The following is a 72089-nucleotide window of genomic DNA, read 5'->3' as shown; positions in this document are numbered from 1 at the left end:
TGACATTCTTCTTTAGAATTAACTAAAGACATTCTTTCTTTAGTTTCCAAGTCTCCCCCACCTTTATTTCTATATTGTGTAGGTGGTTTCAATGGGAATTGGGAACGATGGAAATGATCACTTGTGAACACATTGCCATCTGACCCAGAGGTCCTCATCAGTTGTCAACTGCCCGTTAATGGTAATTGGCCAACCACTTCTGGTACAAAAACCAGGCTTCCTGATATACAATACGGAAACAAGTGAAAGAGGAATTCAGCTTCCTCTGTCATCTGTTAGCCTTTCACCAAGTAATGGGTATCAATTTTTTTTTGAATATCAGTTAATTTGCTCTGCTTCCATTCTTGATACATAGTCTTCGTATCGTGGCTGAAAGACTAAGAGTTCCAACCACTGGCTGGGTATCCTTTGGCAAGTATTTTCTGAACCTTGACTTCTTCAAGTAAAGCAGAGACAAATTGGCACTTACCTTGAAGTACTGCATGACTTGATACCTGTATAAGTGTTTTGCACACTCGAGAGCAGCTCTGCCCAGTAGGCATATAATGTGAGACATGAATGGTAGCCATGAGAATAATTTTAAATGTTCTAACAGTTACTGTTTTAAAAATTGAAAAGAATCAGGTGAGATTCATTTTAATAATGTTTTCATATATTTAAGTTTATCCAATATATTATCATTTCAGCATGTAATCAATATGAAAGTTTTTCAAAGTGATATTTTATCTTCTTGCTGTTGTCCTAAACCTTTAAACTCCTTCAGCACATCTCAATTCGGATCAGCCATTTTTCAAATGCCCCATAGCCACATGTGGCTAATGGCTACCGTATCAGGAAATAGTTCCAGTGCATTAAACAGAGGATAAATTTTTTTTTTTTCGCTCATATACTAATTCTTCCTCAAACTCCTTAATTAGTGCTTTGAGATAGGCGCTGGGAGTCTAATTCCTCAGGTCATGTCTCTTTCCTATTCTTTCGAATCAGACACCGTCTCTGACCCAGAGCTGGGACAGCCGTGCCCGGGGTCACCTCAGGATTATCCTGGGGACTGACTTCCTGCCACCTGCCAAAACTGGCTGCCTGCTGTCTGACCCAGTCAGCTGGAGGATCTGAGCAACGCTGAAACCTTCTGCACTCCCTGCTCACAATTACCTGTCTGCAAACATTTGCCAACTGGCTGAACTTGCCCTCAGGTAACCTCCTCCATCGAGGATGGCTGGGGCCCACCAGCATCACGGAGCAGGTGCTCGCCCACACAGACTGTGACGAAGTTCCTGCAAAGTCCCAAATTGGAACTCCCGGTGTGCATCAGTCCATCAGTCTCCGCCCAAACCCCCGTGAAAAACATTTCTGATGAAATGTATCCAGAATTTGAGCACTTCCCAGCAGTTCACTGCTAACAGCTTGATTCACACCACCACCACCTCTTAGCTGGGCTCTCGCAGTCGTTTCTTCACTGCTCTTCCTTGCTCCACGCTTTCCCTCTTCAGTAAACTCTCCACGCAGCAGTCAGCATGATCCAGTGACGATGCAAGGCAACCCACACCACTCCTCTGCCCACTCCCTCCGGTGGCTTCCCGTCTCACAGTAAAAAGCCAAGGTCCTCAGATCGGCCTAGAAGACCCTTCGCGATCTGGCCTGTCAGAGCTTTTTCTCAGGACCCACCTCCTCACTTTCTCACTCTGAGCTAGACTTTTCTTGTTCTTCCTCACCCTACCAGACAGGCTACCAACTCAGAGCCTTGGCCTTGTGCTTCCCCTTCCTGAACATGCATCCCTAAGGTTGCCGCACAGCTGGCTCTCTTATCTCCTCCAGGTTTTTTGTCAGATGTTGCCTTATCAGTAACGGTGCTCTTCATAGTCCTATTAAAACTTGCAACCCGCTACCCACACTCTCTATCTCCCTTTTCTGATTTATTTCTTTTCATAGAACTTATCACCATCCAACACTTTCTACATTTTACTTTTATATTTATATATATTTTTCCTGTCTGTCGGGCTTTGTCCTATATTCCCAGTGACCTTGTATTCTGGTCTACTCCTGAGTTCCCAGAAGCTTCATAGTGCTTGACACATAGTAGGTGCTAGATAAAAATATTTGTTGAATCCATGAATGAATGAATGAGTCAAAATGGTGACTGAAACCTTGCCCTACATTTCCCTCCCAGGTCCCAGAGAAAATAAAAATGCCCTGAGGGACACAGAAAGCCCAGTGTTCTGTGTGTCAGGCATGCTGGTTCTACTTTCTTGTGAACTCTGAAATGCATTTACTGTGAACACTCCACACGTCACCGCCTGTTCCTTTTTAACAAGGGGTTAGTGGTCACAAATGGAAACAGACAGAAGGAAGAGCTGGCAGAATGAAAAAGCAAAGTTGTTTGTACCCCCTTGGCTCGCCCCCTTGAGAATTCCAAGCACTTCAAACTGTGGCCATGGTTCTTCCTCCAGCCTGACCCATACTTTGCTCCTTTCACAGAATTTCACGGGAAAAAATTACAATAATTTTTATGTATAATACCATGGCCACCTTGAGCCGACACTAGGGCTGTATGTACACATACAAAATGAAGTAAAGGATTAAGGCCATTTTTCAGATAACAGAAAACTGGAATCCATCAACTAGATGGTTTGTTCAACCTGAAAAATTTCTAAAATTTCCTCACTTGTCCACTTCACTTTGAAACTACACCTTTAACCGCCAGTTCACATGTTTTCTCAAAAACACAGAAATCTTTCCCACCTCTGTTAGGTAAGGTAATTTCCATCTAAATTTCCCTATACAAATGTCAAAGTGCTCGTGTTATTAGTTTCCTACAGAGTTGAAATACAGATGACTTGGGCTACAAAATATAGTCATGTAGATATCAGAGTCAGAAAAACTAGAGGGGCTAATCTTTTCATCCAGTAAGAGTCAAATCCGAACCCTTGTGGGGTAGCAATTCTTGAATACCTGGGGCATTTGAATCGGACTTCACACTCGAGAAGTACCTAAGGATCTGACTTCTCATGGGTCCATGGGAAATGGCAGCATGCTTGCTGGGGCAGCCTGCCAACATTGGCCCACTGAGTCAGATCCCAAAGCCACCCTTCTCTCCTCCCTGCCTGCTGACCTGGTCTGTCTGTTCCCCCCCGGCCACATGGCACAGAAGTCCTGCAGACTAAGGACATTCCTTATTGGATGCAGCTCAATGTTCTTGGATTTTATGGGATCTCCAGTGATACAACATTCCTTTGAATGGTGTTCTTCTTGAGACATCACTGCAGCATTCCAAAGGGAAGGTTTTCATTCAGCTGGCTGACCAGGGCCACGTCAACTCTCAGTCCTCTCGTAGATTAATTTTTCTTCCCTCTATGGTAAAGAACGACTTTCAGCCATTTATGAAATTAGAATTAAACTTTCATTTGCATAATTAAGTTCAAGAGTATGTTATTTTCACTTCCTTGACGATTAATTGGTTATGCTCTCTGCCTAAAGATGGTAGATGACATATTCCACTTGCATTATTTTGATGGACTTCTACTCTATTTTTAAACCTCCACTGCATTACAGATAGAGCATCTTGGAAATTATTTGAAAGCAGTACTTAAACAAATCTGAGTCTCTACCCACTTTAATTGACTTAAGTTTTTGGCCAGATTTGGTGTCCCCAGAAGTTCATGATATTAACCACAGCACAAAGTATTTAATCCACTGACTTCTGGAGCATTTATATTGACTGAAGCTTTTGATATACAATACTTATGCTGAGAAATCTTTATCCATTCCCTCTGTCAATCCATGAACATTCTACTACTACTTTCTTCAAATCTAGGCTTCTTCTAAGAAGCAATTTAATAATAATTATAATTCTATTATAATTATTATTTTATAATAAAAATTATAGTTATAATAATGCTAATAATACAATAATTATAATACTATTAATGATTATTATAATAATAAGTTATATTAATCATATAAATTTTATAGTAATAATAACAGTATAGGAATAGCTGTCATGTAACTTATTTAATTTTCACAAATGACCATGATGTTGGTTTTTTTATTATCCCCGTTTTATTGATGAGAAATCTGAGGCATGGAGAAATGAAATTATGTGCCTTAAGTCAAACAACTGGTATATCAAGGCACTGGGACCCCTTCTCTTTCTCACTCTTGCTCTGATGATTCAAATATCCTCACTTCCAGAATGTGCTTGATCACTTTCTACACTAATTGTTCATCACATCCTTCTGGAAATGATGAACCTACGTATATGTTCTTTCTACTTATTCATCCCACAGATTCACTCTTCAAGACCCAACTCGAGTGCCCCTCCTGCATGAGGGCTTCCACAGTGCTCACACGCAGAATCAGCCACCCCCTCCTCAGTGTTCCTAATTATGTCTGAAACGGGCTTCTATTATTGCACTTATCACATTGTCCCAGAAATGTGCCTCGTCCCTTGAACTCAGCTTTCCAGCTTTACTTACTCACATCTCTGTCTCCAGTGCATGGTACAGTGACCAGTGCATCAGAGGTGCTACACAAAGGATGGTTTTATAAATGAAATATGTGTTTCCCAGAAACATAGGAAATGACTCTTCTGTGTCTTTTGTCCCTGCCTGCCCTCCCTCTCCTCAGACCTCTAGAGCTGTTGGGTGTCCCCAGTTGATAATTGAGTGAGGTGGCCAATGGCTAATTTCCCCAGAAGCAGAAATAACCCAAGGTTGTACCACCACACCAAGGGTCTTTAGCTAACAGCAAGGTCAAAGGGCAAGTTGGGATTGAGCTGGCAAAATCTATTGCCTCCCTCTTCCTATCACGAAGGGTAGTGCTTGGCTTGGGGGTGAAAGGTCAGAAATGGTGATTCCATGTATGTGCATCCACACACGCATGTATGGGGTCATTCCCTTCAGCTCAATTTATTTATCTTTTCAGCTAATATTTGGTAAATGTCTTCTGTATTCCATGTGTTGGGCTGGGTGCTGGGAATACAATTTGTCCAAATAGTAGAGAGGTCAGATAATGGTCCCTGCCCTCATGGAGCATATAGCTGACCGGGGAGACATGAACATTGATTGCATTCTCTGAAGAGTAATTCGGATCTGTCGGATCATGATTCCTCATCACTTACTGACCAGTTACCTCCACACTTCTCTCTGCCACCGCAGTGTCTGTCCTAGGCTCTTGCCCCAGGCTCAGGGCCATAGATGAACAACCACATTTAGTGCCTCGGCTGCACCTCAGTGGCACAAAAGATGGGAAAGGAAACTACGTTCATAGCTGATAACCAATATTTACTGAGTAGTTATCACACACCAGACCTTATGCTTCATGTATTATTTAATGATCACAGTGACCACTGAGGTAGATGCTGTTATTAAGCCTGTTTTAATAACAGTAATTGCTAATGACATTTAGAGAGGTTAAGGAACCTGCCCAAGATTAAACAGCTAGTAAATTAACTCTCCAGAGTTATGAAAACACTAGCGCTTTACTGTCATAAATTTATGCCCCCAAATTAAACATTTTAGGATACCAAAGTACTTAATTCTTCACTTTCCTTTCTGATTTATAACATATAAAGCATTTATAAATAAATTATGTCTTTTAATCTTTACGGTAATAATAGAAAGAAGGTGTTTGAGCTTCAGCTGATAGATAAGGAACCTGAACCTTAAGTTTTCCAAGACTATGGGGCCAATAAGCTGAGGAGTCAGGGTTTTCATCTATCAAGCCGAGCTATACCCAGGTTGCCTTCATAGAACACCCCAGAAGGAAACAAACAACATCCCAGAATCGTTCTATAATTAGACTTCCAGAGAATTAAATTAGACCTTCTGCACTATTACAACTTCTCTTCTATCCATTTGGGGATGATTCTTAAAATATTAAAACAGTCATTATCAACCACAGACGTACAAACCCATCTTAAAGACCAGATGACCTTTAGGTCAACATAAATGGGCTACTCTCAGTATTAACCAGAAATAGCCATTTTTTAAAGGAGAGAAATGGCTGCAGTGACAGAGGATATCAGAGGTCTGGTATTCATGCAGCTGGCATAGCCACGCACTTGCATCACTCTCGTGGGGGCCATGTGCCACTGCTCCCACAACCACTCAGGGTCGAAGGCGAGTCCTGTGCACAAATTTAGAAAGCTAGGTTGGAAGGCCCGCTTTTCCGCTTACTTAACTCTGAGGTCTTGGTTTCCTCCCCTGCACATGGGGATGATAACAGGGAAGAACACTTGCCTCCTTGGATCGTCGTGAGGGTTGAACAAGAAAACGTAAACAAAATACATACCTCATGACTCAGTTTTCCCATCTTTAAAATGGGAATTAATAATAATACCAACCTCAAAGGACTGTTGTGAGGATTAAATGAGTCAATTTGTGTAACGTACTGGACAAGTGCACAACATACGGTGCACGCAATACAAATGTTAGTTTAAAAAATATAGTTTATCTCATTTTATGTTGTCATTTATAGATTTCTATTTCTTACATTTTATAACAATTTGGAAATAAATATAATGCATAGGGGGTAAAAAAAGAAAATGTAAGCAAAGAATCAACATACTAAGGAATAAGTAACCTGTATGTGGATGGCAACGATTGTTTAAACCCTGAGACATGGTCTAAGCAAAATTAAGTGCAAAGAGTTATTCTGGATCTGTAACCGCTCCACTGAAATAGTATTTAGAGTTTATAGTTCTCCTGACAATAAGGGCTAAACACTAAAATAGTTGGAGATTATATGGCATTTTGAAAATAAGATGGGGTTAAGAGTTAGGCAAATCTGGATTTGACTCCAGTCTCTGAGTTACTTGAACTCTCTGAACCTCATTATTCTAATCTGTGAAATGAGGATAAAAGTATCTTTCCTGTAGTGAAGACTATAGTAAGTACAGAAAGAACCTAATGGGGAGCTCAGCGATGGAGGGGACTGGTTTGTCGTGTGTGCTGTTGAATCTGCAGGGTGTTACCCAGTGGCTCCACGCAGCAAACACTTGCTTGTTGAGCTAATGAGAGAACTTTGCTGGCACAGGGTGCATGCTCAATGTCTCATCATTATTTTTATTAATAATGCTTGCCGGTAGTAGGGGTTGGGGCTGAGGCTGTGGAGGGCAGGTCACCGTGCCCACAATGTAATGGCACAGCTGGTCTTGCTGGAGGGTCACTATGACATATTGACTACAGCAGGCACCTTATCACCCCAAATTTAAATGTCATCGGGAGGTGAAGGACACCTTTATCAGCACCCCATTTTGGCAGTAAAAATCTGCTCTGTTTAACTCTCCTTATCAGCAGGGGCAATGATATGTTCACATATTGATCCATTGCTTCACAAATGTTCTTTTAGAACCCAAACTCCAAGTCCAGAGCACCCCATGACTGAAATCCTATTCGTGTTGCTACCTACGTAGATAGCTAGACCAAAAAGCAATAGTTTTTGTAAAACTTGTCCCTGTATTCATGATTTCCATGAGTGAATTCAGTCATGTTTATCAAGAAAACTCAAATGCTGAGGGTAGAATTGGGAGGGGCCCTTATACATTCTCAAAAGCAAGCCTGGGTCTTTGAACTAACTTTTGGAGACAAATGTATGTTCTTAGCACTAAACTGTGTGCATTAAATTTTTACGTTACCGAAACATCTTACTTTCTCATTAAATTATCCAAACAATTCTCGAAGGTAACATAATTCTGCCTTTACAGATGGGTACCAAGACCAGAATCAGCTGTGAATAAATGACTAACTTCTTGACATGCTCTAAATTAAAATAACATCTACACTGATTTTCCTTTGGTGCCCATACAATTTTCTAAGATGCTCTTTTGACTTTATGAGATAAAGGAAATAAAATAGCTTCGATCTCTTAACTTCCAGTAAATAGAGGCTTTGCTAAGCTGTACTTGGGATGGGGGAGGGGCAGATACTCATAATATCACGTTGGAACCTCGATTAGCGTACTGAAAGATCTCCAGATTATTTTATAGTCATAATCAAAAAGTAATCCAATGGCTATTGAGGAATCTGGAAGAGAGTCCACAACTTGTGTTATTCTGAGATTATTTGGCGCTATGGCATCTTTATAATGAAAAAGGAAATGAGAGTGTGAGAGATTAATTTAGATATTAATGTAAAGATTTCATTCCTTTTTTGTGAGGTGATACATGACCACCCAGAACCAAATACCATTTCCACAGTGTGTTTTTAGTTCTTAGATGTTATCGGTGAGACTGAATTTCAGTGTACAATTTGTTAGCAACAAGGACCAAGTACATTGGGATACAATTATGCCAGGATGCACTCGTTAAATGTTTTGGGGTTCCTTTTCTGCATGGCTTACCCTGTACTTATAGAAAAATAAGTATAACTTACCCTGTAAGTTTTCTTGCTTACCCTGGTAAACATAGGGTCATTTCTGCAAACCTCTATCTGATTGATAAATGGCCTGAGCGACTTGTCCCAGGGGTGGACATCTCTGCTTTGGGGATAATGGACAAAAAAAGCCAAGGACACGTTTGTAAATGAGGTCCAGACCTTCTGTCCTCAACAGCATTGATTCTGATTTGTCCCAGATTCGTAATATTAACATCATGCTTTGCAGTTGATAAAAAGCCTTCGTATCCAAGTCTCCTTTTGTTTTCATCCAGGGAGGCAAATACACAAAGAAACTGAGGGTCTGAGAAAGTAACTGACTTGCCCAAGAGATACCAGTAGGAAGTGCAAGAGTTCAGATCCGTGTTTCTCACACCTGAGTGTGCATTAGCGCTACGTGGAGAGGTTGTTTGCTGGGCCCCAACTCCACAATGTGTGAATCCGCAGATCTGGGTGAGGCCCTAGAACTTGCATGTCTCACAAATTCCCAGGTGTTGCTGATGCTGTTACCGCTCCAATGACCCCACTTTGAGAAGCACCAGATTAAAAGACAAGCCTTCTGATTCCTAAGCCTGGTCTCTTCTCTCTAAGCCACACTTCCCTACAAATGGCAGCAGCTCCAACTGGCTTTCTCCTCCAGCTGTTTAAAATTCATCTTTCTTTAAAATGTAAAATGCAAAGTTTTATTTGAACATTTCAAACCTTTACCATTGAATATCTTCCACCTTATTAGAATATTTGAACAAAAATGGAAAACACCTTTTTTTTTTCTACTGCTAGAACAATGACTAATCATGGTTTTAAAGACTATTTAAAGAAAAACTATGGTTTGACAAGAAAATGTGAACTGTTGAATGTATTGTGGCATTCATATAAATGGCCTCATTTGCTGAAAGGAGACATTTAATAAATAAAGGTGTAGTCTGGTTGGAATTGGTATTTTCATGCCCCAAACTCTATTACTGTTCCCAAAATGAGACATATTTGAAGGATTCTATAGCATCTAGTTAAACCCAATTAGTTTCATTTGAAAAGCAATAGCTTATTCCACATCTTCAGTATGAAACTTCGACTCACTTTCAACCAAGGTCTCAGCCTCGACACTATTGGCACTTGGGCCAGATGTTTCTTTGTTGGCGTGGGGGAGGGAGAGAGGCTGGTCTGTGCATTGTTGGATGTTTAGCAACATCACTGACCTCTACCCACTAGCTTCCCGGAGCACCTCCTTACATTGTGACAACCGAAAATGTCTCCAGATATGACCAAATGTTCTGAACCAAGACTTTAAGGGGAAGGAATATAAACTAAGTTCCTACTCCATGCTCGAGGCTGGGCAAAGTATTTGCATTTGAGATAATTGGGTTGTTTAAATTAGTGTGGTTAGAGAGTTGCTGGAGAGACATCAACCCCAAAACATCTTCTTTTCTTGGGTGCTGTTCCTGAAATCCCACTAAATGTATTTTTTTGTGTGTGGGAGTTGCTAAACACTGCCTGTTCGTTTCTATGAAATTCTTCAAAGGTGCAGGGGCTTCGGAAGTAGTAACTCACTATCACTCATGCTTCAGTGTGACTTCAGTTTAGGGACACTGGATAACCACAGAGAGGCTAGGACAGGAGGGTCCAAACCTTTTTTAGTTTTGATCATGTTGATACTTGTAAATTGTTTACATTTGTTTCTCTGCTGTATAGTATTTCATGGTGGTATCTTCATGTATCCTCTATTCGTGTATATTCATGTATCCTTTATTAATGGACATGTGTGTTATTACTCTCCAAAGAAGTTGTAGCAGACTGGGAGATCCCGATTCTAGCATCAAAACCCTATACTGGACACTATCAAATATCTGACATCATTAGACTTTTTATTTTTACAAACTGGAAGTGTTTATACTCTCTCACTGTTGCTTTATTGAATTTTTCTGATTACTATCGGTGATATTATTGGGGTTTTTACTTCCTCTCCGTGAATTACTTATTCATAACCTCTTCTCATTGCAGGGAGCTGGAGATTTGGGACGGATTTTTTTGCCATTTATTTAATAATTAATTGAAATTGTTTATATATTTTAAAATTGTCTTTAGCCCTTTAATTTGCATTTTTAAAAATCTGTGGCTTATCTTTTTATTTGTTCATAGTGCCTATTTTTATATAGATATTTAAATTTTAATGTAGTGTCATTTATAATCAGACTTTTCATTTACTGCTTATGCTTTTTGTGTCTTATTTCTGATATCATTGTTTATCCAAATATTTTAAAGAATTTTTTTTGTTTTTTTCTTCTAAACCTTGAAGTCTTGCATTTCACATCAAGAACTTTAACCTATCTAGAATTGCTTTTTTGTGAAAGGTGTAAGGTGGAGATTTAATTTGGTCTTTTTTCTATAATACAAGTGTCCTGGAACCAGATAGTAAATGGTTCTTATTCCCCACACCAATGTGTAATGGCACCTCTCTCATATACTAGACGTATAACACACACACACACACACACACACACACACACACACACACACAAAGTCAGTTTGTTTCTGAGTTGTCTATTCTGTTTTATTAGTCTGTTTCTCTACACCTACTACAATATCACCCTGCCTTTATTAATCTGGCTCTATAATAACTCAGTATCTAACCAGGCAAATTTCCCTTCCTAATTCTTCTTCAAAATTGTCTTGATTATTCTTGACCCTTTATTTATCTATATATATTTTAAGATTAGCTTTATGTCAAGCCCATGAAAAACTGTCAGGGTTGTGACTAGTTGCATTGAATTTATAGATTTATTAGATGAAAATTGGCATTTCTATGATATTAAGTATTCCCCTGACAACATATATCTCTCTCCAAAGATTATGTTCCCTTATGTACTTCAACACATTTTTATAATTTTCTCCATAAGGTCTTTCACAAACTAGATAACTTATAGTTACTTAAATAGTTACTTAGATTCGTAGATTATTTATATTTACTAATATATTTTGGAAAAAGTTCCTTTTATATTCTGGATATAAGTCTTTTATCAAATATATGCCTTGCAAATATTTTATCTAAGTCTATAGCTAATCCACATTTTTTGGATTGGAATTGCTTATGATCTATACAACGCTAAATGGAAGTCAATAAATGGTATCCTTGATTTATTTCTGATTTTGAAGAGAATGCTCCTATCAGTAATTATGTTTGCTTTCAATTTGAGGCAGATTATCTTAATCAGATTAAGAAAGATTCTTTCAATTCCTATTTGAAATTTAAAATGATGATTGCATTGTATTTTGTAAATTTTTTCAAATGACCATGTGGTTTTTTTTCTCCTTTAATCTGCTCATGTGATAAACTACGTTAACAAATATTTCTAATATTAAATCATCTTTACCCTCCTATGATAAATCCTACATCTAAACACACACACACACACACACACACACACACACACGAGTTGGGTTCTACTTACTGGTATTTTATTTATGATTTTTTGCATATATACTCATGAAGAAGATGTGCCTTTTAAGTTTTCTTTCTGATACTAGTTTTTCTGCTTTTGCTGTTAAGAAATTCTTAGCCTCATGAGATGATTTAGGGAGCTTTCCTTCCTTTGTTGTTTTCTGAAAATGTATATAGCACAACAATCATCTGTTCCTGGAAGATTTGACAGGTCTCTCCAGTAAAATTACGTTGGCCAGTTCTTTTTTATAACAAAGAAAATTTGAATGTAGATCAAATTTATATACTGACTAAATAAATCTGCTCATGCCTTCTCGTTTTTTTTTTTTTAGTTAATTATAGTAATTTATATTTGTCTAGACTACTGTTTATTTTAGTAATTTTAAAAAAATTTATTTGCGTTAAGCTGTTTATCACTTTATATTTTTAACTATGTTCTCTGTCTGTACTTATTTGTGCCTTTAAACTTCCAATTTTGTTTATTTCTTCTCTTTTTCAAAATTAGTCATGCTGGAGAAATTTAAAAAAATTTTTATTGGCGTATAGTTGCTTTACAATGTCATGTTAACTTCTGCTGTACAACAAAGTGAATCAGTTATATGTATACATATATCCCCTCTTTTTTGGATTTCCTTCCCATTAGGTCACCACAGAGCCCTGTGCTATACAGTAGGTTCTCATTAGTTATCTATTTTATGTAGAGTAGCGTGTATATGTCAATCCCAATCTCCCAGTTCATCCCACCCTGCCTTCCCCCCTTGGTATCCATAAGTTTTTTCTCTACATCTGTGTCTCTATTTTTGCCTTGCAAATAAGTTCATCTGTACCATTCTTCTAGATTCCACATATAAGTGATATTATGTGATATTTGCTTTCCTCTTTCTGACTTAACTTCACTCTGTATGACAGTCTCTAGGTCCATCCACGTCTCTGCAAATGGCACAATTTCATTCCTTTTTATGGCTGAGTAACATTCCATTGTATGTACCACATCTTCTTTATCCATTCCTCTGTTGATGGACATTTAGGGTGCTTCCATGACCTGGCAATTGTAAATAGTGCTGCAATGAACATTGGGATGCATGTGTCTTTTTGAATTATGGTTTTCTCAGGGTATATGCCCAGTAGTGGGATTGCTGGGTCATACGGTAGTTCTATTTTTAGTTTTTTAAGGACGTTCCATACTGTTCTCCATAATTACTGTACCAATTTACATTCCCACCAACAGTGTAGGAGGGTTCCCTTTTCTCCACACCCTCTCCAGCATTTACTGTTTGTAGATTTTTTTGATGATGGCCATTCTGACCAGTGTGAGGTGATACCTCATTGTAGTTTTGATTTGCATTTCTCTAATAATTAGTGATGTTGAGCATCTTTTCATGTGTTTTTTGGCCATCTGTATGTCGTCTTTGGAGAAATGTCTGTTTAGGTCTTCTGCCCACTTTTTGGTTGGGTTGTTTGTTTTTTTTGATATTGAGCTGCATGAGCTGTTTGTATATTTTGGAGATTAATCCCTTGTCAGTTGTTTTGTTTGCAAATATTTTCTCCCATTCTGAGGGTTGTCTTTTCATCTTGTTTATGGTTTCCTTTGCTGTGCAAAAGATTTTAAGTTTAATTAGGTCTCATTTGTTTAATTTTGTTTTTATTTTCATTACTCTAAGAGGTGGGTCAAAAAAGATCATGCTGCGATTTATGTCAAAGAGTATTCTGCCGATGTTTTCCTCTAAGAGTTTTATAGTGTCTGGCCTTATATTTGGGTCTTTAATCCATTTTGAGTTTATTTTGTGTTAGATAATTATTTTACTAGTCTTTTCAATAAGACAGCTTTGGTTTAGTTGTTCTTTCTCTTTTTGTTTTTACTAATATGTTTTCTTTATTATTTCCTTCCTTCTACTTACTTTAGGTTCACAATGTTGTTTTTTCCTAATTTTTTGATTTATTTAGCTCATTAATTTTTAATTTTTCTCCCTTTCTAATTTATGTGTTAATTATCATAAATTTTCTCCAAGTCCTAGTTCCATCTTATAATCTTTAAAATGTAGTGCTTTCATTCTCATTTAATTTAAAATATTTTGTAATTTCAATAACACATTTCAACCAGTAAATTATTTTAAAATATATCATGTTAATTTCCAAACATAGAGGCTTCTAAGTAGAACTTTATTATTGTTTTTTATACTTACCTGTGTCATAAAGAAAAATCAGATCTGTACTTTGATTCTTTAGCTTTGTGACATTGTGTGTGGTTAATTTTGTAAATGTTCACTGTGTGCTTGAAAAGAGTACTATTCTTTGATTTTAGAGTGCAAGGTTCCAATATGTAAGATATATATTTAAGAGTTTTTATTTTGTTTTCCAAAATGTTTTGTGACTTTACTAATTATTCTGTCTGTTTAACTGACCTATCAGTTTCTCCACTGTTAACTTGCTTGTGAATTTGTCATTATCTAGTTGCTGCTTTATACAGTGTGAATCTAGATGGTATGGTCCTTACTGGGCAGAATTGCTATAGTTTTATGATAAATTATTCCTTTTAGCATTATTCCTAATAATACTTTTTCCCTTCAATCATGCTGCACTTGCTTTATTTTGGTAAATATTTTCCGAGTATATACTTTTCCTCCTGATTACTTTCAATCTTTCATTATCATTATATTTTAGTAAGAAAGTATTAATTTTTTATTATGAGTACATGATTTTAAAAAGACTTTCTATCCTTTGGAGGTACATATTGGAATATTTATGGATTAAATGATGTGATATCTGGGATTTGCTTCAAATTAATTTAGCAGCAGACAGGGTGGGGTGATAGATGGAACAGGATTGATATGAGTTGATTGGCACCTGGGGTTGACTAAATTATTCTGTCTTCTTTTGCATATGTTTCAAGTTTTCCATGGTGACAAAGTTAAAAGATAAAATAAACACATGTCAGTCTTGTTTCACATCCCCTCAAAAAAAAAAAAGTTGTATATAAGGTTCCGTCTTAGCATACTTGGATGGAGGAAGGATGGAAGTCAGTGAGATGTGCTCCTACTGACCTAGAAGAAAGCAACTCTCATGTTTCTGGAGTGGGGCTTGTGGCAAGAACAGCAGGTGCCTCTGGCACCAAGAGTGGCCCCCAATTGATGGCCAACAAGGAAGTGAAGACCTCAGCCCCACAACTGCAAGGAACTGAATTCTGCCAACAGCCCCATGATCTTGGTAAAGGACTCTGAGCCCCAGAGAGGAATGGAATCCAGCCAACATCTTGACTTCAGCCTTGTGAGACCCTGAGTAGATAATCCAGCCAGCCTGTACCTGGACTTCTAACATGCAGAAACTGTGAGATAATAAATAAGTATTGTTTTAAAATTCTAAAATTTTGCTCATTTGTTACACAGCAATAGAAAACTAATACAAAAGGATATACTGGAGTCAGAGAGATTAGTTGGGTTATCAGAATAGCCCAGACCAAAATGGGAAGGATCTATATTAATACTGAGTCTATTGGAATGGAGATGATGAGAGCATTGAATAAGGATCTATTAAGAAAGTAGACATAGTAAAACTGAATCACCCATTAAATGTCAACCTGGAATGTCCCAGAGTGACCTGAAGTATTTTGGGTAGACCTTGATGGCTTTAACCAAATTGGGGAGAGCAGAGGTGAGAAAGTTTCATTTGGAAATATGAGTTCAGTTTGGGACAGTTTGGGATTATTAGCAAAAATTATTTCCCTATCCATACTTCTTTGCACTGAGACTCTGCAGCTCATCCCATCAAGAGGTGGAATCTATTCCATCCCTCTTCTCACCCCCATTGAATCTGGGCTGGCCTTAAGATTAGGTTTGGCCAATACAATGCAGAGGAAGTAATGATGTGCCAGTTCTAAGTCCAGGCATCAAGAGGCCCTGAACACTCTTCACTTCTTTCTCTTGGTACCACGTAACCCTCATGTGAGCAGGCAAACCCAGGCTGGCCTACTGCGGGATAGAAGACCACATGCAGTGGAGACAAGCCATCTTGACTGAGGCCATCCTGGACCAGCCAGCCCCTACCTTACTAGGCAGCTGACCACAGACACATGAGTGAGTCCTGCCAATGCTAGAAGAACCACCCAGCTGAGTTCAGTCCAAGTTGCCAACCTACAGAATCATGAGCTAAATTAGTAACTCTTGTTTTGAACCACTAAGTTTTGAGGTAGTTTATTCTATAGCAAAGCTACCTTTTACAGACATATTAAGTTTCAGAAATATCCATTTAGGTATGTTCAGTGGGAAGTTTGGATTCTAGATCTGGATCTCAGTAGTGTAAATGAGGTTCTAGGTAGAGATTTAAGAGTGATCAGCATAAGGGTGGCCACTGATATCAAGAATGTACATGGATATATTTCTTATTTTCTGAACTGTTGTCAAGCATGTACGTGAGGATATTATTTTCTGAACAAGATGTTAATTTTCTGGTGATAATGACTACTGTGAAATATTGCTCTTCATTCAGCTCTACTGCTGTCATTTCTGAGGAGAAGCTATCATGAGATGAGTAATTAGGAAAAGTGCCTCTAACAGAGTAATTGATTTTTCTCTTGAGCTGGTCTGAGGTGTTATACAGCTTGAATCATTCCTCTCAGAGTGAAATGTGTGGAAGACAAAGTTTAAATTTTCCCTCTCACTAGAACAGTTTTTACCTCTACTTTTCCTAGTAGACCACTCTACCTGATGTATATGTCATATCCATGCAGAGTGATCGCAGCGCAAAAGTGGCAGGTAACCAGCATCTGTGTGAGTCAACGTAACTGACAAATCTTCCTCCTGTAATCCTCGTGATTGCCCCGTGAAGTTGGGAGTTTGGCTATCCCCATTTTACAGATAAAGAAATGGAGATTCGTGAGTTACAAAAGTTGCTCAAGGTCACTCAGCAAGTAAATTGAAGAGCCAGGGTTCAAACCTGGTTTCTAACTCAAAGCCTTTTGCACTTCCCACGTCACTACCACATCCCAGATGAAGTTCTTTTCTCATGTACGGTTGAGTTCAGTCCTCACCACTCTTTGTGAGGTGTTACTAATCATTTTAAAACTTCCTATGTCTCATAAAGCTTTATTTTTGTCCTCTGCAACGCACTTTTATACAGATTGTATTACCCTGTCGAAAATCCCATGGACACCCCTCCACATGGCCCAAGAAATAGGGCAGGACCAGACCGGGTCATGCTCCCAAGTGAGTCATGCTAACCTATCTTGTCATTAGAAATGGCTCTGAGTCTTTATCTGCCCACAACCTCTAATTAATGATCATTTAACTGTACTGTCAACTCTGCTTAAATCTGAGTGATACCAGTTGTTCCTTCCTTGGGCCAGCCAATAGCTACAGAGGAAGGCATTCATGCATGCCATTGTCCCGGTGGCTCTGGGCCTATAGCAGCCCAGTTTAATGGGCATTCAGAGCTCATTAGGGAGGAAACACATCGGGAGTGACCGCTCCGGTGCCACACGTTGCAACTAATAGCTCTGCCGAACAGAATCGTTTCTGTTTCTGCTCACTTGTTGTGAAATCCTTTCAATGTCAACAAGTGGCCGTGTCGGCAGGAGTCCGCCATCCTGCCCAGCAGTTTTATCCGTTGCTCTCCTGAGCCAGACTTGTGTCCTCCTCCATTGTCCAGTCCCACAAAAGAGCCTGAGCAATCACAAAGCCTTCACAGCCATTCATCATCAGCTCACCGATTCCACGGGCAAGATTGCCCACCAAAGTGTGGGCCTGTCTGTGGGCCTGGCATGTGTGGGTGCAAAGGCAGGACACTGGGCCTGTGGCCTCCTGCCTTGGGGATCCAAACAGCACAAACGTATAAGGTTTGATTTCCTTACCCAAGAGATCACCAAAATGACATGTAATGTACAGAATAGGGCTAAAAAGGTTCTAAGAGCGTAATGGAAAAATTGCAGGTGGGGCGAGATTGGGTTTTTCTCTAGTCTGAAAAAGAAAGTGAACTCTCTGATCAAAGGGGAGATTGCACCAAATAGGTAGGTTTATCTACTCAAGCGTTGTATATCCTTTTATTCCTGAATAACTTGGTCCATTTGCCCAGTACATAGAAATGAAAGTTTTCTATAAAATGTCATGCAAACTTTCTAAGCTATATCATTAGGTTTTTAGAAAGATAGGTGATACTCTTGTTTGTGCAGTGTTTTGATAACCAGGAAGCTGAGAATTGGTCATATTTGCCTGAAATACAGAAGCACTAAAAATGATTCTCCAAATACAGCCTCTCATACATTGGGAAAATGGTTTTTTAAAACTTTTAATTGAAGTATAGTTGATTTACAATGCTGTGTTAGTTTCAGGTGCACAGCAAAATGATTCATATATACATATATATATATATATAACTTTTTTCAGATTCTTTTCTATTATAGGCTGTTACAAGATATTGAATACAATATACAGTAAGCCCTTGTTGTTTATTCTATACATAGTATTGTGTATCTGTTAATCCCAAACTCCTAATTTATCCCTCAAAAAATGCTTTCTATTTTAACTAAAAGAATAAAATTTCCTGTTCTTGGATGTAATTCTTTATTCTTTCAGAGCTCTCCCAAGAAAGTGTCTATTGTAATTCATTCTGTATTTGACAACGTAGGCAACAAAGTCATAAAGATCCTGAGCTCCCTAGGTCACCCTCCAAGCCCTAGGCCTGGCCTCTGTATGCCTTCTTTGCCCAGCTTCTGTATGTGGTTCTAGATATACTTCTTTTTTAATCCAGACCCTACTAGATTTTTGGATTATTGGTTTCTGTGTCTGAATCCCTTGCTAGACTGAGAGCTGCTAGAAAGCTATTTCTGCTTCTTGCTCATCTTAGATGACTCAGCACATTTCGATGGGTAGATGCTCAATAATATCAATAATTTGTTGAATTAAGCAGTCAGTGTCACAAAGATTGTCAACAAGTGAATGTTTGCCTTTGCATTTTCAACCTAGAGGTACCACTAAAAGTGATAAGGCTGTTAAACATTTTGGAGCATTACCTCCAGTTCACACTATGCTAATTTGGGGCTTTAGGGTGCATAGTTAGGTAAAAATCACTTCCTGATCAAAATACTTGCAGTAAGAAGAGCAAGTTTTTTAATATCCATGTTCTGATACACAGTTTGTCACCGAATTTTTTTGTGTTTCCCTAAGATGTGGCTCCTCTTTACAGTTATCTGTTATTGTTGTTACCATCATCATAGCTTCCAAAAATTGAGCCCATACTATATGCCAGTCACAAACTAATGCGTGTAGTCTTTGCTCATTCAAATTCACCCAGCTGCTTTTATTAATGCCATAAATATGCAGGATAGCATGATGGTTGTGCAATCTTTCTGTGCATTATTGTAGCTGCAGCCCTTTTCAAAGACTGTGTATTCATAAAATATTCTGAAATTCCTCTATGGGTGTTCTGTTTGAGATACTGAAGACATGTTAAAAGGGAAGGGAATTCTGTTTCCTAATGGACCACTCCAGTTTTCTTTGTGGTGCTTCTTTCATTCGGCACTTCCAAAAGATCATCAATTCACACGTGGGTTTTACCTCTGTAGGTAAAGACACACAATGCCAAGGTTAAGCACATGACCCTTGCTCCTTCTTAAGGTGAGCGATGACATGTGTTGGTTTCCAAAGGAGGTGCCCAGATGATGACTAAAAACTCAGACTCTGAAGTGCTTTTATAATTATTAAAATAAGCAAAACAAAAAAAAAATGAATTCCTTATAGTTTCCTTTTTTAACAGTTTTTTTTTTGTATCCACAGTAGGTTAGCTCCGACCTTTGCCAGTGCAATTTGGTCATAAATACTTTATATAAATTATCCCATTTAATCCTTCTAAGGATCCTATATAATAAGTCTTACTATGATCTCCATTTTGCACATGAAAAATTGAGGCTTAGAGAAGTTAATCAATCTGCCCAAGGTTAGGGAGCTAGAAGGCCATGAAAGCAGGGTTCGAACCTTTTTCTAGGGCTTGTGTCCTTTTTTAAAAAATTTTTTTAATTGAAGTATAGTTGCTGTACAATATTACATAGGTTATAGACGTACAATATAGTGATTCACAAATTTTAAAGATTATACTCCATTTATAGTTATTATAAAATATTGGCTATATTCCCCATGTTATACAATATATCCTTGCAGCTTATTTTATACCTAATAGTTTATACCTCTTAATCCCCTATCCCTATAGTACCCCTCCCCACTTCTCTCTCCCCACAGGTAACCCCTAGTTTGTTCTCTATGTCTGTGTCTGCTTCTTTTTTATTATATTCACAAGTTGGTTGTATTTTTTAGATTCTACATATAAGTGATATCAGACAGTATTTGTCTTCCTCTGGCTGACTTATTTCACTTAGCATAATGTAGGGCTTGTGTCCTTGACAAGAGTATATGCCTCCATTGGTTCCCCATTATGAGGCTGTGGCTGAAGTTTAAATTTGCCTTGCATCTTCTGGCTGCTGCAGATGGAAATGTCCTTAAGTCTCTTGTAGTGCCAGAGATACGTTGGCAATATTGGTGCAGTGTTCCCAGCAGGAATTCACTAGGAAGGCCTTTCTGCATGCAGCCTGCCATCTCCTGTCCTTCCAGACGTACAAAAACAGCTCTTTGCTGCCTGACCACCTCTAACATTTTACAATAGGGCACCTCGGGGTTCGTTTTGTTTCTGTCTTGTGATCCCCACAGCATGTCACAGAAGAAGTGATATAGAACTGTGATGAAGAGCAGTTTTTGTGTCCCATCTGCATGGGTGGGGAAAGAAGGGTTTTGCAGCACGTTACTTTGGGGGACTTTAAAAAGGGTAATTGAATTGTTGAAATCAAATTTGGGGCCCCTGTCACAAATCATTACCTTGTCTTCCCTCCATCTATCTCCTTGTTCTTCAAATTAATGCCACATACCACACACTGACCTCCATTAGCTTAATTTGGTTGAGACATTTTCCAGCCTGTATCATCAAAAGGAGAGAGAAAATTATGTTGGCCAGGGGACCATCTGTGGAGTGCAAAATGTTCAAGAAGCAGGAATTTTTCTGCATCTTCTCATTTCTCAGTTTTGAAACTATATACAGCCCTAGATACTTACAGTTACTAACTCAGCACATCTCTTAGATCACTGACTTGGATTTGGTAAATAAGACTGGTATTTCTCTTGTCTAGGATGACATTCAAAATAGTCTTATCCTCAAATCTTAACACATGAGCTACCCGCAAAATGATTAAGGCTTTGACTTCTTAAGCAAACGTTTCTCTTAACTGAGAGGGCTGTACATAGCTCTCTAGGGCTTTATTCTCTCTAGCATTTCACAAGAAATGCTGTGAAATAAAGTCATCTCCAAGCACACCTGCTCAACACACAATTTTTAATGCATTGTCACATTACCCAGCACTGATTCCTTCCTTCTGTAAACGAAGTGGTTTTTCTAACCTCCCTGTTGGGTTAGTCATCATCAATATACTTCTGAGGTTTCAAACATTTCTTCTATAGATGTAATGGTTACTATATAATTCAATTTAACGTGCATTTTTAGAATGTGCTCTAGGAATTATTCCAAGCCCAAAGGACACAGCATGGAGAGGAAAGTACTCTTCACCAGAGTGCGGGTAGAGTGATCATTTACCTACCAAAACCTCAGCGTATTCAAAAATCCTTCCCTGAACTCCATATAGGCTTAGGGAGGAAGCCTGGTGAAGTACATTGGAAAAGGGACAAGAGGTTAGATGGTGACCCTGATTCTTCCTTAACCAGCTGTATGACCGTGCTCATGTCACTCAATCTTGACAGATCTTAGCTTCCTCGTGTGTGTAACCAGGCCCTCGGACAAGATCTGGGTTTTCTATCCATCCCTGAACAAAGACCCTTTAAATATCTTTTCCTCCAGTTCCTTATGTTTTGAAAGACTTAATCTAAGAAAGAACATTTATTAATGATTAATTTTTTGTTCATTAATGATTTATTTTCTATTAGAGACATCCATAGTATTGCCAATCGGACTTGTTCATAAACATGACACCACAAGGTTACACTAATTTGATGATTGTAGCTGAAATCAATAAAATAAATTTTTGTGTGCATAAGCCAAACATGCTTAGACTTTCTCAATTCATGGCACTCTTAGGGCCTCAATTTTTTTCCATGGTCCTCCTAGGCCAAAAAAAAAAAAAAAAAAAAATTGGCCATTCTGTTTACCAAGAACTTAGATCCAAACAACTCAGTACATATTTACGTCCTAATGACTTAGTAGCCATTTGAAGAAAAGTACACCTAAACTTTAAAAATATTTTAAAATTTTATTCTTATAAAACTACAATTATAGGTGTATGTGCCTACTGGGCACGGGACACCTTAGCAAATCTTGGAATCGGATTTGTAAACAGATTATTAACAGATAATGATAAATTATTTCCTGTTCCACATTGATTTTCACATGACACTCAATTGCTTTTTGTTGCAGCACTTACGGAAAACTCACTTTCACAAGTAGGAAGTTATCAAAAGAAATGTAGCACAATTTAATGTTGAAATTATGAACTACCTTGAGCTAAAACTTCCCCTGATGTCTGACAGATATTGAGTACTGCTATTTCCCAGAAATATAAAATTTCCTGCAGGGTCTCTCTGAGTTCACTGAGGCCCCCTCAGGCCCCTTTCACTTCTATATTCCTTAACACATAGTTTAGGAACCACAGAACTAGGCAATTTTATCATGGCCAAATGCTTAATTTTCACTAGGCTGTCTTTAAATTATGAAAAGAGCTCAGTGATGTCATTATGACTTTCAGAGATCCTCAAACCAGGAACCACTAGACCAGAGAGTCTAAGACTCTATGGAGCCCCTTATTTTTTTTTTTTTTTTTTTGCTAGCAAACACTTTGTTGCTTGACTCATATGCGTAGTTTTAAAAAAAATAAAGATCAAATTTATCAGATCAGGAGATTTATCACATTCCCTAAATTTGATTTTCTGGATTCTTTTTTTTTTAATTGAAGTATAGTTGCTGTACAATATTATATGTTGCAGGTGTACAATATAGTGATTCACAATTTTAAAGGTTATGCTCCATTTATAGTTATTATAAAATATTGGCTATATTCCCTGTGTTGTACAATATATCCTTGTAGCTTATTTTATACATAATAATTTGTACCTCTTAAACTTCTACCCCTACACTGCCCGTACCCCCTTCCCTCTCCCCACTGGTAACCACTAGTCTGTTCTCTATATCTGTGAGTCTGCTTCTTTAATGTTATATTCACTAGTTTGTTGTGTTTTTTTAGATTCCACATATAAGTGGTATCATACAGTATTTGTTTTTCTCTGTCTTATTTGACTTAGCATTACGCTAAGTGAAATAAGTGACTTATTTCACTTAGCATAATGCTCTCCAAGTCCATCCATGTTGCTGCAAATGACATTATTTCATTCTTTTTTATGGCTGAGTAATATTCCATTGTATATATATACCACATCTTTGTTATCCATTCATTTGTTGATGGACATTTAGGTTGCTTTTATATCCTGGCAATTATAAATAATGCTGCTATGAACATTGGGGTACATGTATCTTTTTGAATTAGTGGTTTGTTTGTTTTTTTCAAATATATACCCAGGTGTGGAATTGCTGAGTCATGTGGTAGTTCTATTTTTAGTTTTTTGGGAAACCTCCATACTGTTTTACACAGTGGCTGCACCAATTTACATTCCCACCAACAGTGTATGAGAATGACTGTCATCAAAAAGTACACAAATAACAAATGTTGGTGAGGATGTGCAGAGTCCTTCCTTTTAACTCTAATACTATACCATTCATTCCCTCCATATTTATTGAGCACCTACTATGTTTCAGAAATTGATCTAAGGTCTAAGGATACATCATTGAACAAAACAGACAAAAATCTCTGCCTTCATGGAACTTATATTCTAGTGGAGGAAGTCAGAAGATAAACAGAATAAATAAGTGAGTAATGTTGTTTGTTGAAAGGTGATGAGTAGAAGGAATCAGGAGCCCTTGGGGCAAGTACAGTTTTAAATAGGGTTAAAGGGAATAGTTCTTATTGAGTAAGTGACATCTAAGTAGAGACTCAAAGGATGTGAGACGTTAGTCCTACACAAATCTGGGAGAAGAGTGTTCACATGGGACAGTCAGGCATAGGCTCGAAGGCAGAATAGCATCTGGGTTGTTCAAGGACCAGCAAGGACACCAGTATGACTGGATCAGAGCCATCAAGAAATGGAGTCACAGGCAAAGCAGGTCTGGAGGCAGAACAGGTAAGAACTGGTGGACCACTATAAGGACAATGTATTTATTTTCTTCTGAATGAGATGGAGAACCATGGAAGGTTTTGAGTAGAGGTGGGATGCAATCTGATTTCTGTTTTCACATGATCACTTCAGCGGCCATATTGAAATAGACTATAGGGACAGTGGAAAATTACAGGGCTATTACAGTAATCTAGGTGGCAGTAATTATAATATGAGATGATAACTTACAACACATAACTATAAATAACAATAAAATGCTATATATTCTATATTATAGTAAGTATATATTATATATACAGTAATATAGTTGATGACAGCTTAAACTGAAGTAGTGGTAGAAGTGGTAAGAATGGCTGGGATCCTGGATATATTCTAAAAGTAGAGACAGAGGGGTGCTCTGGTGGAGTCTAGAATGTGAACGAGTGAAGTTAGAGACTCCAAAATTTGGGGCATGAGGCAAAAATGAAATGCTATGACTTAAAAAATTTTAAAACATTAACATCACTCAGTCCATACAATAATAAAATTAACTTTGATGTTTGACCTTGAGTGTTTCTATTTTTTTCACCTTTTGCACTCAATACTACTTAGCTCAGATATTAAGCAATTTTACTAGGAAGTCACTTCAGAACACACTAACAACAGTTCAGTCCAGTCAGATGCATAACACAAACCACAGATATTTAATAAAAAATTATCTTTTCTCTAACAAGTATGCATCTTGAAGTTTATGTATCAGGCAGGGTCTAGGCTTTCTGGATGACTCAGAGATGAATCATACTTTGTTCCTGCCCTCAAGAGACATGCAGTTTAGGAGGGTAAATAAGATATTACATATAAAATATGTAAAGTAAAAGAACCAGAAAAGAGGTGGAGATAAAGTGCTGTGGAAAGTCAGAGGAGGAAGAGGTGACTTCTAGCACTTGATGTGGAAGTAGGGTATCAGGGGAAAGGACTCATGATGAAATGGGTCTCTACCAGTTGGATGGAATTTAATCCTGTAGAGATAAAAAGGAAAAGTAGCCCCTGTGGTCTATGAATTAAAACAGAGCCAAGATTGGATGCTTCCCTTTAAGGCTTATAGGAGGTAAGATTGGTTTTGATACCTATATAGAGAAGTCCTGAGTGGAGTTTGAACTTGATTCAATATGAAATAGAGAACCACTCATGGTATTTCAACATGGAGCTAACTTGAAGGGACCCAACGTGTGAGACAGATGGGAAGGATGAGAAACCAATGACATATGGCATATGTAAGAAGGTAATAAAGACCTCAAATAGGCTAATGGTAGGGAAAGTAGAGACAAGGTCACAGATCTAAGAGATTGTAGGGTGGGCTGTTTCTCCTACTATTGCCTTGACTCAGAGGAAGACCTTGAGCAGATCTTTCTCACGTGTACCCAAATACCTGTGTTGGAGTGATTTTCCTCTTATGCCACCATGCCCTCTCTAATATGCAGAGAAGAGCCCATTCTCCATCTCAAGGGATGGGTAGGAGGGGAGAGGTTTACGAAGTCAATGACAGGAGTTGCCCACACGTGGTTAAGTCGGTAAGTCATGGTAAGTCATTTAGAACTTAGATGTCCTAAGTCATTTCTGCTGGTTACTCTCTCTAGGCGAGCACCAGATGCCATCATGAAGGACCATTAATAGAGCTGCCAAGCATGGCCACACACATTGCTCACTGAGGTGAAGTCTCCACAATGAGCACAGGCTCAGTTCCCCATGGTTTATGGGCGTGGCTAAGGATGACATCCACAGGAGTGTAGGCTGTGCAAGGCCTAAAAGGGATCAATCCTGGTCTCCTTGTCCTGGCGTCTACAAACTTCTCTCCTTATTCATACTCTCTCTGGTCCTCTAATTTTTCACTTTGACCCAAGATATCCTTACCTACTGGATGTAGATAGGGGAGTTGGAACTGACCACAAGTTTCTCCAACTACAGTATTCATACACTGAGTTCTCTTGGTGTCTTGGTTTTTGAACCCAAAGACCCAAGATTGTTTTCTTCTCTGACATCCCTTTACTGCTATGTGAATGGTGGTCATTGTAAGACAAAATGAGTAGGCAGCAGGGGACAGGAGAGGGGGGACACACTGTCTAATTTTTCCGAATAATATTCTGCTGTAAAATGCTGTAGAATTTGAATCTCTAGGCCTTGGTGACCAATTAGATGGAAAGGATGCTACGGAAATGGGAACAGGTTTAACAACAAACTCAGATGTGGTCAAGCTGAGTTGGAGACGCTTGAGACATCCTTGGGGAAATAGGAAACCAAGTGTTGGGAGTGAATGACCACAGGAGTCTCTGCCTGAGGTTGAAGGTTGGGATTTTCTTTTTAGAAGAGATGACTAAGAATCATGGGAGAAAATAAATTGCTCAGAAGAAAATTGTGGAAAGAAAAAAGAAGGGAAATAGGAGGAGACCCAAGATGTTGTTATCACCAAAGTGTCAGGCTGAGTGGTCCTGGACAGAGGGGCAAAGAGTTATTCAGGCTATAGCAAAATCAAGGGGCTTAAGGACTGTGAAAAAGATTTGAGTACTCAGACACCCTGATAATATTCTTGGCTGCATAGTAATCAATTATTTCAATATTGAGTTATCCCATGATACAACCTTTTTAAAAATTAGCAACAGAAGCTTGAAAATTATTCCCTTGGTGCTACAGGATAGTCAATCAATCCCAGCTGGATAGGGGCAGGATAGATTGGGTGGCGGGTGGAGGAGAGGTAGGAGAATACATTGCATTGAAGTCATTCAATAAATAAATAGCATTCTGAGAAAGAATGTCTCAGATGAGTTGTGAATCGCTGTAAAAGATGTATTCTTTTGTTGTTACAGTAATAGAAGCAGCAGCTCAGTGTAATTAAGATTTCCATTAACTGAGACCTAGTTGTGAATTTTTTCATGTGGTAATATTAAAGAGACTTGAAATCTAAGGTGCTTTCAGCTAGGATGGAGTCACAAAATCCCAAATTTGAATCCTGTTTTTCTTCCTGCAAATTAACAAAAGAGTGTGTAAAAGGAACTTAAGATTCTTCTGTCTATTATTAGCTTCCTAGATCCTCAAAGTATCTCCAAGAGCACTTTCTATCGAAAAGCAGATGATGGAGAAACCTGTGTTCTTCCTGCTCTGTTCTCCAATGACTGAGACGTGTGGATGACAGGTAATAGAAGTCTCAGTCCAGGGGCTATAGGAGGAAATGAAAATCCTTTGTGCTTCCCCTTAAGAAATGCTAAGAATCAGAGAAAGCTATTCTCTAACAGCAAACCAAAAACTAGCTTTTTTTGTACATTGACCCTTGTCCCCAAGTGCTCTGATCAGTTACTGTCAGAGCATCTGTCACAAGTACTATTGATGACATCCAACCTCTCAATGCCCTCTTACACTGGTATTCTCTTATATTATGGAATTTGACAAACCACTAGATGAAATACAGTCAGCCCTCCCCTCCTCAGGTTCAACCAACTGAGGATAGAAAATATTTTTTAAAAAATTCCAAAAAGTTCCGAAAGGAAAAACTGGAATTTGCAGTGAACTATTTACATAACATTTACATTGTATTAGGTAAATATTATAAATAATCTAGAGATAATTTAAAGTATATGGAAAGATGTACATAGGTTATATGCAAATGCTATGCCATTTTTTTTTATTTTTTTATTTTTTTAAACATCTTTATTGGAGTACAGTTGCTTTACAATGGTGTGTTAGTTTCTGCTTTATAACAAAGTGAATCAGCTATACATATACCTATATCCCCATATCTCCTCCCTCTTGTGTCTCCCTCCCACCGTCCCTATCCGACCCCTCTAGGTGGTCACAAAGCACTAAGCTGATCTCCCTGTGCTATGCGGCTGCTTCCCACTAGCTATTTTACATTTGGTAGTATATATAAGTCCACGCCACTCTCTCACTTCGTCCCAGCTTACACTTCCCCCTCCCCATGTCCTCAAGTCCACTCTCTACGTCTGTGTCTTTATTCCTGTCCTAGGCCTAGGTTCTTCAGACCTTTTTTTTTTTATAATTCCATATATATGTATTAGCATACGGTATTTGTTTTTCCCTTACTTCACTCTGAATGACAGACTCTAGGTACACCTACCTCACTACAAATAATCAATTTCGTTTCTTTTTAGGGCTGAGTAATATTCCATTGTATATATGTGCCACATCTTCTTTATCCATTCATCCGATGATGGACACTTTATCCATTCATCTGTCAATGTCCTGGCTATTGTAAATAGAGCTGCAGTGAACACTGTGGTACATGACTCTTTTTGAATTATGGTTTTCTCAGGGTATATGCTCAGTAGTGGGATTGCTGGGTCGTATGGTAGTTCTATTTTTAAGGAACCTCCATACTGTTCTCCATAGTGGCTGTATCAATTTACATTCCCACCAACAGTGCATGAGGGTTCCCTTTTCTCCACACCCTCTCCAGCATTTATTGTTTGTAGATTTTTTGATGATGGCCATTCTGACTGGTGTGAGGTGATACCTCATTGTAGTTTTGATTTGCATTTCTCTAATGATTAGTGATGTTGAGCATCCTTTTCTGTGTTTGTTGGCAATCTGTATATCTTCTTTGGAGAAATGTCTATTTAGTTTTTCTGTCCATTTTTGGATTAGGTTGTTTGTTTTTTTGATATTGAGCTGCATGAGCTGCTTGTAAATTTTGGAAATTAATCCTTTGTCAGGTGCTTCATTTGCAAATATTTTCTCCCACTCTGAGGGTTATCTTTTCGGCTTGTTTATGGTTTCCTTTGCTGTGAAAAAGCTTTTAAATTTCATTAGGTCCCATTTGTTTACTTTTGTTTTTATTTCCATTTCTCTAGGAGGTGGGTCAATAAGGATCTTGCTATGACTTATGTCATAGAGTGTTCTGCCGATGTTTTCCTCTAAGAGTTTTATAGTGTGTGGCCTTACATTTAGGTCTTTAATCCACTTTGAGTTTATTTTTGTGTATGGTGTTAGGGAGTGTTCTAATTTCGTTCTTTTACATGTAGCTGTCCAGTTTTCCCAGCACCACTTATTAAAGAGGCTGTCTTTTCTCCATTGTATATTCCTGCCTCCTTTATCAAAAATAAGGTGACCATATGTGCATTGGTTTATCTCTGGGCTTTCTATCCTGTTCCATTGATCTATATTTCTGTGTTTGTGCCAGTACCATACTGTCTTGATTACCGTACCTTTGTAGTGTAGTCTGAAGTCCAGGAGCCTGATTCCTCCAGCTCCTTTTTTCTTTCTCAAGATTGCTTTGGCTATTCGGGGTCTTTTGTGTTTCCATACAAGTTGTGGAATTTTTTGTTCTAGTTCTGTGAAAAATGCCATTGGTAGTTTGATAGGGACTGCACTGAATCTGTAGATTGCTTTGGGTAGTATAGTCATTTTCACAATGTTGATTCTTCCAATCCAAGAACATGGTATGTCTCTCCATCTGTTTGTATCATCTTTCATTTTTTTCATCAGTGTTTTTGGCATACAAGTCCTTTGTCTCCTTAGGTAAGTTTTCTGCATACAGGTCTTTTGTCTCCTTAGGTAGGTTTATTCCTAGGTATTTTATTCTTTTTGTTGCAGTGGTAAATGGGAATGTTTCCTTAATTTCTCTTTCAGATCTTTCATCATTAGTGTATAAGAATGCAAGAGATTTCTGTGCATTAATTTTTGTACCCTGCTACTTTACCAAATTCATTGATTAGCTCGACTAGTTTTCTGGTAGCATCTTTTGGATTCTCTATGTATAGTATCATGTCATCTGTAAACAGTGACAGCTTTACTTCTTCTTTTCTGATTTGGATTCCTTTTACTTCTTTTTCTTCTCTGAGTGCTGTGGCTAAAACTTCCAAAACTATGTTGAATAATAGTGGTGAGAGTGGACAACCTTGTCTTGTTCCTGATATTAGAGGAAATGGTTTCAGTTTTTCACCACTGAGAACGATGTTGGCTGTGGGTTTGTCATATATGGCCTTTATTATATTGAGGTAAATTCCCTCTATGCCTACTTTCTGGAGGGTTTTTATCATAAATGGGTGTTGAATTTTGTCGAAAGCTTTTTCTGCATCTATTGAGATGATCATATGGTTTTTCTCCTTCAATTTGTTAATATGGTTTATCACATTGATTGATTTGCATATGTTGAAGAATCCTTGCATTCCTGGGATAAACCCCACGTGATCATGGTGTATGATCCTTTTAATGTGCTGTTGGATTCTGTTTGCTAGTATTTTGTTGAGGATTTTTGCTTCTGTGTTCATCAGTGATATTGACCTGTCGTTTTCTTTCTTTGTGACATCTTTGTCTGGTTTTGGTATCAGGGTGATGGTGGTCTCGTAGAATGAGTTTGGGAGTGTTCCTGCCTCTTCTATATTTTGGAAGATTTTGAGAAAGATTGGTGTTATCTCTTCTCTAAATGTTTGATAGAATTTGCCTGTGAAGCCATCTGGTCCTGGGCTTTTGTTTGTTGGAAGATTTTTAATCACAGTCTCAATTTCAGTGCTTGTGATTGGTCTGTTTATATTTTCTATTTCTTCCTGATTCAGTCTCAGAAGGTTGTGCTTTTCTAAGAATTTGTCCATTTCTTCCAGGTTGTCCATTTTATTGGCATAGAGTTGCTTGTAGTAATCTCTCATGATCCTTTTTATTTCTGCAGTGTCAGTTGTTACTTCTCCTTTTTCATTTGTAATTCTAATGATTTGAGTCTTCTCCCTTCTTTTCTTGATGAGACTGGCTAATGGTTTATCAATTTTGCTTATCTTCTCAAAGAACCACCTTTTAGTTTTATTGATCTTTGCTATTGTTTCCTTCATTTCTTTTTCATTTATTTCTCATCTGATCTTTATGATATCTTTCCTTCTGCTAAATTTGGGGTTTTTTTGTTCTTCTTTCTCTAATTGCTTTAGGTGTTAGGTTAGGTTGTTTATTTGAGATGTTTCTTGTTTCTTGTTCCTTGAGGTAGGCTTGTATTGCTATAAACTTCCCTCTTAGAACTGCTTTTGCTGCATCCCATAGGTTTTGGGTCATCGTGTTTTCATTGTCATTTGTTTCTAGGTACTTTCTGATTTCCTCTTTGATTTCTTCAGTGATCTCTTGGTTATTTAGTAGTGTATTGTTTGACCTCCATGTGTTTGTATTTTTTACAGATTTTTTCCTGTAATTGATATCTAGTCTCCTAGCATTGTGTTTGGAAAAGATACTTGATACAATTTCAATTTTCTTAATTTTACCAAGTCTTGATTTGTGACCCAAGATATGATCTACCCTGGAGAATGTTCCATGAGCACTTGAGAAGAAAGTGTATTCTGTTGTTTTTGGATGGTATGTCCTATAAATGTCAATTAAATCTATCTGGTCTATTGTGACATTTAAAGCTTGTGTTTCCTTATTTATTTTCATTTTGGATGATCTGTCCATTGGTGAAAGTGGGGCGTTAAAGTCCCCTACTATGATCGTGTTACTGTCGATTTCCCCTTTTATGGCTGTTAGCATTTGCCTTATGTATTGAGGTGCTCCTATGTTGGGTGCATAAATATTTACAATTTTTAATATCTTCTTCTTGGATTGATCATTTGATCATTATGTAGTGTCCTTCTTTGTCTCTTGTAATAATCTTTATTTTAAAGTCTATTTTGTCTGATATGCGAATTGCTACTCCAGCTTTCTTTTGATTTCCATTTGCATGGAGTATCTTTTTCCATCCCCTCACTTTCAGTCTGTATGTGTCCCTAGGTCTGAAGTGGGTCTCTTGTAGACAGCATATATACGGGTCTTGTTTTTGCATCCATTCAGGCTGTCTGTGTCTTTTGGTTGGAGCATTTAATCCATTTACATTTAAGGTAATTATCGATATGTATGTTCTTATTACCATTTTCCTAATTGTTTTGGGTTTGTTATTGTAGGTCTTTTCCTTCTCTTGTGTCTCCTGCTTAGAGAAGTTCCTTTAGAATTTGTTGTAAAGCTGGTTTGGTGGTGCTGATTTCTCTTAGCTTTTTCTTGTCTGTAAAAGTTTTAATTTCTCCGTTGAATCTGAATAGGTTCCTTGCTGGGTAGAGTAAACTTGGTTGTAGGTTTTTCCCTTTCATCACTTTAAATATGTCCAGCCACTCCCTTCTGGCTTGCAGAGTTTCTGCTGAAAGATCAGCTGTTAACCTTATGGCGATTCCCTTGTATGTTATTTGTTGCTTTTCCCTTGCTGCTTTTAATATTTTTTTCTTTGTATTTAATTTTTGATAGTTTGATTAATAAGTGTCTTCGCGTGTTTCTCCTTGGATTAATCCTGTATGGGACTCTCTGCGCTTCCTGGACTTTATTGACTGTTTTCTTTCCCATATTAGGGAAGTTTTCAACTATAATCTCTTCAAATATTTTCTCAGTCCCTTTCTTTTTCTCTTCTTCTTCTGGGACCCCTATAATTCGAATGTTGGTGTGTTTAATGTTGTCCCAGAGGTCTCTGAGACTGTCCTCAATTCTTTTCGTTCTTTTTTCTTTATGCTGCTCTGTGGTAGTTATTTCCACTATTTTATCTTCCAGGTCACTTATCCGTTCTTCTGCCTCAGTTATTCTGCTATTGATTCCCTCTAGAGAATTTTAAATTTCATTTATTGTGTTGGTCATCATTGTTTTTATGCTCTTTAGTTCTTCTAGGTCCTTGTTTAAAGTTTCTTGTATTTTTTCCATTCTATTTCCAAGATTTTGGATCATCTTTACTATCATTACTCTGAATTCTTTTTCAGGTAGACGGCCTATTTCCTCTTCATTTGTTAGGTCTGGTGGGTTTTTACCTTGCTCCTTCATCTGCTGTGTGTTTCTCTGTCTTCTCATTTTGTTTAACTTACTGTGTTTGGGGTCTCCTTTTCACAGGCTGCAGGTTCGTAGTTCCTGTTGTTTTTGGCATCTTCCCCCAGTGCCTAAGGTTGGTTCAGTGGGTTGTGTAGGCTTTCTGATGGAGGGGACTAGTGCCTGTGTTCTGGTGGATGAGGCTGGATCTTGTGTTTCTGGTGGGCAGGACCATGTCCAGTGGTGTGTTTTGGAGTGTCTGTGACCTTATTATGATTTTAGGCAGCCTCCCTGCTAATGGGTGGGGTTGTGTTCCTGTCTTGCTAGTTGTTTGGCATAGGGTGTCCAGCACTGTAGCTTGCCGGTCGTTGAGTAGAGCTGGGTCTTAGCATTGAGATGGAGATCTCTGGGAGAGCTTTCTCGATTTGATATTACATGGAACCGGGAGGTCTCTGGGGGACCAATGTCCTGAACTCAGCTCTCCCACCTTAGAGGCACAGGCCTGACACCCAGCTGGAGCACTAAGACCCTGTCAGCTGGCTCAGGAGAAAAGGGAGAAAGAAAGAAAGAAAGAAAGAGAGAAAGAGAGAAAGAGAGGGAGAGAGAGAGAGAAAAGAAAGAAAGAAAGGAAGAAAGGAAGGGAAGAAGGAAGGAAGGAAGAAAGGAAGAAAGAAAGGGAGGAAGGGAGGAAGGAAGGAAGAAAATAATAAAATAAAGTTATTAAAATAAAAAATTTAAAAATTATTGAAAATTAAAAAGTAATTAAAAAAAAGAAAGAGAGAGCATCCAAACCAAAAACAACAAATCCACCAATGATAAGAAGTGCTAAATACTATACTAAAAAAACGGACAGACAGAACCCTAGGACAAATGGTAAAAGCAAACTATGCAGACAAAATCACACAAAGAAGCATACACATACACACAAAAAATATATATATCTATATATAAAAAAATAAAGGAAGAGATCAATCACATCAATAAACAAATCTACCAATGATAATAAACTCTAAATACTAAACTAAGATAAACCTAAAACCAGAAACAAATTAGATGCAGAAAACAAACCTACAGTTTGCTCCCAAAGTCTACCTCCTGAATTTGGGATGATTCGTTTTCTATTCAGGTATTCCACAGATGCAGAGTACCTCAAGTTGATTGTGGAGATTTAATCCGCTGCTCCTGAGAATGCTGGGAGAGATTTCCCTTTCTCTTCTTTGTTTGCACAGCTCCTGGGGTCCAGCTTTGGATTTGGACCCACCTCTGCCTGTAGGCTGCCTGAGGGCATCTGTTCTTCACTCAGGCAGGACGGGGTTAAAGGAGCAGCTGCTTCGGGGGCTCTGGCTCACTCAGGCCGGGGGGAGGGAGGGGTACGGATGCGGGGCGAGCCTGCGGCGGCAGAGGCCAGCGTGACATTGCATCAGCCTGAGGCGCCGTGCGTTCTCCCGGCGAAGTTGTCCCTGGATCACGGGACCCTGGCAGTGGCGGGCTGCACAGGCTCCTGTGAGGGGAGGTGTGGATGGTGACCTGTGCTTGCACACAGGCTTCTTGGTGGCGGCAACAGCAGCCTTAGCATTTCATGCACATCTCTGGTGTCCGTGCTGATAGCCGTGGCTCGTGCCTGTTTCTGTAGCTTATTTAGGCAGTGCTCTGAATCTCCTCTCCTCACACACCCCCGAACAATGGTCTCTTACCTCTTAGGCAGCTCCACACTTTTCCCCAGACTCCCTCCCGGCTAGCTGTGGTGCGCTAGCCCCCTTCAGGCTGTGTTCACGCAGCCAACCCCAGTCCTCTCCCTGGGATCTCCCCTCCGAAGCCCGTGCCTCAGCTCTCAGCCCCCACCCACCATGGTGGGTGAGCAGACAAGCCTCTTGGGCTGGTGAGTGCTGGTTGGCACTGATCCTCTGTGCGGGAATCTCTCCGCTTTGCCCTCTGCACCTCTGTTGCTGTGCTTGCCTCTGTGGCTCCAAAGCTTCCCCCCCTGCCACCCCCTGTCTCCACCAGCGAAGGGGCTTCCTAGTGTGTGGAAACTTTTCCTCCTTCACAGCTCCCTCCTAGAGGTGCAGGTCCCATCCCTATTCTTTTGTCTCCGTTTTTCCTTTTTTCTTTTGCCCTACCCAGGTACGTGGGGAGTTTCTTGCCTTTTGGGAAGTCTGAGGTCTTCTGCCAGTGTTCAGTAGGTGTTCTGTAGGAGTTGTTCCACATGTAGATGTATTTCTGATGTATTTGTGGGGAGGAAGGTGATCTCCGCGTCTTACTCCTCTGCCATCTTGAAGGTCCTCCTGCTATGCCATTTTATGTAAGGGACTTTAGCACCTGCGGATTTTGGTATCCGCAGGGGTCCTGGAACCAATCCCCTTTGGAGATGGAGGTGTGACTGTACTTTAAAAGACACTTTTCCTCCCAGTGAGGGCAGAATTTAGTCTTGTAAGAGAACAGCATTGTGCATTCAATGGTATGGTTCACCTAGGGAAAAAAAAAGTGATTTCAAATAAAACACATTATTGTTTTATGTGTTTTTAAATGAAAAACAACAGATCTCTAGGCTTGGCAGGAGATGCATGAGTAAAAAGAATCTCTGCCTTGATCACAGTACTTGTGATTGACAATTGAATAATCCTAGTTTTCAGATGCATTATAGATTTGCATTATCTTTTGCTAACATGAGAATTTTTATTTGGATGGGACTTTACATTTCTTCTGTTTCTTCCTCCTGTTTCTATTTTAAACCAAAGAGAGGATAACTCCTGTATCATATTGCCATACCCGACACAAAAACAGAAAATGAGGAAAAGATATAACAAACTACAAGAATGTTCTGTGACCCCAAGGAAATATTTGTTCTTGTATCTTTTCAAATTTAAGACAGGAGGGAAAAAAAACTTCACAGAGAAGTAAACCTGAGACACTGATTCAAGAGCCAGACAGTTCATTGAACAGGATAATCGGGGTAGTTTTTGACAGGTGCGGCTGCCTGCCTATAGCTGGCATATAATCATTACCATTTTAATAAGGCTCTATTAGGGGGGCTGATCATTCAATGGGGTGTGAGGATCCTAATTCAGCTCCCAATCCCACATGAATGTGCTAGAATTTGCAAGCTTTGTTTTCCTCTTTTGTACCTCTGAATGCCAATAATTACTGGCTATAGATTCAAAAATTCTTAGAACTGGAAGCTAAATTAGCTCTCCTAATACTGCACAAGAATGTCAATACTCATAAAAAAAAGGAAGCAAGTGGTTTTTTTGTATTCTTTTTTTTATTACACTTGTAAGCATTGTGAAGACCAGCAGTTGAAGTGGGCTGGCTTACAGCATGAATAATGACATTACTGTCCGTCTCATGAAGGGCCCTCCCCCTTTCAGGAGCAAAAAGTTATCCATCAGTCCAAATGAAATAAGACTTCTAAAATCATACATTGCTTTTTAGCTTCCTGCTTTTCTGGTTGTGAAAGACTCCATGCCTTCTCTCTGGTCTGGTTTAGAGATAGAATTTGTAAATATTCTGTAACTCCTAGTTGAAATGTAAGTATCTCTCTGGAAAAAAATAAAAAAATTAAAAATAAAACAAGCTTAAACCTCCCCAAAGCCTATCTCCAAAGAGGCTATTCATAGTCAAAGCACTTGGATCCTAGGCAGAATTGTAATAATAATTCCTATGATATTGGATCCTATTATTTAGATAACACAAGATGCTGGATGCTTTATTTGATCCTTCAACACCTCTATGAGGTGGATATTATTTTTTTAGGCCCATTTTCACAGGATGACACTTAGAGTGATGAACTAATTTATCCAGTCATACTTCCAGTAAGTGGTAAAGAAAGGATTCAAGCTGCCCATATACCACAATTTCAGTTTGTTTCTTACGGAGGACACATCTTGTCTGAATCTCCCAAGGCTTGTGCACTGAATTCAGTGGTGACTGTGCCTCACCCCGCATCTTACCCAGTGTCGTAAGGTGTCACAACCATTCGTGTCCCCAGTATCAGCAGAAATGTTCTTCCACAGAGGTAAGAAACCTGGCTGAGGTCATGCTCTGGCTGATGCCAGGAACCAACTTTCTGAAACGCTTGAATTCCCCTCCTTCATGCATCAGACCATGCTCTCTCCAAACAGGCAGTGGAAAATGAAATCTTTGGTGTTTGATAAATAATCTCCAAAATGCCGTTTGTCTACACTGATGACTTACTACATCTCTGTTCTTTGGGAGTCAGGCCAGATGCTCTGCGAGCTTCTAACACAGTGTGTAGGGGCGGCTGTGTACCAAAGACCTTTTGGATAACATCCGTACACACACTCACCTTAAAACAAACTCTCTTCTGTGTCAATCACTGACATGTACCCATCTTTAAAGTCCAAGGATACTGGGGGCTTCCCTGGTGGTGCAGTGGTTAAGAATCCACCTGCCAATGCAGGGGACATGGGTTCCATCCCTGGTCTGGGAGGATCCCACATGCCGTGGAGCAACTAGGCCCCTGCGCCACAACTGCTGAATCCCGCACGCCTGGAGCCCATGCTCCACAACGGGGGAGGCCGCTGCAATGAGAGGCCTGTGGTGTGCAGTGAAGACCCAATGCAGGCAAAAAGTTAAAAAAAAAAAAATGTCCAAGAATACTGACTACCATTGTCAGGCCTTGTTTTGTTTAGTTGATATACTTTATTCATACAATTTTTAACTAAAAAGGAGTTTTGATTGTACAATTCAGAGAGATAAAGTATCCTGACCATTGTCATAACCATTGTCACGTAGTAGACCAGACATCAGAATCCAATTTTCATAATGCTTCAGAATTATTTTCACTATGAATCAAAACCACTGGGGACCTTACACACACACACACACACACACACACACACACAGTAAAATCTCCACAAATTCCACCCTAGCCCTAGTGTGAACTTGACTAGGAAAAGATATTGTTAGGCCTAATTCTTATGTGAAAGATTGAGTCTCATAACTGCTTTCTGATGGATCAATATGAAGAAGATAAGCCAACTGATAATATATGTTTATTTTCTTAAGTGTGAGTCTGATTTTGTGCCACTCGATGCAACTCTGTATCAGCTATTGCTGCCGAAGAAGTTACCTCAACACTTAGCACCTGAAGGCAGCAATGAGCATTTTTTGGTCTCAGTTTTTGGAGGCCAGGAGCTCAGGAGCAGCTGAGGTGAGTGCTTCTGGCTCAGGATCTCTCATAAGATTGTTGTCAAGATGTCGGCCAAGACTGCAGTCATCCGAAGGCTTGCCTGGGGCTGGAAGATTGTTGGCCCACATGGCTGTCCAGTCGATCCTTCAGGGTCTCACCACGTGCATCCTCCACCAGGCGGCTTGAGTGTCCTCACACGTGGTGACTGCTCCCCACCGAGCAAGTGACCTAAGAGACAACAGGTGGAAGCCATAATGTCTTTTACAACCTGAGGTCACACTCCACCATTTCTTCAATGTCTTATTGGTTACATAGTTCAGTCCTACTCAATGTAAGAAAGGACTACACAGGGCAAGAATATGGGAGGAGCAAGTCACCAGGGGCCACCGCAAACTCCATGGCAGAGCTCTTGACGCTAGTGCTGCTCTGGGTGGAAAGAGAAAAAGGTCATTCCCACTTAACTCACAGAGTAGAGCCAATTGCTTAATCCCCCAGATATAAGTCTACGCAGAAGCAGAGACCTCAGGAATGAAAATCACAAGCTATCTCAGCAGTTTTCTATTCATGTCTAACTCATGGCTAGGGAATATAAAGACATCTATTTCTTACTTCGTCATTTATTCATCCTTTCACTCAACAAAAATTTACTGAGGACCTGCTACCTGCTGGGCACTGTGATAGGTGTTGGGTAACAACAATAATAAATACATCTAGAATGTACCCTCTAGAATATAACCGCCACCTTCACAGAGGGTACCACTGAAGTACCATTTCCTCGTGGAAGATTCTCCTAACATTCCAGATTTGGGTCTCCTTATTTTATCCTTAGGGAAAACCTGACTTGTTGTGAGTCTCATCTCAATTGCTATATTTTCTAAGGATCAAAGAACTACCAGACCCAAGAAAATGTTAGACAAATAAGATACATTTCCCAACCAGTGCAGGGAAGAGCATTTTGGCAAAGGTCAACTGAACAAGCACATACCCGCAAAAGCTGCTATGCAGTACTTAAGGCTGTTATAATAGAGAGAATACCTGGTCTCTGGTTTATAACGTTCAACTTATAACAATACCTAGAGTATTTACGTGCAAATTTTACACTGTTCATAAAACTGAACATGTTAATTGTGTGCTATAGGATAAAAATGTTGCACTAACATAAGAAATGCACTCATTAAAAAAAAAGCTTATAAAAATAATGGCACCTACTTCATCAGATTATGTGAGAATTTAATGAAATAATATATAGCACTTAGCACAGTGCCTGAACCATAAGTGCTCAGTAAATGGTAAAATATACCAGTATATTATTCTAAATCACTCACAGATAACTGGCTTTACTTTGGTGGTGTTCATTGATTATCATTCTTTTTGAGAATTTCAGTGATCAGTCAATAATTCAAATTTCAAACTTGGAATTTTCCCCTAAAACATTAAAATCCCCCATAGTTAATGTACTCTCCTATGATCTAAAAGAGATGTCTTTTCTTCTACATATTTTTCAACATTGTTATATGACTCAGTGTAGCTGGTATTTTTAACAAACGATAGTGTCATTTTGGGCTAAAACAAGTGTCACTTTAGTCTATGACATATTTTCCACCTGTAAAATGGGATTAACATGTTTATTAGTCTTCTGTCATTTAATATGTGACAATTAGTATCTTGGAAAGCAGAAATGTGTGTTTTGATGGAATTACTATATGGAATAGTCAGTGGAATTAACCTGTGGTGTCCTGCTTTTGATAATACCCTTGAGTTTTTCACCTGTCAGATTTTCCACTTACCTGGTGCTGTAGCAGAGGACAGCAACATATTCTGCCAACATCCAAACTTCTGCTGATTTTGTGAGTATGAACTTTAGAACCAAACTTACTCCTTCCCTGCTTCCAATTCTGCTGAACACGAAGAAAATGTGATTTCCTGGAGCAAAATAAAAGGCTTAGAAAGAGGACTGCGGAGGCTTCTTAGATATCAAATAGCTCTTACGAAACACCATTTTGATGAAGCAGTGTAAGCGAATCAGAAACATATGTATTAAGTTTCCCTTGAGTTATTTGGGGTTTCAAAATCAAGGGATTAAGAAAGTGGTAAGGGCTGCCTTCAGTTGCCCAGTGCCCTTAGACACTCCCAAAACATGTTTTGGGAGAGAGATTTAGTTGATCCCTCAAAACTTCAGTATATTCTCCATGGACCAGGAAGTACCCAGAACTCATAAGATTGTCTCTTATTGCCAGCTCTCCAGTCCCATTTCTAGATCAAAGAAGCAGAGTTAAGTACACAGATGCTGGGAGGCTTATCTGTACTGAAGTAATGATCCTTTCCTTGGGTTTGCCATGAATTAAAAATAATCCTCTTTTTTCTGTCGTAAACCAGAAAAGAAATATTAGACACATTTTTTTGTTTACTGAGCTTCAATTCTGAAGATATCACCCTCAGAAAAATTTGTTAAATTAAGGAGTATAACTAGCTCGTCTTTCACTTAGCTTGATTGAGCAAAGTAACTCTTTGGTGCCAAAAGCTCCAATTCTCTGTCTTGTTATTGGAGGATGTCAACAGTTGTCTCCAAAGATGTTGGGGAATGCCTTAAAATGCTCTAATGATACTACTAAACTATATTCTAAAAAATAAACAGGTTCCTAACATCACAATTTAAAAGGAGAGAAGGTGGGAGAATGAATGAGGTGTCCAAAAATGTAAGAACAAAAGTTCTACTCTGAGGTATTGGTGTTCCGTGTGCTGAACAAATTCAGATTAAGTTTAAATCCAGCAAGGTTTGGAAACCATTCTCTTTGGAGCTTGGCGAAATTGGCAAATCAGCTATTAAAAAATAGGGCTGAAGTGTTTTATCTGTGTTGTCCTTTGTAATTAGGCTGCTGAATAACAGAAGTATTATCACACCAGGGTTAGTGCCAGAGGATTATCCAAAGTTTTACAAATGGGCTGCTAAAGTGGCCCGAACAGGTGCACACACAAAGACTAAGGGAGGGGAAAAGTAAGAGAATGAAAGCTGAGGCCTACTACTTTCAGCCACATAGTAAAATTAATGGTTTCTGTAAATGAATGGCATGGTTAGATTACCATTGAACTTGTAAAATTAGAGGAAGGAGTCAGATTCTTCATGACACTCGTTTTTCTCTTTTTTTAATTTGAACAGGGGAGGTCGAACTTAATTGTCGCTTTACCTCAAAAAAAAAAAAAATCTTTTCATTCGAATAATTTTGCAGCAGGCACAGTGACTCCTCAAAAGAATTGTGTTTTCTGAAATCTTTTTTTTCTCTCCTGGTCTACTCATGTGACCTGTGTGCTGGAGAGAAAAGTGAGTTCAATTTGAACGAGCTCATATTTGAGAAATTGGTGACTTTAAAAAGGAGAAGGAAAAACAAAACGGCTACTACCTTAAAAACAACAGTGAAAATGGAAAGTCAAATGGGCTTCATGTAGGCAAATTAAGAATTCATATTTTTTTAATAAGAGCCTTGCTTAGAATTAGTAACGAATGTGTAGGAACTCATGGATTCTAAACATCCTCAGTTGGACTTTATATTAATTTCCCCCAAATGTACCCATTTTCCAGTATAATGGTAGTTCCATTCATTTAACACTGAGTTACCTTTTTATTACTATTTACTTGCAAAAAAAGTTCCAGATTATTTAACTTTAGAAATTTAAATGTTCTGAGGCTGCTATACAAAGATAATTCATTTCCATTTCTACCGACTCTTTCATACTCTCTTACCCAGGTTCCCTGGAGATGAATAGCAGACATTTATTATTTGGCAATCCAGCTAAGCCTGCAGCCTTGACTTTGCTTGAATCATTTCACATTCTAAGAATGGGACCATACCACCAAATTTCCAGGCCTTCCCAGAGTACCACAATTATGTCTTTATTTTAGCCAGGATAATGTATATAAAGTATGAAACTTGGCTCCTGACAAATGACAATGTCTCAATACATATTTTGTTGTTGTTGTTATCATGATGGCAACACATCCTCAAATACATCCCGCCAGTATAAAAACAGCTGCCAAGAGAAACAGGCTAGTGCTTCCTCTATAGCCACAGAATCCAGTTTGTGAGCATAACCGATGGCCACGAAACCATGTCATTGATACCCCCTTCCAAGACAGTCTGAATTTCATCATGCACTAATCAAATGATCTTGTCAATCACGTCAAAATCAGAAGAGATTAATGCAGTAGAAAGAGGAGTATTGCTTTTCATACCCTGGAGGAATTTGTTTTGTTTTGTTTTGTTTAGTTTATGTCCATTGATAACTTTATTAAAAAAAAAAAACCCCACTAAATTTAAAGTGATAGGAATCATATTCTTCCATTTAGCCAAAGCAGCTTTTGTTCAGCTGTTTGCAAACTATTATGATAAATAGGATAAGAAGAGGTCACGTGTATTAATCGTGATTCTTAGATGCAAGCAACAGAGACGTATGAGCTGGTTGAAAGGTATTAACTGAAAAGACACTGGGGAGCTCACAGAACTGATTGGAATGCTGGAGAACTAGGATTTAAACTGTAGAGGTGTGACAGGAAGCAACATAGCCGTAACTATGTTCTGAATCGCATCACATACTATCAGGTGAGGATTCCGTGTTGGTCACCACTGGACTCTGAATACCCCCAGTTGATACTTATGGCGCTGGAAGTCGTTACTGGAGTGGTTGCCACAACAACTGTCCCTGCAAATCAGATGTTGCTCTGCCAGCGTCTTGCCAGAAAGAATTCTCCCCTCCCACTGTGCTTTTTATCGTCAACCCTAGTTCAAATCATACCCCAGTGCATACGATTCGGGGCAGGAAGGCTGGGCAGGCAAATTACCAGATACTTATCATTCCTATGGTAGGAGACAGGCTCTGCTTCCCTCCAGGAGCCATAAGATAGGTAAGTTCCCAATTACAGTACTGGATAAGGTAGACTGTTAATCATCACTTATATTCACTACCCTTATCGTAGGAGAAGTGCATTATTTACCCCCATTGACTCAGGTTTAGCCACGTGACTAACTCTGGCCAGTTAAATATGAGTACTAATGGCATGTTTCACATCAGGACAGAAGCAGTAGAAGTCAGCATATGGTTCTCCCAATTTACTTTTCCCTACCTCTGCAAATATGGAAGTACGGTGAGATGGTGTTACTTTCAGCCCAAGTCCCGAGTGGCTACAGTGAGCAAAGCCTCCTTACCAACCAGTGATGGACAAGTAGTGTGAGTCAGAAATCAATGTCATTATTTAAAGCCACAGCAATTTGGGGGATTGTCTGTTACTGTAGCTTAACCTTGCCTATCCTGACTGATGGTGGTGATTCAGCTGCCGGGCAGTGGAAAGCATGGCAAATGCTCACCATAGTACTTGTCTGTGTTGCCAAACATCTTGAAACTTGTTCAGCCATACACTAACTTTTTCCTCCTCAGCTAATAACTGTAAGTGTAGCTGCTTTTACGTTATTCGAGAAAACTGTTACTGCTGCCCTTTTTTGCCCTTGACCTGTACTCTTTCAGAGCTTATCTAGTTTCTGCCTAGATACTATCTGTTTTCTCCGTTTCCCACTCCTGCCCTGTTACTTGTTTTCCCCAAACCTTGACTCTGAGTTCTTTCAGAGAACAAAACAGACCAAAATTCTAGCCCTTGAGAGCTGACATCCTAGTGGAGAGAAAATAGTAGGGGAGTATGTGGTAAATACTATAGAAATACAGTAAGCAAGTTAAGGACAATAGAGAATTCTGTGGGTAGGTGGCAACAGGTAGTTTCAATTTTAGGCAGGGCTGATCAGGGTAGGCCTCATTTGAGCAGGGACTTGAAGGATTAAGGAAGTGAGCGATGTGGCTGTCTGGAAGAAAAGTACTCCAAGCAGAAGGAATAAGCAGGAAATCTCTCTGAAACAAAAGTGTACTTAGAATTTTTTAAGAACACCAAAAGCGTCTTGATGGGAACTCCTGTCTACTAGTATACATGGGTGCCCACTTTCTTTGGTATAATCTCATTTTGTTTCTAACTTATGATTGCACAATTTGGGCTTCTGTTTATGCCTTTGGTGATATCATCCAAGGTTGTCTGTGTCCTTGTATAAGAGAAAAGTCTTTTAGTTCTCTTTATCTAGCTTTTATATCAGTAAGTTATTTGAACATAATAATCCCAGAGACGGGTGTGGGGCAACTTTTTCTCAAATGATTACAAATTACTCTAATGATCCATTCCACTCACATTCTTTCTTGGAACTCATCAGAAGTCCATATTTGGCTTTGTTACTAATACCCAAAACAACTGCCATGGAGACGGTAATCTCTGGATGAAATGAAAGATGTTTAAGTGCTTGGGTGTCTGATGGCCATTTTATAAAAATAAAAGAAGACAAAAGCAGCGAGAGGATGTGTTCACAGATGTCTTCACCTCCTCTGGGAGCAACAGGAGGAAGCACACTGGGGCTGACCTCAGTTTTCAAACCAGATATACATTCCTATAGCTGCGTTGTTTGAAGTTCACCCCGTGTGGTTTAGTGCGCGGTATAAGATGGCAAATAAAGCATAGTATAGGATGTCAGTGTCCTTTGGACAAAGCAACTTCTGAATTTTCAGCAGGGACAAAATTACATTTGTAAGAATAGAAAAACCCCACTGCCAAAAACAGGTCCCTTCTCGTCTTTAGGTCAAGTCTTTTCAAATATTTCAAGATTAAAATAGACCATGCAAACAATACCTATAATCAAATTCTCTTCCCCAATACCTGTCACTCCTTAGACATAAGTTAACCTCCTAAGGGAGGTTATGCATTTAAGTTTTTCATTTTAATGGGTTACCATAAACCCACTGCATGAAGCATAGAACACGCAGCCATCATACTGTTGATTAAATCTAAATTTTGGACGTGAGAATAAAAATACTTTTCCATTGTACTTGACTATTAAATCAGAATCCCAGGAGAACTCCCAAGAGATGGAGGTAAAAGTGAATTGACATGGTGGTCCCCTAGGTAGTAGCACTAGAGTTGAAGAATAGCAGCAATACCATGTCCCTTTGTGACTTCTAAAATTCTGGAATTATAGATCTTCAGTGGTGAAAAGGAGGTGAAGTACGAAAGAAAGTAAGAAAGAAAGAAAGAAAAGAAAGGAAGGAAGAAAGAAAGAAAGAAAAATACAAAAAAAATGCATGAACTTTGATGTTTTGATTCCTGCTAGCTGAATGACTTTAGGCAAATTCTTAACTTCTCTAATCTCCTGTTTTCTCAACCTTGAAAACTGACATTAATCCATCAGTTACTAATACTATGAGGAGTAAATGAGTCAAACGTATGGGAAGTACCTAGAACATAAAAAGCAATCAATAACTGTTGGTTTCTTCTCCCTTTACTTTACAGATGATTAAACAAATGCCCACGTAGTGTGTCAGAGAATTGCCCAAAGCCAGTCATCTAGTTTAAGCTCTTAATTCAGTGCCCCTTTAAATTGTGTAAATTATTATCAGCAACTTTTTCTTGATTTTTTTTTGATCAAATTAAATTTTAATTTGCTATGCTGTAAAGGCAAAAATGGGACTGATTCAATTCAAGTGGTGACGGAATCAGAATGAATGTCACAAATGGAGGGGACTATTGCAGACTAAAATCACAATTTAGATCCCTAACACTGACTTCGGGGATTATGGTGCAAATGACCTAGCTGCATCCCTTCCATGATGCCAGTAACACAATCCCAGGGAGCCTCACTGTCACCCTCACCAGATTTTAGCGGGTCCCAGGTACGGAGAGTTGTTCTTTTATGTCGTAAAGTGATCTCATGGTACTAGGAATCTCTCCTGGGATTCTCTTGACTTCCTGTGGGACTTGGCCCAGAAAGCCTCCATCAGAGATGCCAATCATTCTCCCCCTTTATTGCTAGCTGCTATGTGACTAGCTTGGATTAATGCAGCAGAGCAGGTAAGAGCACAGGATCTGGGGTTAGCTGCCTGAGTTCAAATCCAGTTCCACCATGTACTTGTTGGTGACCTTGGGCAAGTTACTTAACTTCTCTGTGGTTTGGTTTCTCCATTGTCAACTTAGTCCCTGTGTATAAATTTTCTAGAAGAGTGCCTGGAACACAATAATTAGAATGTGTTTGCTGTTACTAATATTATCAGGCTTCCTCCCAAGTGTGAGTCTATCCTGACTTTATAATCTCCAATCCCAAAATATTTGTACCTTTCTTCTCTGTGGGCTGGCATTTTACAATGCTTAATGGATGTTTTCTACAGGAGGTACTCCAACTAGCAATTTAAATTCAATGCCTCCAGATTTGTAGAACATGTTAATTACATCTTCAATTATTTTTGAAAGAAGGAGGGCATGAGCAAACAGTCAAATCCATTTCTTCATATCAATCCTAATAATTTTATATCAAATTGGAGGTACTTAGAGCAAACGGAAGTAGAACAAAGTGCCAAGATCTTCTTACACACAAGTTATATACAGATACAATTTTTATTTCTTCAACCTAGAAACTTGATTTGAGTTAATTGGCTGATATGAACAATAGTACATCATAGGCTCTGGGGTCAGACAGCCTGGATTTGAATCCCAATTCCATCACTTACTCTCTGTGTGACTTTGGAAAATTTTATTAACCTTTTATTTTAGTTTCCTTATCTATAAAATGTGGATAATAATTATACCTGATGATAGGGTTGATATAAAATTAAATGGGTTAGTATTTATAAAGCACTTAGCACAGACTCTGGTATATTGGAGTGCTATATACATGCTTGTTTAATACATAAATGAGTGTTAGGTATCCTTAGGATGACTAGCATAGAACAGAATGATTCCAGTGAGAGATTTTACCACGTAATTCTCACTGGGCTTTCTCTGACATGATCCATCAAGACTGAAAGAGATTTTACCCATTTACTGGACTCACTGAATGGGTCCCTCCTGTGACTTTGAAGAAATGGCCCTGAACCCAGTTCTAGTATGAGTCTGAGAAAGGATTCTCTGCCCTTAGAATAAGCACTTTACTGGGCTTCATAAGCTTAAAGGTACACAAGGGGCTTGAGCGGTCACTGGAACAGTCATAGCTCTTATTTCTCTGCCTCTTCCCCTCACCTGGTCACACAGAACATTAGCTCCTTATAAGTCACCCAACAAGTATCCTAGGGAACTCAAACACAAGGTCTTACTTGTGTTTGAGAAGTTGGATACCGATGCATGTTTTTGGTTTGTTTGTTTGTTTTTTAATTAATTAATTTATTTATTTTTGGCTGTGTCGGGTCTTCGTTTCTGTGCGAGGGCCTTCTCTAGTTGCGGCAAGCGGGGGCCACTCTTCATCGCGGTACGCGGGCCTCTCACTGTCGCGGCCTCTCTTGTTGCAGAGCACAGGCTCCAGACACGCAGGCTCAGTAGTTGTGGCTCACGGGCCTAGTTGCTCGACGGCATGTGGGATCTTCCCAGAGCAGGGCTCGAACCCGTGTCCCCTGCATTGGCAGGCAGAGTCTCAACCACTGCGCCACCAGCAAAGCCCCCGATGCATGTTTTAAATATGTTGACATCTTGAAGACAACCCAAACTTTGGAAATTACCTAGATATCTCAAAGCATTTCAAACCCCACCTGTTCCAAACCAAACTCAACTACGTCCCTTCCCTTCACACCACACTAGCTCCCCTTGACTTCTTTGTGCTCCCTCGTCCAAAATGTGGAGTCCTGTTCAACATCTCACAGTTTCTCATCACCCCTCCCGCCATCATGCAGGAAATTCTAATAATTTTGCTTCTGAAATGTCCTGTAATATTCCTCCTCTCCCACAGCCACTATTCTGATCAGACCTTCCACTGATCATAACTAAGGTGACACTGAGACTTCACTCTTACTTGCCCAGCTGGGTGCTCAAAATTGGATTAGTTGAGCAGTTAGAGGATCTATGAAATTAGTAAGAGGTAGAAATTAGCACCAAACATGATAGAGATCAAATTTTGATAAAATTGAAATATAACGCGTGGTTAAACTGTGCTTTGGCTTTGGTTGATGATTGTGTCAGTGTCATCACTGATCCTGACAAGTATGACAATATTCTTGGAAAATGTCATCAGTCAGGCAATGTTACGTGCCTGCTGTTCGTAACTACTTATGTTGCCTTTGGAATAAACTCTTGATCTACACAGAATTCTAATAAGCTCAATTATCTGGCTTTCAAGCTTTCAACAGATTAAGATGATTGCATTAGGAGATAAGGGAAAAGAAGAGGAGAAACACTGATGGCAAGCAAAAGTGACAGCTGACAGCAAAGAAAAGAGAACTCTCATGAAAAGTGAATATAGAAACTAAAAATAGTGCAATGCTCTGGCCATTTAACTTGGGGGAAAATTTGCTATTGAAAAAAATAATATTTCAACTCTTTGAATATCGCAGTTCTCCATACTAGCTCATTTCTCGAGCATTCCAGCTACATTGGCTCTGTATTTTCAATCTTTGTCTATTAATTATGTAAAGTACTACCTACTACTTGCCATAAAGCTACCTGCATCCAAATTTGGGGATGCCCTTACATTAGTATAAGATTTCTAAGTTTACATGTTTTCTAAGTTTACAGGTATCACTACGTATTTTTCTTAGCTCTTCTCATCCCAGAACAGGATCCTAGTCATATTATTTATAGCTAATTCAGAAACCATTCTATGGCTTAAGCCTTTTGCTTTCCCTTAACTGGACTTTCTCCATCTGTCAACTTTTCATCTATCACACAATCCAGAGGTGTGCTCTTTTGCCCGAGGACAGAGTAAGGTTTTCCATGTTGTATTCAATACTCTTTCTGGGCGGGAAGCATTTGGAGCCTTACCTGTCCCCTTCTGACAGCACGCCCCATAGGCATCACCTCATTCAGGAAGCTATTCACACGCATGCAGTATCTACTCCGCCCGCGGTAAGCTTTTCTAGGCAAAGGCCTTTGTCTAATTAAGCTCTGTATTAACCCAAGCATTTTTAAAGGTGCTTAAACAAAAAGTGTTTGTGAAATAGATGAATATTGTAACACTTGGAGCTGCTGTCTTCTAGAATAGGTAAAGTTTCTTCCTGACCTAGAGTTCTATGATTCTCAGCCCTTTGGATGCTTTCTCTGGGACAATAACTTTAGCTCACAGCTCCTCATCCTTCATGTTTACGCAGATTCTCTGTCTCTAAACACATTTCTTACCTTTTATTTGCCCACAGAGCAGCTCGTTTATCTCAATTCTACTTTGTTATGAGGCTTTAGGAGGATTTCAGCCTGGCAGGTGGTGTGCTGTGAAGGGAAGGCATAGCCCATAGTGCTGGCTGTCACTGGGTTCACATGCTGCTTGGGCAGAATTACCTGTGTAACTTTAGGCAAATATCCTTAACTCTGGAAGCCCCACCCATCTCCTCTCCAAAAAGTGGCCATGATTGCAAACCCTCCGTGAAAGAAATGCGCTGGGAAATAGAGCACTTCATGCAGGGAGAGGAAAAATATAATTGGATGTCCACTGGGTCAACAGTGAACTTAGCAAGTTCATGGCCATGATGGGGTGGAAGGCAGCCTGGAGGAGCTCACGCAGGACTGGAAAATGAGGAACTGGGGAAAGCAGGCATGCCTTCACTATGAAAAGCCTGGAAGAGCAAAAGAAACTGGAGAGAAGGTGGTTTTCTCAGGACACTTGAGCATGCTTCTAGGCTGAGGGGCAGAGGCTAAAGAATCAGGAGAGGGGGAAGGAGACTGCCGGAGCCAGGTCTCAGAAGGGCAGGAAGACATGGGTTCAAGGGCTTACGTTCCCTGAAGTTCTCATCAGTGATTAGTGGGTGTCCTGGTCTGACACCCATAATCAGGAAGTTAGCCCGCTCACACTAAATGCTGATGGCTTTTTATGATTGGTTTTGGCTGTTCTCCTTTGTGCTTGAACATAAATACTTCTAAAAGAAGATTATTTATATGTTATGTGGCAATAGTTTGGGTCCCAAGGGAGTTGAGAAAGATAAAACAGACAATGTGTTTCCATATCTCTGGGGGTAGCATGCTGTGATGTTTGTCGGTACCTCTCCTGAGGTCATCTCTCCAGAGCCCCAGCCTGTCCTGGCCTGAACAGGGAAGAAGAGGAATGTTGCTCTTCAGCCCCTTAAGGCTCACGGACTCTCCTTCTAAGCCTTGAACTCCACGGTAACCAGAGGGAGTTCTGCTGGTGTCTTTGGGAAAAGCACCATCTCATCACCACCTCCTCAGAGCCTTTTCCAACTAGGAGCAGGATTAAGGTCTAACTGATGCCTTGATAATTCATTAGAATTATCTACTGTTAATTGTTTATCTGGCCCCTTTTAGCAAAACCCTTGCTGAGTTATTTAGTGTTATTTTGTTTTCCTCAAATTGGCTTACCTCATCCTATCCCTGGTCATTACAGGACACTTTCAGTTTTATTTTCTTTCCAGAGAAATCATCCTTCTTAAACCTCTGAAGGAAACCCATTAAAAGTACAGTAAAAATAACAAATGGGCCATTCTGAAATGTACAGAAAATACTTGACTGTCAGTATAGGAAACAGTGTCGGGGAAGGGAGAAGGCAGTGGAAACGAGAACAGACCAGTTTCTAAGCCTTTTATTTCCTTGTATTTCTAGCTATTTGCAGTATGTAAATAATAATGCCATTTCTAGTATTTTTGAAAGCTGGAGGAATTCACATAAATTGATTTTCTAGAGGCTTGAAGCTTGCTCTGATGAGATTCAAAAATAAGGTTTTATAAAATGTTGACCATTTGTTATGAAAACCTTCCTAAAATATGTTACACTTTTCTTTCTTGATATCTAATATAACTGGACCTCTAATCTTTTCTTAATGGCTAAGGTTTGTTTATCCAGGTCTGTACAGGGATACCCTGGAGCTGGTGAGGTGTCTAGGCCTACTTGCCCTGCCACTAAATGGCTTCAGGTGGCCATAATTTTTGAACACTTGTGACTAGTCTCTGTAGGATTTATCTTGCATATACAGCCATGAGAACACAATAAAAACATTTACTCTCATTTTAAACATAATTAAAATTACTTGGTCATCTGGATTTCTAGCCTGCAGCAGATAAGAGGCTATAGCTGTCCCAGTGTCTGTTTCTGGCAACAATCCCATCAAAATCCCAGCTCAAAATCCATATGAGCCAAATACAAGGCACTGTGATAAACACAGCCATAAAGGTAGTAGTGTCTGAGAATTGTGTAGCATTTTATAGAAATACATCCTGTTTCTTCATTCATAACCCTTTTTGGTCCGCACAAAAAGCTAGTGAGAAAAAAAAAAAAATTATTGAACATCTGCTGTGTACCAGGCACAGTGTTAAGCTTGTTATATTCATCATTTCATTTATTCATTCATCAAATTTTCACTGATTGGCTACTCTGTGCCAGGCCCTCTTCTAAGCCCAGGGAATACTACAGGGAACAATACTACAGGGGAACTCCCCTCATGTAGCTCATATTTTAGTGGAGGGTTATTTGGTTGGCTGGTTGTTATCACAGATAACAGATAACAACCAGCCAACCAAATAAATAAATACACAGAACCTCTGATGGAAGAAGTGCTTTGGAGAAAAATAAAGCAGGGAAGGAGGTAGGAAGTGCTGGGGCAGGGTCGGGGGAGGGTGGCATTTTAAGCAGGATGGTTGGGAAGGACTCACTGAGAATGTGACATCTGAGAAAAGAACTGAAGGAGATCAGAGAATTTTCCAAAGAGATTACCTAGGGAAAAAGCATTCTGGTCAGAGGAAATAGCATGTGCAAAGGCCCTGAGGTGGGAGTGAGATTTATGTGTCCCAAGAGCAGCAAAGGGCCAATGTGCCTAAAATAGAGTGAGCAAAGGAAGAGTAGTGAGAGGTGATGTCCTAGATTGTAAACAGCCACTGAGAAGACATTGGCTTTTTTTCTTTTTTTTGAGTTTCTCATTATGCAAAACACTTAAAAAAAATTTTTGTTTATTGGAGTATAGTTGATTTACAATGTTGTGTTAGTTTCAGGTGTACAGCAAAGTGAATCAGTTATACACATACATATATCCACTCTTTTTTTTTTTTTTTTAGATTCTTTTCCCATATAGGCCATTACAGAATATTGAGTAGAGTTCCCTGTGCTATACAGCAGGTTCTTATTAGTTATCTATTTTATATACAGTAGTGTGTATATGTCAATCCCAGTCTCCCAATTTATCGCTCCCAGCCTTATCCCCTAGTAACCGTAAGTTTGTTTTCTACATCCGTGACTCAACTTCTGTGTTGTAAATAAGTTCATTTGTACCCTTTTTTTTTAAAAGACATTGGCTTTTATTATGAAAAAAAAAAAAGAAAGAAAGAAAAACATGGAAGATTTTTGAGCAGAGAGTGGTAAGACCTGGCTATATTTAAATAGGATCACACTGACTGCTGTGATGAGAGTGGATGTAGGGAGCAAGGATGGAAACAAAGAAACTAGTTAAGAAGCCATTGCTGAAACAGGGAAGAAACTTTGCATTCTATTACAAGTTAATCACTAAAGGGTTGTTGCCTATAAGCTTAAATTATCCATAATGGACCGTCTCTGGGATCCCTGCCTTCCAGGTAAGGACTCTTAGGCTAAAATACCTTTGTTTGGCTCACAGGAAACATTCTGACCAGGCCCACCTGTGAATGACTGCAGGAAGGAAGAAATTAACACATACCCTCCGAGGCTGACCGAAACCAGGAAATGTTTGACTTTACTCCCTCCCCCTTCAGTATAAAAGAAACCTGAATTCTAACTCAGGCAAGATCGTTGCTTGGGACACTAGTTCACCATCGTCTCAGTCTGCTGGCATTCCAAATAAAGTCAGTATTCCTTGCCCCAACAATTCGTCTCTCGATTTATTGGCCTGCCGTGTGGTGAGAAGGATGAGCTTGGACTTGGTAACCTTGCCTTAATCCAGGAGAGAAATGCTGGTAGCTTGGACTTGGAGGGTGGTGATGGAAATGAGAAGGGGTAGGATTTAGATTACTTTGAAGATACAGAGTCAAGAGGATTTGTTGATGGATCAGATGTGGAAGTAGAGAGAAAAAAAAGAGTCAAAGACCACTCCAAGTTTTGTGGCCTGATCAATTAAAAGAATGGTATTGCTATTCATGGAAACAGCAAAGATAATGGGAGGAGCAGATTTAGGGGGGAAGCATAAGATTTTTGTTTTGGCCATGTTCACTTCCATTTTTCTAGTGGAAATATCAAGGAGGCAGTGAATGTATGCATCTGGAGTTTTTATTTTTTCAGATCTGGAGCAGATGGGAGAGGATTGGATCAAGGGTGAGAGGGGATAAGTTACCTTTTTCCCTTAAGAGAGCTGCTTACTAGAAGAGGCTAGGTAAAAATACAAGGAAATAATTAGGAAGAGAAGAGAGAACATGGCAAAGCTCATTTCAAGTGACCTCCAACTTCCAGATAAAATATATGGCAAGTGTTAGGAACATATTATAACTCCTCAGGCAGAGTTTGCAAATATGTAGCAAAAGTGCAACATATCTTCTTTTAGCACCTGATGCAGACATCATTAATCAACCACATCACTCTTTCCTACTAATCCTAGATGCAGTCTCAATCTAGCAGTCCTGGGTTCAACCCTTCTCAGGGTTAAATCAGTTAGATCTTGAAATGAAACCAATTGCCAAATCTACTCATGAATGGGCTCAAGGCTTGCCCCTTCACTCATTCCACCTTGAAAAAGAAGCAGTTCTGAGACGAATCAAGTACAAAATGGAGTTGTCATGGACACAAAGCCAGGCTACCTCAATAAAGGTACCACGTGCAGTGAGAAAATGGAAGAAATTATAAACAGAACTGGGTGACAGCCTTTTTCCTCCGTATCTTCACATTCTGCTCTATCCAATGGAAGGGGGCAGAGAGATTGCCTCCCCTTAAAAGGCCAACTGGAAACCTCTTTTTCATTATTTTCTTTAAGTTTTGCCCCTGCTTTAAGCAGATCTGAAACCGCACCTCAGATGGGACTAGAACCCAGTCTTCCAACTGAAACCACACAACTCATCTCAGGACTTAATGAAACTCAGGTTCTTCATGTCTCGGTGCAGAAGGAATTCAGTGAGGGAAAAGTGATAGAAGTGATAGGTAAGAAGTAGATTTATTAATATAGGATACTTGTGAAGGATACCAGTGGGCAGGCAAAGATCTCTGCCCTAAGAACTAAGTGGGCTACATTTTTATAATCAAAGGAAAAGTGGGGAGGGGAAAAAAGACCTCCTTCTTCCTCCTCCTTTGTAAAGATGTTGCAGGAAAATTGGGCACAAGAGGATGGTCATGTTCCACGTCTCGGGTGAGTTCCTGAGATGAGCAGCTAAGTGAGGGTCCTTGGCTTCACTGCAGGAAAGAATTCAAGAGCGAGCCAAAGTGAAAGCAGGTTCACTGAGACAGATACACATTCCATAAGCAGAAATGCAGTCAGTCTCAGAAGGTGAGAGCAGCCCCAGGGCATGGGATTGTCTTGGAAAGTGAAAGCAGCCCTGAAATATGGGGTGGTTAGTTTTTATAGGCTGGGTAATTTCATAGGCTAATAGGTGGGAGGATTAGTCCCACAATTTTGGGGAAGGGGTAGGATTTCCAGGAATTGGGCCACTGCCCACTTTCTGGCCTTTTGTGGTCGGAACTGCCGTGGTGCCTGCAGGCATGTCATTTAGCATATGCTAATGCATTACAATGAGCGTATAATGAGGCTCAAGGTCTATGGGAAGTCGAATCTTCCGCCATCTTGGGCCTAATCGGTTTTAACCAGTTTTTGTCATGTCCTCAAGGACTATGTCACTCTTTTAATGGTTGTGCCCTGCCCCCTTCCCTCCTATCTCAGATCCACTTTAAGAGGCTTTGGATCTGTGCCATTTATCCTTGGACATGTAGAAACCTGTAGTTAGAAGAGGCAAGAAATTCTTCTGGACAGCTCAAAGAGGGCTTCCGAGAAGAAGGACATTTTGAGCATTTTTCACCAGATGGACAAATGAGAGAGGAAAAGTCTGGACAAGAAGGATGCACTTGAGGATATGTGCAAGGATGAGGCGAAGCAAGGAGGCATCAAGGAAAGGTGGACCCATCACTGAAGGAAAACCGCGAGGTATGTTGTACGGGGAGTGCTGTGGATTGGGATCGCAAAAGCAAAACTAGAAAGCTAAGTTGTCGTCAGATTATTTTAAAAATACAGAGTCTGTGAGGTAGCTTGCAACCAGATGCTGTAACTTTTTCAAAGCTGACGAATGGCAAGAGTGTGCTTTTATTTTCTTGTAGTACAAATATCCACTCATTTGAAGGCTTACTATAAGTACTAAGTGCTTCACATGTATTACTCATTTTATTCCACAACAACCCTGTGAAGTAGGTAGTTATTATCCCCATTTTTTTTTTTTTAAATCTTGGTAGTCATTTTAACAATTTTTTTTTAAATTAATTTATTTATTTTTGGCTGTGTTGGGTCTTCGTTTCTGTGCGAGGGCTTTCTCTAGTTGTGGCAAGCGGGGGCCACTCTTCATCGCGGTGCGTGGGCCTCTCACTATCGCGGCCTCTCTTGTTGTGGAGCACAGGCTCCAGACGCACAGGCTCAGCAGTTGTGGCTCACGGGCCTCGATGCTCCACGGCATGTGGGATCTTCCCAGACCAGGGCTCGAACCCGTGTCCCCTGCATTGGCAGGCAGATTCTCAACCACTGCGCCACCAGGGAAGCCATCCCCATTTTATAGATAAGGAAACTGAAGCATCAAAAGGTTATCTGATCCAATGTAACCCAGTTGGTGGTTGGCTGAAATCAGGATTTATAGTTGGGTCATCTAGCTTTATAAGCTCCTTGGGACAAGACCCATGTGGAATTTATCATTTTTAATACTACCCCGCCCCCCCCCAAACAAAAAGTCTATCACGGTAACTGGTATATCTCAGGCATGATAAATTCTTTACTGATATCAGCCAGAGACCTCTCTGTTTTACCTTCACGTTCACAATCGTCCTCCTCGATATCCTAAAGTAGCCTTAGAGCACTGTTTTACCTTGGGGATCAGTGATGATAATCCTAACAAATTGTGACTGAGTGTTCAGTGCACGCCAGGCACGGCGTTAATTTCTTACGGTCCATTAACACATTCAGTCGTCAAAACAGTCCTATTCAGGAGCTACCTGTCTACAGTTGAGGCTCAGAAAGATTAAATAACATACCCAGAGTCACACAGTAGGTTGCAGGGCGGGGGTTCCCTCCTGCAAAGTCTGGCTGCCTCCGGGACCTACTCCTCACACTCCCCCAGTGCCCTCCTTGCAGAGACGCTCCTGCTTTGAGGGCCCCAATGACAGCTTGCTTCCCAATGGGTCCCCACAGTGGAGGATAGATTTGCGAGGCTTTGGCTGGGCTATTTTGTGCAGTGACCAAGGGCACACATTTTGTTAGACATTCGGCCTGAATAAGGGGCTCAGGCCTTTAGTCTGTGGCTGTGGAACAGAGAAAAGCTAACTGACCCAGAAGGGGATTGAACTTGTGACCTAGATTTCAGAGCACCAGGCTCTAACCACTGGGCTTCAGACACAGCCCCTCCAGAGGGCTGTTTTATGAGAATCCCGCCTTGCATCTTAAATCTTGGGCCGTTTCTTCCCAATGCCCCCTCTTCATTGCTGAAGATTAAGAAACTGAGGTTCACGCAAGAGCAGAATGAGAAGAAAATAAATCGTGATTTAAATTCATGCCTCTGGACGCGTAGCTTAGCCCACTGAACCCCTCTCTCTTCATCTCTGCCACCTCCATTCTGTGATTTATTTCAGGCGATGGCCCTCTGTGTATGTGTAAAAATCCCCCTGAATGCTTTCCCCTGAGGGCAGTCAATGCGTCTCTCTGAAGTTTTGCGCCAATGCTGATGTGTGCAAAGGGATGAAAAACGTACATTTTCAAGTCTCCCCAAAGCTTCGAGCCAAAAGAAAAAAAAAGAAAAAGAAAAAAAAAAAGTTATCCATTCCCCTTTTTCAGCCCTCGCACTTCAAATGCTAATGACAAGTGTGTTGTCTTGGGCCCTGAATAGGTCTAAGATGCTCTGGTTTGGAAGTATTTGCATAGGGAGGCAGCCAGCAGACAGGATTAGTGCTACACATCAACTCCCCCGAAAAGGAGCTGACAGCACTGCAGAAAATTAGTGTCGGCAGAAACCTAGCTGTAATTGAAGGGAGAGAAGTATCTTCTCCAGATACTCATCCTTTCCTTCTTTCTCCCTCAAAAGAAAAACATTTAACGGGAAAAAATAGGCCAAAAAAAAAAAAAAAAAAAAGTCCTAGAAAAGGAATTTGCAAAAAAGAGGGAAGAAATCTTAACCTATCACTCAAAACCAACTTGCATATTCTTAACTGAGCAATTCACCATGCATGCAGTTTTTAAATGGCTCAAACTGTTTTGCATTTTTGATGTTCGTTTTACATTCTATATTCATTATTCTTTTAGATGTCTATGTAGCTTTATAAAATACTTTTATTGGCTACTTAATCTCCCTTTGTTGTATAATAAGTTTCTCTCTCTTAGTTACAATAAGTATCTTCTGTGCTTATAAATTTTTGAGTCTGTTGAGTTACATCTTTAGAATAAATCTGTCTGTGGCTTTTTCAGGCCCAAATGGTTATGGATATTTTTTGATGTTTTTCTGTGTTTTCTATGCATCTCTTTATAGTTTTATTTGTGGTTTATCATTTGTGAATTACCAATTCAGAATGCTATCAAAAGTGTGAGAATTTTCGAGTTTGCCTTCAAACATATAATTTGTATGAATGTTAATTTTTAATGAATATTTAAGTTTCTAAAATCTTAACTTTTTAGTATAATTCAGCATTTCTAAATAGATATCTTTTACTATCAGATTATTTGATCACTAGCAAAGATTTAAAATATTTTTAATTTAGAGAAGAGCTAACACCTATCCTTCTCAAACTCTTCCAAAATATAGCAGAGGGAGGAACACTCCCAAACACATTCTACGAGACCACCATCACCCTAATACCAAAACCAGACAAAGACATCACAAAGAAAGAAGACTACAGGCCAGTATCACTGATGAACATAGAAGCAAAAATCCTCAACAAAATACTAGCAAACAGAATCCAACAGCACGTTAAAAGGATCATACACCACGATCAAGTGGGGTTTATCCCAGGAATGCAAGGATTCTTCAAAATAAGCAAATCAATCAATGTGATAAACCATATTAACAAATTGAAGGAGAAAAACCATATGATCATCTCAATAGATGCAGAAAAACTTTCGACAAAATTCAACACCCATTTATGATAAAAACCCTCCAGAAAGTAGGCATAGAGGGAACTTCCCTCAACATAATAAAGGCCATATATGACAAACCCTCAGCCAATATCGTTCTCAATGGTGAAAAACTGAAACCATTTCCACTAAGATCAGGAACAAGATAAGGTTGCCCACTCTCACTGCTATTATTCAACATAGTTTTGGAAGTTTTAGCCACAGCAATCAGAGAAGAAAAAGAAATAAAAGGAATCCAAATCGGAAAAGAAGTAAAGCTGTCACTGTTTGCAGATGACATGATACTATACATAGAGAATACTAAAGATGCCACCAGAAAACTACTAGAGCTAATCAATGAATTTGGTAAAGTAGCAGGATACAAAATTAATGCACAGAAATCTCTTACATTCCTATACACTAATGATGAAAGATCTGAAAGAGAAATTAAGGAAACACTCCCATTTACCATTGCAACAAAAATAATAAAATACCTAGGAATAAACCTACCTAAGGAGACAAAAGACCTGTATGCAGAAAACTAAAAGACACTGATGAAAGAAATTAAAAACAGATGGAGAGATACACCATATTCTTGGATTGGAAGAATCAACACTGTGAAAATGACTATACTACCCAAAGAAATCTACAGATTCCGTGCCATCCCTATCAAACCACCACTGGCATTTTTCACAGAACTAGAACAAAAAATTTCACAATCTGTATGGAAACACAAAAGACCCCAAATAGCCGAAGCAATCTTGAGAAAGAAAAACGGAGCTGGAGGAATCAGGCTCCCGGACTTCAGACTATACTACAAAACTACAGTAATCAAGACAGTATGGGGCTTCCCTGGTGGTGCAGTGGTTAAGAATCCACCTGCCAATGCAGGGGACACGGGATTGAACCCTGGTCTGGGAAGATCCCACATGCTGCGGAGCAACAAAGCCCGTGCGCCACAACTACTGAGCCTGTGCTGTAGAGCCCACATGCCACAGCTACTGAAGCCCACATGCCTAGAGCCCGTGCTCCACAATGAGATGCCACCACAGTGAGAAGCCCGCACACCGCAACGAAGAGTAGCCCCTGCTCACCGAAACTAGAGAAAGCCCGCACACAGCAACAAAGACCCAACACAGCCAAAAATCAATAAATAAAATAAATAAATTTATTAAAAAAACAAAAAAGACAGGATGGTACTGGCACAAAAACAGAAACATAGATCAATGGAACAGGATAGAAAGCCCAGAGATAAACCCACACACATGTGCTCACCTTATTTTGATAAAGGAGGCAAGAATATACAATGGAGAAAAGACAGCCTCTTCAATAAGTGGTGCTGGGAAAACTGGACAGCTACATGTAAAAGAATGAAATTAGAACACTCCCTAACACCATACACAAAAATAAACTCAAAATGGATTAAAGACCTAAATGTAAGGCCAGACACTATAAAACTCATAGAGGAAAACATAGGCAGAATGCCCTATGACATAAATCACAGCAAGATCCTTTTTGACCCCCCTCCTAGAGAAATCGAAATAAAAACAAAAATAAACAAATGGGACCTAATGAAACTTCAAAGCTTTTGCACAGCAAAGGAAACCATAAACAAGATGAAAAGACAACCCTCAGAATGGGAGAAAATATTTGCAAATGAAGCAACTGACAAAGGATTAATCTCCAAAATTTATAAGCAGCTCATGTAGCTCAACATCAAAAAAACAAACAACCCAATCCAAAATTGAGCAGAAGACCTAAATAGACATTTCTCCAAAGAAGACATACAGATTGCCAACAAACACAGGAAAGGATGCTCAGCATCACTAATCATTAGAGAAATGCAAATCAAAACCGCAGTGAGGTACCACTTCACACCAGTCAGAATGGCCATCATCAAAAAATCTACAAACAACAAATGCTGGAGAGGGTGTGGAGAAAAGGGAACCCTCTTGCACTGTTGGTGGGAATGTAAATTGATACAGCCACTATGGAGAACAGTATGGAGGTTCCTTAATAAACTAAAAATAGAACTACCATATGACCCAGCAATCCCACTACTGAGCATATACCCTGAGAAAACCATAATTCAAAAAGGGTCATGTACCACAATGTTCACTGCAGTTCTCTTTACAATAGCCAGGACATTGAAGCAACCTAAGTGTCCATTGACAGATGAATGGATAAAGAAGATGTGGCACATACATACAATGGAATATTACTCAGCCATAAAAAGAAACGAAATTGAGTTATTTGTAGTGAGGTGGATGGACCTAGAGTCTGTCATACAGAGTGAAGTAAGTCAGAAAGGGAAAAGCAAATACCATATGCTAACACATATATATGGAATCTAAAAAAAAAAAATTGTTCTGATGAACCTAGGACCAGGACAGGAATAAAGACTCAGACGTAGAGAATGGACTTAAGGACATGGGGAGGGGGAAGGGTAAGCTGGGATGAAGTGAGAGAGTAGCATGGACATATATATGCTACCAAATGTAAAATAGCTAGCTAGTGGGAAGCAGCTGCATAGCACAGGGAGATCAGCTCGGTGCTTTGTGATCACCTAAAGGGGTGGGAAAAGGAGGGTGGGAGAGAGACGCAAGAGGGAGGGGATATGGGAATATATGTATATGTATAGCTGACTCACTTTGTTATAAAGCAGAAACTAACACACCATTGTAAAGCAATTATACTCCAATAAAGATGTTTAAAAAAATATTTTTAATTTGTTTGTTTCCTATTTGTATTTTCTCATGGATGAACTACCTGTTCTTCACCCATTTAATGGATGGGATATGGACTTCTTTTATAAACTTGAATGAATCTTTGCAAATTTTAACATGAACACTTCAGATGCACATGTATTGTTACAGTATGTTGCTATTTTATTGTAGTTTTGTTCTTTATTACTGTAAGAGTACTTTTGAATCTTTATATTTACCAACTAATCAGTTTTGTGGTTTGTGATCCCAACAAATATATATATATATATTTTTTTTTAAATTAATTAATTAATTTATTTATTTTTGGCTGTGTTGGGTCTTCATTTCTGTGCGAGGGCTTCCTCTAGTTGCGGCAAGCGGGGGCCACTCTTCATCGCGGGGCCTCTCACTATCGCGGCCTCTTTTGTTGCGGAGCACAGGCTCCAGACGTGCAGGCTCAGTAGTTGTGGTTCACGGGCCCAGTTGCTCTGCGGCATGTGGGATCTTCCCAGACCAGGGCTCGAACCCGTGTCCCCTGCATTGGCAGGCAGACTCTCAACCACTGCACCACCAGGGAAGCCCCCAACAAATATTTTGTATGAAACAATGAGCTGCGGTCCAAATGTAGGCAGTGAGTCAACTTATCCTGAAGCTGAAGGTGGAGGAAGTAGAGAGGACATGAAACAGCTGTGAGGAGAGAATTAAATGGAGAACATCTCCAAGTTCGATACCTTGGATTCTATGACAAAACTTGCCCTTCTTTGTCCTCCTGTAGAACTCAGTAGTCACCAGCCCACTGGTTGATTCTAGAGCAGTCTGATTTATACTCTCAAGGAATCCTGCTTTCTAGACAAGGATGGCGAGGGCCACTTCACCGCCCATCTTTTTGCTAGCATAACTTAGTTTATACAAAAGAAGTTAACCATACAGTATTGCACTAAAGAATTCTTTCTTGCTAGTAGTGAACCGCAGATGAAAGATCCTTCTGTTCTTTAATGCCTGCAATAAAGGCTAGCAGCCTGCATGAATAATGTATTCAATTTATGACAACCTTTTGCCATTAGAACTTTAGAGGCGAATCAAGAAAACATCTAACTCTTAAAAGCAGATTAATTAGGCATCTCCAGTCTCCTTTTTTTTGAGTTTTAGAGTTGAATTTTCTATCAGGTAAGCCCACATGATACAAGAAATTCATTTTCTTCCTTATGCAAATGACATATACTCTTGCTTTGAAGTAACATTATACACAATTGAGACACCTATGGGGAGTTTTGCAATCTCTGTCCCAAGAGATCTTTAAAAGCAAGGCAGCTACATATAGGTTTGTTAATGAGTTAGTATAACTTTTCCTTAAAAAAAAATTTAAAAGCTTTCTAAAACTATTACCTTTTGGTTTTGAGTATATCATAAACTTTTTGCCCTATAATAACTTTCATTTATTTTGGAAATTTTCTAAAGAGGCTTATTTGTTTCCTTGTTAACTATGAGCCAAGAAGGGGTATAAAGGACAAAAAAATGCTGTTTTTTTAAAGCTCTGTCTACCTACTTACCTATCTATCTCTCATTTACCCAGTCTATCAAGTGTGTGCACATCAGGGCACATATGTTGAGCACCTAATGTGTACAGTGTTTTCTCCTATGTACTTCAAGGACACAAATAGATCTCTCTTGCTCTCAAGGAAACGAAAAGATAAATCACAATAAGTGGTGGTATTTGCTACATACTAAATTAGTGGCACAGGTAAGAGATCCAGAGCAATGTTGCTCGATATATAGCACTCAGGTTGGGGCCAATCCCCAAAATATTTGCTCTGGTAATATAAATACAGGAACTGAGGATAAGCATTTAGAAACTGTTATAGAAATTTGACAGAGTGATTTTATGTTTATTGAGTCTCCTGTTTCTGGCCTTGTATTGTGTATGGCTTTATTATTTTAAATTCCCTTTTTCTAGTAACTTTTTAAATTATATTTTTCAAAAACACAAGTAGATGAACGGTAATTTAAAAAACAAGCCTGGTCCTTCACCCTGAGCAACACTTAGATAAAGGATATCTATAGGTGTAAGCATCTTGTCTGCAGGAGAGTAGAGAAATACCCTATGGAAGAGAATGCACATGGATTCCCCTTGTACTCGGTTATTGTCAGAAAAAGAAGTTCTTCTTTGACACCCTGCCTCTTCTGTTTGTCTCAGAAGAAATCTTTTCCCACCTTTATACATTTAGAGGCTGTCATCTCTAGAGTTATTGAGTATCACCATTCAGTCTTGAGGGTTTAGAACCAAAGAGTGAAAGTCACATTTCCTGCTAAAACACAAGAATTTTACAAAAACCTAAGGAAAAGAAAGCTAGAGGAATGCTAGATTAAAAATTTAAAAGATATACTGTCCAGGTTTGTTATATCATTTTCCAAACTTATTTGGATAGAGAAATCACCCAAGGGGCAAATTCCCATTTTCATATTTGCTTGACAAACTTCCTATAAAGCTAAAAGAAAATTATTAAAAGTCCATACCTTTAAAAGCTATGATATAAATACATATCAGAAATTTTATATATGTTATTATATATTATAAATATATATTATACATTTTCTTATATTGCATATATCACATTTTATCACATTTTTATATGTGAAAAATTTATATAATTTATATGTGATAAAATATAATTATGTAATTTTATAGATTATTAATATTGTACAAGCATAGATTTATGGAATTTTGGAATTGAAAGAGATCTTCAAGTTTCTGCCAGGCATTTTGCAAAATGGAAATATTGTGAATAGTTTTATAGAGGGAAAAAGGCTTCTGTGCTTAAATACGTTTGGATAGCTTTGAGTTAAATAAAGTTACTACTGCCAGATTTCTTAGAGCCTTTATTAATACTTTCTGAAAAAGAAGTCTCTGAATTTTTGTTTTGCACTGTGTCCCACAGATTATGTAGCTGGTCTTGCTGGGAAGGCTTAACTGTGATGGGAACTTTGGCACAGAAACTTGAGGATGTAAGAGAGAAACTGAGGCTATGGAGGAAGAGCATTCTGGGCAGAGCGAAAACCAAGTGCAAAGCTCTTGAGTGGCAGTGTGCCCAGTGCATTCTAGGCACAGCAAGGAAGACAAGAAAATGAGCAGGAGGGGAGGAAAAGCAGCTGAGATCGCAGTGGTGCAGGTGCGGGGAGAGGCGTGAGGACTAGCATAGGGCCCTGGAGGCCTTTGTGGAGATTTCAGCTTTTCTCTGAGTGGGATGGAAACCCATAAGAGGACAGTTTTGAGCAGAGGAGTGACATGATCTGACTTACTTTTTAACAGGATCACCTTTGCTTCAAGGTTGAGGATAGATTCCAGCAGTGGTGTGAGGGTAGGGAATGGGCAGGGAGAATATTAAGGCCAAAGCAGGGAGGCCACATAGGAGGCATTGGCCATAATCCAAGCAAAAGATGACGGCGGTCTGGACCAAGGTGGCTGCAGTGGAAGTGGTGAGAAGTGGTCTGATACTGGGTATTTTCTGAGAGGGGCACAAACCATGCGTGCTGAAAGATTGGCTGCAGGATGTCAGAGAGGGTTGAGATGACTACAAGAGTTTTGGCTTACAACTAGAAGAATGGAATTGCCAGTAAATGTGATAGGGAAAACTGGATGGAGTGTGTTTTAGGAAAAAGCTTCCACTTTGGACATGTTAAGTTTAAAAATTCAGAGTAAACACTAGGATATAAGCATTAGGACTCAGGGGAGATGCTGAGGCTGGAAAACAAATTTGAAAGTAGTCAGTTTACAGATGGTATTTAAAGCCAGGGGGTTGGATGAGATTCCATGGGAGAGGGAATTGATAAAGAGAAGTAAGACACAGGTCTGAGCCTTGGGTCATTCTAAAGTGAAGTGACCAGGGAGAAGAGAAAATACTTCCAAAGGAGGCTAAGAATTTTCAAGAATACCAGAATCTTTACAATCATCATCATCCTCTTTTGATACTCATAATATTAATACGTAATACCTATCTTGTAAGGATTTCAGGGCATTATAGATATTTAGAACAATCGCTGGCCCAGCATAAGCATTCAATAAATTATAGCTATTTTTGCTAATATTTAAAGATTGCTCTCTTCATTTCTCCAATAAGGAAACAGGTTTAGTAACTCCCAGAAGTTCACTAGCTAATAACTGACAGAACCACAGTCACATCCAAGTCCTTTTGTCTCCAAATATCTGTGCTTTTCCCACTACTTATCCTATATGACTTTGTTTCCAAATATTTTTACGTAAACCAACCAGGAAATAAACTTTAAAAATCATAACCATCAAGCACTTATTGAGCACTTTAATGTCCAAGAAACAGGTTGGAATGGAAATAGAGACTGTTACAACGTACTGAGCACTTAACACGTGGCAAGCATTGTGTTATCCCGTTTAACAGTCCTATGGAAGAGGAAATAGTATGACCCCTTTTTACAAATAAAGAGTGTGAGTCTTGGAGCAGTTAAATAAGTGTCTCTAGAGAGGTGTGCTTAGATTATAAAAGAGAAGAGTTATTAGAGTGAGATGGGTGGACATGGGCAGGGGGCTGTTTCAGGTGTACGGTTTCAGTTTGGGATCTTTGTCGTCCTCAGCATTGACATTTAGTATTTACCAGCTCACCTGGGAATATGAGCAATTGGCCAAAACTTCTTTTTTTTTCAGGAGTGCCTATTCATTTATTTGTTTTCAGCTTTAAAATGTGTGATTGACAAGTAAATATCGTAAGTATTTAAGGTGTACAATGTGATGGTTTGATATAAGGAAGGTACACCTGCACAGGGGAAGCTTAAATTCTATCAAGAATTTTCTCCAGAAATTTTCTCCTTCCTTCTTACCTCCCTCGCTTCTTCCTTCCCTTGCTCCTTCCTTCATTTCTCCATTCCTTTCTTCTTCCATCCCTCCCACCCCTCCTCCCTTCCTTCTTTCCTTTCTCCCTTCCTCTCTTCGTAGATAGATAGATAGAATTTGATATTTGGGACTTAAGGAAATTCCAGTTTAAAACAGCTTGTGTCTGATTACTTGTTTGACCACTTACTGAAATGTGACATTAGCATGTAATGCCTGAGGTTAGTTTCATTTGAAATTAGTCCTTGAACACTAAACATTCTTCATATTTGTTCCTGAAAAGCTAAAGGAAGACAATTCATGAGGCTTGTGTGCAGGGTTATTTGCAAATGTTTGCCTCAAACATTCTAGCTAACCTGCCACTTTTGGTCATAGCTGGGTAGCTCCTATATGACAAACGTCTTTAGAAATAACAACATAAAGTCTGGAAAGAATATAAGAAACAATTACCTGAAGGCATTACCAAAATGGGCAGAATCTGTGGGGGGATTGACACTAGGAAAAAGGAAATGGCGCTGAGTGAGTTTCCTGTTTTTATGGCAAGCCACAGTATTACTGGCTTGAAGAATTAAAGAACAGAGCAATTACAGGAAAAGAGGAGAGTCCCTGGATGAATAGAACAGAGAGACAGAGCCATAAACTCTGTGTATAAACTTTTGATCAAGTCTCTGGCTGATCTCTAAACTATACATGCATAGTTTAGGTACAAACTCCTAACAGTTCATCCAAAGCTCAAAGAACTGAACTAAAATTTCAGCTGCTGCCCACAGCAGGGAGACAAAATTTTGCAGCTGTGTTCAGCCAAGTTAACTGATAAAACTAACAAATAAAAATCATTACTCCTCAGAGGAATATAACACTATCAAGAGTCTAAACAATGTATTATTCACAATTTCCAGGTACAACTCAAAATTATTTGACATTTAAAGAAACAGGAAAATGTGACTTGTAGTTAAGAGACAATCAGTGGAACTGACTCTGAGATAACACAGATTTTGGAATTATTGGACAACAATTTAAAACCAGCTATTATCCTCATAATCTAAAAGACAGAAAAACCAGCAAAAAATAGAAACCATAAAATTCAAATGGAAATTTTATAACTGAAAAATGTATTATATGCAATAAAAGTCACTGGATAGGTTTAACATCAGTCAATTCCAAGATAAATCAACAGAAATGTTTCAACATGAAAAACAGTGATAAAAAAGATTTATCAGAACAAAGCCTCAGAGAGTTGTGAGACAATATCAAAAGGTTTAATATATATGTAATTGAAGTCTCAGAAGGAAAGGAGAGCTATACTAGGACATAAAATATTGTGAAGAAATAATGGCTGAAATTTTTTCCAAATTTGGTGAAAGACACAAAATTACATATTCAAGAAACTCAACCAATACCTAGCAAGATAAATAAAAAGAAAACCGTATCTAAGGATATCATGGGCAAATTTATGAAAACTGAAAGAGAATAACCTGAAGGAGGCCAGATAAAAATGACACATAGGGCTTCCCTGGTGGCGCAGTGGTTGAGAATCTGCCTGCCAATGCAGGGGACACGGGTTTGAGCCCTGGTCTGGGAAGATCCCACATGCCGCGGAGCAACTAAGCCCGTGTGCCACAACTACTGAGCCTGCGCATCTGGAGCCTGTGCCCCGCAACAAGAGAGGCCCCCACAGTGAAAGGCCCGCGCACCGCGATGAAGAGTGGCCCCCACTTGCCTCAACTAGAGAAAGCCCTCGCACAGAAACGAAGACCCAACGCAACCATAAATAAATAAATAAATAAATTAAAAAAAAAAAAAAAAGAAGCCTTACTTCAAAAAAAAAAAAAAAAAAAAATGACACATAGCTACAGAGGAATGATGATTGGAGTGACCATTGACTTCTCATAAAAAATGATGGAGATCAGAAGATAGTAGAAGAACATTTTAAAAGCACTGGGAAAAAGGCCAATCCAGAATTTTATATCTACCAAAAATATCCTTCAAAAATTAAGGCAAAAAAATGACATTTTCTGATAAAAGAAAACTAAGAGAATTTATTGGTAGCACACCTATGCTACAAGAAATGCAAGAGAAAATTCTCAGACTAAAGGAAAATGATGTCAGATAGAAACATTAACTTTTGGGAAATAATGAAGAGAACTGAAAATGGTGAATATGGGAATAACAATAAAACACTCTTCCCTTTACATTCTTTAAAAGTTTATGTGACTGACCCCCAAATTATAACATTGTAATATGCAGTTAGTAATGTATGCTCTGTATCATAGAGTTAGTAACCTAACTGTATCATAAAACATGTGGGAGGGATAATTTTATCTTTACAATTGTATACATTTTGCATGAAGATACAACACTAACTCACAGTAAACTGAAATGCTAAGGATGTCTGTTGTAGTCCATAGTGAACACTGAAAAATAATGCAAAGAAGTATAAGTCATATCTTAAAAAAAAATCATTGCCAAGACCAGTGTCAAGGAGATTTTCCCTTGTTTTCTTCTAGGTGTTTTACGGTTTCAGGTCATACATTTAAGCCTTTAATCCACTTTGACTTAATTTTTGTGAGTGGTATAAGGATCCAATTTTGCTCTTTTGCATGTGTATATCTAGTTTTCCCAGCACCATTTATTGAAGAGACTATCCTTTCTCTATTGAGTATTCTTGGCTCTTTTAAAATATTAGTTGACTGTATATGCATAGGTTTATATCTTTCCTTTCAGTTCTGTTCCATTGGTCTATGTGTCTATTTTTATGCCAGCACCATACTGTTTTGATTACTCTAGCTTTGTAATATAGTTTGAAGTCAGAAAATATGATGCCTTTAGTTTTGTTCTTCTTTATCAGAATTGCTTTGGTTATTGGGAGCCTTTTATGGTCCCATATGAATTTGGGGATTATTTTTTCTATCTCTATAAAAGATGCCATTGGAATTTTGATAATTGCATTGAATCTGTGACTTTGGATAGTACAGATATTTTAACAATATTCTTTTAATCCATGAACATAGGATATCTTTCCATTTATTTGTGTCTTTTTCTGTTTCTTTCATCAATTTCTTATAATTTTCAGTGTACATATCTCTCACCTTCTTGGTTAAATTTATTCCTAAGTATTTAATTGTTTTTGAAGCTATTGTAAGTGGGATTGTTTTCTTTATTCCTTTTTGCAGGTAGTTCACTGTTAGTGTATTGAAACACAACTGATTTTTGTATTTTGATGTCTGTGCCTTTGAAGGAGCAAACATCTCTTCCAGTCTTTACAGATTGGTTTTGGCAGGTTAAGTCCTTCTGTCAGTTCCCTGGGCTGACAGGATTACCTCTGGAATTGTAGTCATGCTAGACTGGAGCTAGTTTTGATGCTGCCACTAGGTCTACAGTGGGGTCTGCCGTTAGCAGGCTTGTTACAAAGGATAGGGGTAGGCATGGATCCTTTCTGGTCTCTGGGTGGATGAGACTGCCTCAAAGACCTTGTTCAGTAGGGTGATACAGGGACAAGTGTCCGCTTCACGGTCCCTAGTTGGGTCCTCAGTCAGTGGGCCTATTACCAGGTGCACAGACAGGTGTGGCTCCTGCCAGGTCCCTGGGAGGGCACCTGTCTAATCACTGAATGTGTCCCTGGGTGGTCAGGACTGGCCCTGGACTGTGGCTGAGAGGGGCCAGAACCAAGCCACGGGTCTGTTTCAGGTTGCACAAGCCAAAATTGAGGTCTGCAGACCTGACTCTGAGGCATGGATGGGCGTGTCTCCCACCAGTTCCCTGGGTGGGCTGGACTATTCCTTGACTGTGGGTGGTGGGGCTGAGGTGGGCTGGACTGCTCCCTGACTGTGGATGGAGGGGCTGGAGCCATGTACAGGGCCTTTTCAGGATCTCTGGGGGGACACAGACAGGTGTGTCCTTTATCAGGTCCCTATGCCAGCAGGACCACTTGCAGACTATGGCTGGGATGGTCAGAAGCCCCATTAAGGGGAAAATTTCAGAATCTACAGTCTGGCTGAGTTTGCTGGGTTTGCCTCCAGAGGTTCCTGGACCATAGCTGAGAGGGGCTAGAGCTGGTTCATGGGCCACTTCAAGTCAACAGCTGGGACCAAGTTCTGTATGCTTATTATCCAATGCACAGGTGAGTGTGACTCCTTCTCAGTCCCTTGGTATATGGTGCTGGTGACAGGACCAAGCCAAATGGGCTGTGGCTGAGTCCTCAGGAATATGGAGTTGTTTCTAGGTCTGTAGCCAGGACCACAGTTGGTGAGTCAGCCACCTGGGTGCTAGCCTCAAAATGGCTCTCCTCGGTCTCGGACTATACCAGTGCTTCACCGTCTCCTACCTGGATTACAAAGCTCCCACAAAGGCACTTTTGTCCATAGATGGATGCCAAATTATTGTTGTTCAGAGGTGATAAAGGAGAGGACACCCTATTTAGCCATCTTGCTTTCATCACTCTCCACAACCTTGGTTTTCTGATCCAACTTTTTTATGGCATATTAGTCAGGTTTCTCCACAGAAACAGAACCAATAAAATATATATATATAGAGAGATTTATTATAAGGAATTGGCTCAAGTAATTATGGAAAATGACAAGTCCAAACCTGCAGTGTTAGCCAGCAGGCTCAAGACCCAGGAGAGCTGATGGTACAGATGAACTCCATAGACCATCTGGTGGAGAATTCCTTCTTGTTCCAGGAAGCTGGTCTCCTTGTTCTATCAGGTCTTCAACTGATTGAATGAGGTCCACCCACATGATGGAGGGCAATCTGCTTACTTAAAGTTCACCAGTTTAAGTGTTAATCATATCCAAGAACACCTCCAAGTTGACACATAAAATTAACCATCACATATGTCTACTTATACTTCACTGTTTTCAAGAGTCTTGATGTTACCTGGTAACAATATTTGCTTTATTCCAAAGTCTGCTGGCGGTGGAAAGGAAGACATCTGAGGCCAGGCAGTGCTGAGTTTATATCCTGACTCTGTGAGACTTTAGGCAAGTTTATTAATTAAGCTCTCTGAAACTCATTTGCTTTATCGGTATGATTAAAATAAAAATGTCCTTGAGGCATATAGTTGCTAAAAAGATGAAAATATTACACACCTAACAGAATGTCTGGTACATGGAATGTATTTAAATAAATATTAAATCTTTTCCTTCCTTATTCTCAATTTTCTATAGTTTTCATATGCCAAGGATATTATCTTTAGATACTTTGTCTTATTCAGGGAGTCATTAGCTGTAAACTAGCAAAAACCTGCCGAAATTAGCTCAACTAAAAAGAAAAGTGGGGGGAGTGAGGATTATTAATGTTGTAAGAGGCACTCTTACATAGTTCTTTAAAAAGGAAATTAGAATCAGCTGAGCCTCGCTGGGAAGGAGCTGGGAACTGGGCTCCGCATCCGTGGTGTCTGCCCCATTCATTTCTCTGTGGAGTTGCTTCCTCTCATTTCCACTTCACTCATCATTTCTACTCCTCCTTCAGTTTGGTCTGCATCTAGTTTTGATCAGAACTGACTCTGCTCCAGCTTGGTGTGATGTTAGTTCTCTCAAGAGTGAGAATTTGATTGGCTGTAGGCCACCCAATAGACTTCCTGACACCAATGCAAGTATCCATCCTGGTCCAATCAGGGGGTATGACACGGTACAAGCATGGTCACTTAGTTTTGCCTGTCAGGGAAGACAGTGATAGAAAAGAGACTTCTATAGGGAAAAGCACTCCCAAAACATGTTGACCATTGCTCCCTCACTTTCCACGTATCAAATTCTGCATTTTTTTTTTTTTTTTTTTGCGTTTTTTTAAATTTCAGAGCTAGGCACTCTTTGCTCTCTCAGAGAGGTTTTCTTCTCCCAGTGCTTCCTCCAGGGAAGAAAATTCTGTTTTCCCAAGAAAACTATGTTTTGTTTCCCCAAGCTGAGATAACTCCAGTTTATTCACCCTCTTTTTAATAAGACATCTTAAAAAACTGTTTGAGCTGACATTCTCCCAAGAGACAGAGTCTGTGGGCTTACTTTCTTACTTATTGCCATGCCACTTAATTTAATTATGTCATCTTGTCATTGCTACACATAATGTCAGGGGGCCCTGGGAAATCGGGCCATGCTGAATACTTTGCATTCCAAGTATCTCATTCTCTTCTCATCAAATTGTACTTATCTTCACCTTGATGCTATTTATACAAAACGACCATCCCAAGATAGTTATGCCCACATGGTCAAAACCAAATGGAGACTTAAGGTATTATCTGATCAATTTTACCAATTTTGACAACTGGTTAAGATAATTAGAGCAGGAGGAAAAAGATCTCTTTTTCTCAAAGTT

This window comes from Eschrichtius robustus, chromosome 13 (assembly GCF_028021215.1).
Source record: "Eschrichtius robustus isolate mEscRob2 chromosome 13, mEscRob2.pri, whole genome shotgun sequence".
NCBI classification, from domain to species: Eukaryota; Metazoa; Chordata; class Mammalia; order Artiodactyla; family Eschrichtiidae; genus Eschrichtius; species Eschrichtius robustus.
The sequence above is the reverse complement of the archived record's forward strand: the minus strand, read 5'-3'. Positions refer to the sequence as shown.